This window comes from Mastacembelus armatus, chromosome 17, assembly GCF_900324485.2.
Source record: "Mastacembelus armatus chromosome 17, fMasArm1.2, whole genome shotgun sequence".
Classification (NCBI taxonomy): Eukaryota; Metazoa; Chordata; class Actinopteri; order Synbranchiformes; family Mastacembelidae; genus Mastacembelus; species Mastacembelus armatus.
This window is the reverse complement of record NC_046649.1, coordinates 18,649,854-18,710,801: the sequence shown is the minus strand read 5'-3', so window position 1 is coordinate 18,710,801 and position 60,948 is coordinate 18,649,854. Positions and strand designations below refer to the sequence as shown.

At 38.4% G+C, this 60,948-nt stretch overlaps 8 protein-coding genes across 11 annotated transcripts; 3 read left to right on the top strand and 5 right to left on the bottom strand.

Moving 5' to 3' along the window:
* Positions 1-422: 422 nt before the first annotated feature.
* On the top strand, positions 423-7,896 carry dcaf8 (DDB1 and CUL4 associated factor 8). 2 transcript variants are annotated; one of them, XM_026313825.2, is made up of 13 exons: positions 423-681; positions 1,198-1,271; positions 1,380-1,472; positions 1,770-2,407; positions 2,870-3,010; positions 3,144-3,238; positions 3,477-3,587; positions 3,704-3,834; positions 4,421-4,528; positions 4,681-4,811; positions 5,069-5,188; positions 5,456-5,572; positions 5,769-7,896. In XM_026313825.2, exons 2-13 carry the CDS (start codon positions 1,235-1,237, stop codon positions 5,874-5,876), a joined length of 1,830 nt encoding a protein of 609 aa, XP_026169610.1. In that variant the 5' UTR covers positions 423-681; positions 1,198-1,234; the 3' UTR covers positions 5,877-7,896. The 2 variants fall into 2 exon arrangements, with proteins under 2 accessions (XP_026169610.1, XP_026169608.1); XM_026313823.2 differs by having other exon boundaries at positions 1,767-2,407.
* Positions 7,897-9,188: 1,292 nt separating this feature from the next.
* ndc1 (NDC1 transmembrane nucleoporin) lies at positions 9,189-18,035 on the bottom strand. Of its 2 annotated transcripts, XM_026314370.1 has the most exons (18): positions 17,883-18,035; positions 16,507-16,627; positions 16,324-16,425; positions 15,788-15,962; positions 15,572-15,698; positions 15,226-15,334; positions 15,008-15,059; positions 14,766-14,898; positions 14,234-14,326; positions 14,050-14,131; positions 13,762-13,923; positions 13,211-13,459; positions 12,846-12,958; positions 12,199-12,249; positions 11,062-11,125; positions 10,868-10,968; positions 10,124-10,284; positions 9,189-10,027 (listed from the first exon to the last, which is right to left on the bottom strand). In XM_026314370.1, exons 1-18 carry the CDS (start codon positions 17,919-17,921, stop codon positions 9,964-9,966), a joined length of 1,998 nt encoding a protein of 665 aa, XP_026170155.1. In that variant the 5' UTR covers positions 17,922-18,035; the 3' UTR covers positions 9,189-9,963. The 2 variants fall into 2 exon arrangements, with proteins under 2 accessions (XP_026170155.1, XP_026170156.1); XM_026314371.1 differs by lacking the exon at positions 12,199-12,249.
* A 376-nt stretch (positions 18,036-18,411) lies between these two features.
* LOC113134177 (uncharacterized) lies at positions 18,412-19,748 on the bottom strand. The gene has a single exon (XM_026313414.1). The coding sequence runs from the start codon at positions 19,156-19,158 to the stop codon at positions 18,412-18,414; it is 747 nt and encodes a 248-aa protein (XP_026169199.1). The 5' UTR covers positions 19,159-19,748.
* A 276-nt stretch (positions 19,749-20,024) lies between these two features.
* Positions 20,025-23,872, bottom strand: yipf1 (Yip1 domain family, member 1). Its single transcript, XM_026313117.2, has 10 exons — positions 23,769-23,872; positions 23,353-23,483; positions 23,028-23,182; positions 22,849-22,929; positions 22,678-22,765; positions 22,419-22,535; positions 22,154-22,320; positions 21,598-21,780; positions 20,880-20,980; positions 20,025-20,598 (listed from the first exon to the last, which is right to left on the bottom strand). The coding sequence occupies exons 2-9, from the start codon at positions 23,384-23,386 to the stop codon at positions 20,894-20,896; spliced, it is 912 nt and encodes a 303-aa protein (XP_026168902.1). The 5' UTR covers positions 23,387-23,483; positions 23,769-23,872; the 3' UTR covers positions 20,025-20,598; positions 20,880-20,893.
* Positions 23,873-23,968: 96 nt separating this feature from the next.
* On the top strand, positions 23,969-26,382 carry lrrc42 (leucine rich repeat containing 42). The gene is made up of 7 exons (XM_026313115.2): positions 23,969-24,719; positions 24,800-24,931; positions 25,016-25,137; positions 25,255-25,340; positions 25,416-25,529; positions 25,796-25,880; positions 25,974-26,382. The coding sequence occupies exons 1-7, from the start codon at positions 24,331-24,333 to the stop codon at positions 26,267-26,269; spliced, it is 1,224 nt and encodes a 407-aa protein (XP_026168900.1). The 5' UTR covers positions 23,969-24,330; the 3' UTR covers positions 26,270-26,382.
* Positions 26,383-26,710: 328 nt separating this feature from the next.
* Positions 26,711-29,833, bottom strand: tmem59 (transmembrane protein 59). Its single transcript, XM_026313116.2, has 8 exons — positions 29,636-29,833; positions 29,282-29,387; positions 28,960-29,054; positions 28,711-28,863; positions 28,517-28,589; positions 28,082-28,202; positions 27,849-27,966; positions 26,711-27,445 (listed from the first exon to the last, which is right to left on the bottom strand). Exons 1-8 carry the CDS (start codon positions 29,789-29,791, stop codon positions 27,293-27,295), a joined length of 975 nt encoding a protein of 324 aa, XP_026168901.1. The 5' UTR covers positions 29,792-29,833; the 3' UTR covers positions 26,711-27,292.
* A 343-nt stretch (positions 29,834-30,176) lies between these two features.
* Positions 30,177-34,797, top strand: tceanc2 (transcription elongation factor A (SII) N-terminal and central domain containing 2). 2 transcript variants are annotated; one of them, XM_026314659.2, is made up of 5 exons: positions 30,177-30,631; positions 30,802-30,870; positions 30,963-31,104; positions 31,345-31,538; positions 32,147-34,797. In XM_026314659.2, exons 1-5 carry the CDS (start codon positions 30,599-30,601, stop codon positions 32,333-32,335), a joined length of 627 nt encoding a protein of 208 aa, XP_026170444.1. In that variant the 5' UTR covers positions 30,177-30,598; the 3' UTR covers positions 32,336-34,797. The 2 variants fall into 2 exon arrangements, with proteins under 2 accessions (XP_026170444.1, XP_026170443.1); XM_026314658.2 differs by having other exon boundaries at positions 30,186-30,870.
* On the bottom strand, positions 33,019-36,534 carry cdcp2 (CUB domain containing protein 2). Its single transcript, XM_026314661.2, has 6 exons — positions 36,468-36,534; positions 35,882-36,229; positions 34,938-35,279; positions 33,938-34,291; positions 33,501-33,679; positions 33,019-33,324 (listed from the first exon to the last, which is right to left on the bottom strand). Exons 1-6 carry the CDS (start codon positions 36,532-36,534, stop codon positions 33,019-33,021), a joined length of 1,596 nt encoding a protein of 531 aa, XP_026170446.1.
* Positions 36,535-60,948: the final 24,414 nt, after the last annotated feature.

The window sequence follows — 60,948 nt, the reverse complement described above, 5'->3', positions numbered from 1 at the left end:
CCAAGTGATCAAGAAATAAAGAATGCAGGTTTAAGATTTGTTTTACTAATTATTTGGCCTTGTCTTGAAGAAGGTTCCTGTGTCAAAATGTTTTAAGACTACCATTTACTGTTGGTGCTAGTATGTTGTGTGTTCCTGTAACCACTGTGTGCAGTTACTGTAAACATTGTTTGAGTTGAGTGGAAAGAATAGGGAGCCATAGCTTAGCAGCTCACCTACAGGGTGCTGCCAGCAAATTAACCCAAATAAAAATACGTCATTAAGAAAATAAATGTTGAGATGATAGAAAAGGATAAAATAGTGTGGAATTTGTACATTAATCTCAACGCTTGGTGACTTTATTTTTATTCTTTTTATCTTTATAACCTGTTTCTCTTTGTAAACTTCCGGTGAAAAAAAAGAAGCGAGCACGACACCGGAAATGGAAACACAAAAAAAGCAGCTGAACCGTCAAAACATAAACAGAGCAGCTAACCTAGCGTGAATGCGGCTAGCTTGCTGTATAGTCTGTTTCTTACACAAAGCTTTATGCACTTATTCCTAATGTCGTGTGTTTTCTCTCAGAGAATTCCTAGTCGGGAGACTTAGCTCAACTGCTAAGTAGCGAGGTGGCGAAAATAAAGCTGCAATAAAAATTGGGACTAAACTAAGAAGTACGCCTCGTCCGGCCTTCGAGTAGAGGTAAAGCTAGCTGTGCTAGTTAGCCGCTACCAGCAGTGCTAGCTGCTTGACTAGCTGTTTTGTTGATTGTTAGTATTTGTGTTAGACAGAGGCATTTTAATTTCGATATTTGATAGCCTATCACATGCTAGTTAGCATTAGCACACGTTAACAAGTGTACTGAGTAGCGGAACAGTCGTATTGTAGGGGACAATGCACTGTTATATATTAGATATCGCAAAGCAAAATAGGGCACTAGTCAGGCCTGTGAGTCGGCTGTGACGCGAGGTGGCTTGTTTATGTGGGTATGTGCAGCCGTAGATAGGCACTAATATTGGCATTGCTTTCAGTTTGGAAGCTGCGGAGCTAACAGGTTGCTAGCTTAAGCCGCTGCGTCGGTACTTGAGAGCAGTTCATTGAGTGCAAGCAATGATGTCGGGCTTAATGATGCATACAAGAGATCCCTTTTTATTTTGAGCACTGTGCGGTTTGTTTAATGAGCAACTTTAATACGGTGTTTGTGTGTGACACTCAAAGGTTCTCCCTTGGGTCGACGCAGGACAAAGAACACAGAATGGCTGAGGCTGACGGCAAATCCACTGTGCTTAACGGTAAAGGATCAGCCCGAGAAAATAACTTACTATTTATACTCGCCATAATTATGCGGGCTGTCATCCTCCTTACGCCTGACAATCAGACAACATGTTTGGTTTTTCTAGGTGGCTCTGAAGAAAAAGAGCCCGGAGAAGATAAACATAAGGATGGGGATGCCTCTGGAAGTAAAGGACAAACGCAGTTGTCTTCAAATGATGGTAAACAGTTCAGTTTTGAACAGCTCCTTAAAATAATTGCACTACTAACTTTTTAGGTTGTTCTAGAAATATTGAGTTCTTTTGTGTTTAACTATGTAAAAATTTAAATACATATATTTTTGTTTCTGGCATGCTCTGCTAACATAACATTCTCTGCATAACATTGTTAGAATTTAGTTTTCTCTTATTCTTGTAACCTAAATTGACCTTTTAAAGCAGGTGTACATCTTTTGCTGAATGCCCTAGAAAGATAGTCTTGTCTTATTTGTATTCTGGAATCTGACTTTATTTCAGCAGCTCCCACAGAAACAGAAGAGGCACCTGGAGACAAGCCTATGCCAGACGTGGAAGGACAAACAGGGACTAATGGAGAGGGAGAGGAAGAAGATGACACAGACAGCATGGATGGCAGTGGCCTCTACACCCTTACAGAGGATGGTGACAGAGAGAGTGAAAGTGGCAAAGAGAGGGGAAGGGATAAGGATGATGGGAAAAGGGCAGCTAGAAAGAGGAATCGACCGAGTGGCGGCACCAATCACTCCTCCAGCTCAGATGAGGATGACGATGAGGATGAAGAGGAAGAACAGAAAGATGATGAAGACGATGATGAGGCTATGGAGGCATGGCTGGGAGCAGAGCTCCGTGACCTCCGTGGCCCTGTATGGCAGGCAGTACCATCACTGCGCTCCAGAGAGATTGGGAAGGACTCACACCAGTTTGTGAGGCGTGTGTGTGGTGCCCGAGGCCTCGTGCAGAGGCTCGAGCTCCAGGGCCGCTTGGATAGGCACACAGGCTGCGTCAACACATTACACTTCAACCCCTCAGGTACTCGCTTGGCATCAGGCAGTGATGACCTGCGAGTGGTGATCTGGGACTGGGCCATCCGCCGTGCTGAGCTGGAGTTTGACAGCGGCCACAAGAGCAATGTCTTTCAGGTAATGGAAAACAACAGGGCTCCAGCTTTTTATTATTTCCGTATCTATTCTATCACCTGTTTTAGAATTATTTATTAGTCATTCACCTGTCATAAATTCATATTGCTTGCCAAAGATGTATCAATTTAAGTTTTTATAGAAATCATCTTATTTAGCGAATAAGATATTAGGTGCTTGACAAATTGATTAAATAGCCAATTGGATGTAATTGTTGATACGTTTTTTTCTCATTTCTCATTTAATGGATGCTGGAAATGGATATCAACTGACAAGGCAATTTCTCATCTCATTTATCTTTTATAAAATCTTTACCACTTCACAACAAAGAAACAAATGGATGACTAAAGTTTAGTGATGGTTATAGAAATTATGTGATGATAGTGTCACTTATAATTGCATCTTATAGACAGGAACTTCAAATGAGTTTTCTCCATTTCCCCTCTCTGAACTTAATGTACATAGGCAAAGTTCCTGCCTCACAGTGGAGACTCCACCTTGGCTATGTGTGCTCGAGATGGTCAGATCAGAGTAGCTGAGCTCTCTGCCACACAGCGTTGCAAGAACACCAAGAGGGTAGCACAGCATAAAGGTGCAGCACACAAGGTGAGTATTTGTTAGCAGCTGGTGTTGTAACAAATTGCAGCACTGGTAAAAATATTTAAAACCCTGATAGCCTGATGATTAAGTACAGTCTGTGTGTGTTTTTTTTTTTTTTTTCTATGTGTTTTTATTCCAGCTGGCCCTTGAGCCAGATTCGCCTTGTTCCTTTCTGTCTGCTGGAGAGGATGCTGTGGTGTTTGGTATTGACCTGCGTTTAGATCGTCCTGCGAAGTGAGTGATGTTATTGTTTGAATTTAGTGAGCATCTTAAGTGTACTCACCACAGGATTATTTTTTCAGAATTTTGTAACTTTGTAGTGTTGCAAATATCCTCTCTTTGAGTCACCGTTGGCAAACATCCATTTTTATGCATGTTCCTCTTTATCAGTTGCCCTGTTTTAACTATGGTTCAGAATTTTTGAGACTTGCTATAGTTGATGCATGTTTTTCTCCTCACCTTTCTGTGGCAGTAAACTGGTGATTGTGAAGGAAGGTGATAAGAAAGTCGGGTTGTACACAATCTTTGTCAACCCAGCGAAGACACACCACTTTGCTGTAGGTGGGAAAGATCAGTATGTGAGGTATGAAGTGATTTACTATGGAAATCATATATCTTTTGATATTTCTTACTGTTACTTAGATAATGCTACTTGTTTTCCTTTTTTAGTTTTCTCACTTTCTTTTCACTGATTGTTAGGATTTATGACCAAAGGAAGATTAATGAGAATGACAACAATGGTGTACTGAAAAAGTTTTGTCCTTCACATCTGGTATCCAGTGAGTCTAAAACCAATATAACCTGCCTTGTGTACAGCCACGATGGCACAGGTAAATCATTTCCACATTATACACATTTTCAGAAAAATATTATTATAAACTATACCTTGTATTTACTTGCCATAAGCACAGCAAAAATAGAGACATGGAATGGCCTGCATACAACATGTACAGATATAATTTAATATCTCTCTGGGATGATTTAATTTCCTTGTAATCCCTATAATCCATTTTCAATGTTATGTTTGAATTAGATTTGATTATGTACTTTCATTTATAAACATGTTGTATAACTATTTATTGAAAATAATGAGCCTACATTTGATATTCACGACTCCGTTTTTTATAATGTCAAAATGTCTTTCTTATTCCAGATCCAACCATAATGCAACATCATTGACAATCAAACATAATTTACTCTTCTCTCACTGAACCATCACTGTACTTTTATCTTTACAACTTTTTAGCATCAGTTAAAGAAATTGATGTAAAAATAATATATATTTTCTGACATTTTCAATTTGGCTAAGTTTAACAGAATCATCTCTATGTAGTGAAAAGCCAAGGCCATTGTCTGCCTTTATGGCATTTAAATATATTAAGCAAATTGTAATTTGACCCCATTTTGTCTGTCTAGAGCTCCTGGCCAGTTACAATGACGAGGACATATACCTGTTTGACTCCAACCACAGTGATGGGGCTGACTATCGTAGGAGATACAAAGGACACCGCAATAACGCCACAGGTATTAAATTCAGTCACAAGTTAATTTATTGCATTAATAAACAAGTGACCTTTGTGCGCAGCCATTGGTTTAAAAATTAGACTTCAGATATAGGCCAACCTTACAAGCATTTGCAGTCAGCTGGGCATAACTCTGTCACCTCTTTCTCACAGTGAAAGGGGTGAACTTCTATGGGCCATGCAGTGAGTTTGTGGTCAGTGGCAGTGATTGTGGACACATCTACCTGTGGGACAAGTATTCTGCTCGTATCGTACAGTTTATGGAGGGAGACAAAGGAGGAGTCGTAAGTCAAAGACACAAAGTAAAAAATCTAGTATATATTTGTTTGACTTAGCACTGATTACAGTTTCTGCTTTCTGTTGATGCAGCTAGATACTATTTTGGATGCCTTATTTTAATTACACTTACCATAAAATGGGAGGGAGAACCTTTTAAATGTCTGTTTATTTGGATTTTCTGAAATGATATAGACAGCCTAAAATTTCCCTAGATCTTCATACTTAAATTCTCTGTTCTTGTCTTCACCCTCAAAAATGACAGGTGAATTGTCTAGAGCCGCACCCCCATCTGCCAGGCATGGCCACCAGTGGGCTAGACCACGACATCAAACTGTGGGCCCCCACAGCCGAAAGCCCCACAACACTCAAGGGTCTAAAAGAGGTATTCCTTTGCATCTGTTTTGCTCTACCTTGACATTTGCTTCCAAGTCTGAATTTTTTTTTTAATAGTTAACTGGCTTTTGTTGTGATGCCATATACGCTGTTGTAAAGCTATGTGCAAATGAAAATGCTACTGTAACATAATAGTAATGGTTGTCAAAACTCCGAAAAGGAAATGCAGAAGTAATTTTGTTTCTGAGACACGACTGGTGCACATGCATGCTCTTTCTCCCCACATTTACAACTCTACGATGTTATCTCTGCCCAGGTGATGAAGAAGAACAAGCGGGAGCGTGATGAAGACAGTGTGCGCCATGGCGACCAGTACGACACCCAGCTACTGTGGTTCCTGATGAGACACATGAGGAATAGACGATCCCCAAGGGTGAGCTTTCAAACACAACAGTAAACCTTTAAATATTAATTATGTTGCTGTGTTTGGAGTTGAAAAGTCATGGACATTTAACCACAAACAGGATATAATAAAAAGATTTTTGGCTAGAAGCAGAATTACTATTGGTGCATGCTGTTTATCTGTCTCAGTTGCCTTTTCTTTGTTGTTCCTGTTTGGCTGGATCCAGGCCCGTCGTGAGGGTGCAGAAGCAGACACAGATGAGTCCTGGACCTCTCCAGATTCATCTGATGAAGAGGAGGGGGGTCCAGACCACGTCCAGTGCATGTCCTCCTGAGCCACACATACATATTTACATACAGACATATATACACTTTATTGCCCTTAAATTGATGCACATAGGCAAGCACTATTGATACACTGGCACACTCACACTGATGAGCCACAGGGGTGTTTTTTCTTTTTCCACACATACTCATACACACATAGTCTCATACATACACATAAAAACATACACTTTCTTAAACGTACTGTTTAACAGTACCATGACAGAGATGCTTAACGCCTCGTTTTCCAGCAGTGTTCAAATGGCGACTGTATACTTCCAGAATTATTTTTGTGAATTGTATGAAGAGGTTTAGTGAGCACTTACATCCACGTAAACCACTTGGAGCCACTAGTTGTCCATACATTTTCTGTATGCTCTGCCTAGTCCCAGAACAATGTACTGTGTGTATGGCAACAAGCACCTCCTCTTTAGGCAACCTGTAGAAAGCTATACATCACCAGCACACAGTCCCAGTCCCCTCCTCCTAGTCGCACACCTCTTGCTTTCTGTGGTGATGAAGAGGAGTTCAGCAGGGAGGAAGGGCGTGAGCTCATACCCTCTAACTATCAAACCATCATCCCCTGAATGTGACTTCCTTTAACGTGAACTATGAGAGGGAAATCCCATTGCCCCTCACTGCATCGACCCAGCTTCATGCTGATTTCTGGCCCTGAGCTTGAGCAGTTAGTTGCATTTATCACACCTTAGCTCCCAGAAGACTACTAAATTTTAACATGCTGCATCACCCTACATACTGCCCTCAGCTACTCCCCCCTTCTCTTTCTGTCACCCTCCCACCTCATTAATGAGTGCACTTTGAATCAGGGATGCTTTAGTTTGAGACACAGACAAAACGTGCACTGTGTGATTTTTGCTTTTTTTTCTTTTTATTGGGAAGGTAGGGCTGTTATCTTGTATCGCTCATTGAAAAGTGCACAGTGAAATTCAATTTTGTTAGTTTTGTTGAGTGGGGGGCAGTTTTGCACTTAAGCACTTCTGGGCTGAGGAAGAGGAGGTTTTCTTTCCTTCCACCAGCCTTTCTTCCTCCTCTTTCCTCTTCTTTCCCCCTCACTCTCCATCCTGACAACCATCTTTGACAGAATTTTCTGTTCACTTTTCTCAGTGAACATGAAAATGGTGTGGCAGATGGTTTTCAGCATGTGCATAAGAAACAAGGACTTATTTTGGACTCTTTTGGGGAACTGTGTACTGTAAAGACTCAGAACTGACCTGGATCAGTTGCAAATCAAACTTTGACTGTGAGACAATAAGACTGAAGTAGCAAAGGACTCAGTTTGTTGATGCAGGTCCTTTAAAATTCTCTAATGATGCTAAATGTCTCAGATCAATTGCTGACACTTGAACCAGGTCAGGTTTTCACAGCCAGCACACCGCACACAAACTTCTGTGGTGTGTTATTAAAGCTGTCTCAAAGAGAAGGACGGGGGGGGGGCAGGGTCAATATGCTTGCCAGTCATTTGTTGTGTGAGAGCGATAAAGTCAAGCTTTTTCTCATTTTCTATGAGAACTCTAGTTAGTTGAATTTATATGTACATATATAAATATATATTAAAACTGTAAAAAAAAAAAAAAAAAAGCAAATGCTGTTTGACTTAAAAAAAAATATGTCAAAACATTTGATTGGTATTGATGCAGAGGTTTATATTCTATATGAGTACAAAGAACTTTTAACATTCAAAGTTGACTTGAGGTGCCCTTTCTGTTCATTTTTTCTTTTTTCTGAATGACATCCCTCTGTTATGAACAGAACAGCTGTCATTTCAAGTATTAAGGTTTTGAATCTCTTTCTTGTAGAAGGAAAAAAAAACAGTATTTCCTTTCAAGATCTTGATCCATCAATTGAGAGTAATATTTGAAATTTTCCCACTGGTTATTTTTGGCATCTTGTATACATAAGGCTTTGAACATTTGATGAACATTTTTTCCACCACTGCCTAATAATGCATTATACCAATTCAGTTGGAAATATGTACAATTCATGCAATAAACAAAAAGACAGTGCTCTTGATGCGGTTCCCATTTTATGGTCTTATTAGCAGGGTTTGATTATTAGGGATTTCTAAATACTCATAATAGTACCGTGAGGTTATAGCATGCACCAACATTACTTACAAAAAGCCATCCTTGCATTAAATAATTTTTTTTTAAATTGGGGAAGAAAATAAAAGTGTCCAACTAGCTGAGTGTTAAGATGCCCCAAGAAGCCCAAAAAGCATATAGCAAGTGGCATATTTTGTTAGATCATGGTTGTGTAGTAAACGCTCAGGTCTCTTGAACTCCACCTCTTTGTAATACAGGCTTTCTGTTCAGAAATTATTGTCCCAACATGAAATAACAGATTCTGAATTTGGAAAGCTCACCTAGAGCTACAGAAAACATTATTAGTGCACTATAGAACAAAACTTTATCACAAGTGGCAGAATGCCCATTTTAAATCTGTTTTAATGCTAGGATTGCTGTTATTGTCACCATCCATCTTGAAAATGTCATGGCCTCCATGGTCACAGTAATAATTCTATTAACCACCGGAGAATAGCAAAAATTTGTATGGCTTGTTTTGCCATGCAGCATATCAAAAGTGGGTACTGACTAAGATCCAGTGTTTGATACATGACCAGTGCAGCCTGATTTCTGATACAACTCCAGTACATCCCCAACTTTAATCTCTCCTCAAGATTGCCATTAGGACTTTACAGTTTATTAAAGAATTCTAAATCAAAATTTAAAAAGAACAATGTGATGTCTTAAGTAACTCTTTAAAATAGACTAATGCTTACTGACAATATATGTGTTATTTCAAGCATTTAAAATAAAAAAAATAATTTTATTCAGGAGATGTTTTGACAGGTCACATAGTAAACTTGCCTTGTGCATGTCAGCTATGACATTTTGACAAGTCACAGGTCCAAATGTGAGCTGTGAAAAAGACTTGTTTTGAACTTCCTTCTTGCCCCTGGTTGTTTCCAGTGTGCAAGCTGAAGAAGGCACCCATCCAAAATGTGGTGTTCAGTTAATGATTTCAGGTTTCTGTGGTGCCAAGTTGAGCATTCTGCCTCCAGATAAGTATACAGGAGCTGCAACATACAGCACTGGTTTGTAAAATTGATTTCTAAACATCTGGAAATCACAAATCAAATTTCTGCACACATTACATCAGTGCAGAGCCAATTTTGTTTCATTCATCTTATCCTTGTGATTACATCTTTTCCATTATGCAATTAATCAAAATCCTCGTCTATATTGTCTCTTTAGTTCTATCTACCTATATATAAGCACACAAAATTTCTGAGAGAAACCTGATAAATGATCTATACATCATGTTTTTATTAATCAGGTCTCCGAGTAGGAATTCAAACAAACTGTTGGCACTGACATAACATTTACCCACACTGTAATCAGTCATACAAATACAAATGACCATATGTCTTATTTTACATGAAGAAATGAAAGATAATTTACACAAAGAGGTGTCCAACTTCTAAATCCGACTATGGTGCTTTTCTAGTTAAGAGATCCTGAATTGACGTGCACAGCTGTAAATCATTTACCAATAGGATGTGTAGGAAGAAAAAGATTTATGAAAAATGTTCCCAACACACAATAGACACATAAAACTGAAGAGCTCAACACAAAATGCATTACTAGTGGCCACATCTTTCACTCAACACAAAATATCTGAAATATAATTCAAATACACAATGGACAGCAAATGAAGTGCAAAACCTAAATAAAATGTACACTTTTCACAACTCATCCAAGTTAACAAAAACAAATATAGTGATGCAGTTTTAAGAAATATGTGTTGGAACAAATTGCTAATCCATGCAGTCAGCTGGTCTAAATCTCCTAAACCAGAAGGTGTCTTTTACAACCTGGTACAGTCAGTTGGAGCCCTGTTCCTACCTCATGTAGGAGATGTGATCTAGCCTATCAAATACAATCCGCAGTGGCATAGTGCAGCCAGAAATATTAAAACAGGCAATATCATGGACTTGCACTTGTTGCCTCACTCAAGTTCATGTGTTCACACACACACACACGCAAGAATCCAAAGACATGGGGCGAGTCAGGTGTGTTACTCTTTGTACTCCAGAAACTGTTGCAGTCTTTTCCGGTGCTCTGCAGACATCTGAAGAGCACTGTGGAGAGCATATATATATATATATTTCAAAAATTCTATATTGATATTTCTTTGTTCTATTAGGAAAAAAGTACATTTTTATTATAGGTCTTACTTTAAGTGGTCTCCAAAAGTGGTTGTTATCCTGTAGATGGCAGTCTTGAGTGTGGCCCTGAGAGCAAATCGCAGTGTTTTGTAAGTAGGGTCTGCCATGCTGCTGGTCGACCTGACGGGTTTACTGGAGGCGTGAGGCAGCTTGAAGTGCCGGTCTACAGCCTGCAGAGGAGGAGGACACAAGTGTTCTTAGAGCAAACACAAGTGAAAGCAAGAACAGTCATTTTATTACATCCACCCTGCTGAGTGATGACACTACTGAATACACTTGGTGTGTCTGTGTACAGTAACTATAGCAGCATGTTGCTTCACCAATGCCTATATAATCTTGCATGTTTATTGTGCATGGTGACCAGGTTTTTTTGACGCGTTAGCTTCTTTTCCTTGCAAAAGCAAAGGATCTACAAACAATGGAATAAATGTGAACATCTGAATACTGCACAGGCTTGATGACATTGATCAATCTCAGCATAAGATTTAGATAACACCATGTTAAATAAACCATACTGCATGTTCTGAAGGTATAAAGTTTGATTTCTAATTTACCACATGTTGGCATGCTCTGCAAGTTCACAGCCTGGATACAGACAGTAAGACAGTGAATTTGATAACCTGTTACACCAGAATATATCAGGTACTATGTGGACACCAAAGTGATGTATAAACAGGTCATCTACCTTGTATAACTTATCATGCCTGTTAAGTCAGTATGACCACTCAGTATAGCCACAATAATCCAGCATACCTCCTGTAAGACCAGCATACAACTGAGAATGTTGGGCAATGTAGTCTGTACGACACCAAACTGGTCTTCTGAGAAGGATGCTTGAACAAGGTAGGATAGACCTGGATGTGTGATGTTAGAGGAAAAAATGAATATGTTGTATCAATATGTGGCATCCATGTCAAATAAGAATAAAGACCAAAACCTTTTCCTACCTTCTAATGCCCAGATGTGAGCTTGGCTGTCGGCAAAGAGAGCCTGACTGGAAGCTTCTGGAAGCTGCAGGACACAACAGCTATTAGTTTTCTTTTTAATTCAGAATTGCAGATCCAGACTGACAAATTAGGGAGTTTATAGTTAGACGTGTTTTAGGGAGACTACATTACAGCATGCATGCATGACTAGAGGAAGGCAACCCAAGCAAAGCACACTTTGATTAGTACAATAAGTACAATATTTGGCTCCAATGAACTCGTCAGTATCTCCAGAGGCATTGCCAGAAATTTATTTTGGATGTGGTACTTTTATTAATTCATTCACAGGAAAAGACTGTCCTGTTGCAGGAGTCCAGTCAAGAAAAATGTTTGCCTGATCTGTATCACACAGTACAGTTTTTTTTTTTTTTTTAAATAATTACACAGTGCATTATAATCAGTCTATATTGGCCTGGGTCATTGTTAGCAGTCTAAGTGTTCTGCTGCATCAGAGTACAGGAAGCACTAGCTTTAGTAGCTGGTGCTGACCTGCTGTCCTCTGCAGTCAAAGTACCAGCTATGCTGCTCTCTGCTGAGATTTGGTTGCTGTTGCTGTAATCCAGTTGTTTTTGCCATTTTGGCAAAGAAATCACTAATGTTTTTGTGTTTTCTGATCCATCCACATTAGGTATTAATCTAGTTGAACAAAGTCCCACTGACCCCTTCCCTCTCATGTCATGATGATACTGATTGGCTCTTATTGGTTTTAGGTTAAGATGGCTAAGATGGCTACATAAAATTAGTAATGGGATAAGTTAAATCCTAAATCCCTGACCCTGGCTATGCCTTTGAGTACTTCAAATTAAACAAATGATCACAAAATGATGATTTCTCAAAGTTTAACAAGTACAAATAACATTTATAGCTCACAAGGTAATTAGTAAGGCTCGCCAAAACAGCCAGATGAACAGAAAACAGCTACATTAGTAATGTACAATTAGGCCCAAAACCAATAGTTAAACCTGTGATGGCTGCTGGGTGAGACTACTGGATTGGTTAAAACCAAATGAGTCTACTGTGCCAGAAAAGAGCATGCAGAAAGCCACTCAGTGTTCAGAAGACTAAGGTAGATAACATGCACATGCCACACATCCTTACCTTATTAAACAAATACATTATCAGCACCCTCCTTGCCAAAAAAAATTTAACCTGAATGGGACAATTAATTCATGTTGAGTTGTTTTGGTATCAAAGTGAGGCAAGATAATGAGCACAAATATTGGCTTTTCACACTTAACTCTGGGCTAAGACTGCAGCAAAAAAAAAATATATATATATAATAAAATAAAAATCTTAGAAACTGAAAAGTCTCCACACTTTAGATGAATACACTCCCAGCAGAACAGAAGCAGATGATGTGACCTTTGCTTTAGAAAGCAGATGTTATCACTGTTACATCAGTAACTAGGCTCCAGATGAGACATTTTCCAGTTAATTTTAGGAACTATGTCCTAATTTTAGTCACAGTCATGCTGTCTCATCTCTCAGGCACAGGGCCTTTCTGCTGCCAGGTCAGATATGACTGGTATGGATTATATGTGAACAAGGAAAAAAGAACAAATATAGTTATGTCCATTTTCACATTTAAGTGTCAGTTTTGGAAAGTTAATGTCTGGCATCACTGTGTTTAAGTCCTATTATCTTAGTATTAATAAAAGTTAAGTGTAAAAAGCCTTATGACAGAATCAAAGTGCTGGACAGACTAATAAATACATGGTAACTGCTATGTAACAAGGCTGAAGTACCTGTTCTTTTCTGTTCTGGAGGAACTGAGCCAGGAGACTTGGTTTGGAGGGTTCTTCCTTGGGACTAGGCACAGACGCAGGAGATGGAGGGGAAGTGCCATTGATCTGTGAGTCTGCACCAAGACAGAGGTGAAAAATCAAAAATGGGAACCAAAAACTGGTTCCTAGAAACATACCATTCAACAGATAACTTTTCTTTATATACATGCTTATAAAACTTTATAATTTCAGGGACCTAAGAGGAACATACCAAGACTTAAGGCACTGTGACTGTACCAGCTGTTGCTGCCATTGCAATTTTGCCAACTCAATATAGTGTCTGTTGGATCTGAGTGACCCATCACCCTCTATGAACCTCCTCTTACCTGTGGAAGTGGACCAGAGTTTTGGAGCTCTCCTCATGATGTGCGGGCTCTGCACCGTGCCATACCACGGCGAGCATTGCTCCACTGGAGCAGTGAGACGCCGCAGGCCTGGAGAAGCGAAGGGGCTGCCTACATCAGGAGTGAACAATGACATCGGTGGGCTCTGTGGGCCTCCAACAACAGAGCGGGCAAACACTGAAGTTGGAGTTTTCATCAGTAAAGTGGGTTTTGGGCTCATCAGATCAGCACCTGAAGTCAGTTTTAAGAAACATAATGGTTAAAGGGCAGGACATTTATTTTTAACATGTTTGCAATTACTCCATATTCCTTATGAGAATAAATGGACTAAGACCATTTCCTAGGCCTCGGCCCACTAATTACTATTCATAAGAAACAGTAGTACAATATCTAAAATGAAACTATATAAAGTATGTAATTGCATAATATGAAATGATGACTTTTATAACTTGTCCCAAATGGAAATCATCAAATAAGCCCCAGTAAATAACTAGGACTTCACCAACATCAACCTCTGTTTTGTAGCAACATACCTGATGTTTCAGATGAAGTCGTCCTTTCACTTCCAGTAGACATGGACTTGGCCCGGCCATTGGTTGCTACAGTGTCATGATAAGCTACAAGTCTTTGGGTCAGATCAGACAGCAGAGACAAACACTCTTTACTGATGGCATTCCAGTTATGAGCATGTCCCCCTGGGAAACAGAAGAATGAAAAGAATGTTGTAATCTACTTAAAATGAAAAGTGTGTCAAGACATTTTAATACACAACAATATAAAAACAGCGTAAGCAAAGGCTTTTTTTCTGCCACTTATCAGACCTGGCTGACTCAGACTGAAGACCTCGGAGCGTCGTGATGGGGAGTGTTGCGACAGCAGAGCCAAGTCCTGCAGAGCTAGAAACTAAAATGTGGGGAAAGTGAAGCCACAACACTCACATTTGCTCGTCAGTAGGTAAACAAAGAAGCATAAACTTGAAAGAATGTAAATGTGCCTTTTAGCTACCTTTAATATCACAGGCTGCTTCTCTGTAAGGACCTTGGGAAGACACTGATGGGCATCTTCAGTAAAAGATGACTGTACAGGAAAACTGTAGACCTGTAGATAAGACATATGTTAAATACCATATTACCGAAAGGCAGGGTAGTTTGGAGATATTTAGCCTGAATACATACATACATTTTTATATATATATATATATATATATATATATATAATCCAAATAAGTATAATGCTTAGGAATGACAACACTGCCCCCTTGTGACTTTAGCTACATAATTAAAAGGCAAAAGGGAGTTGTCTTTGCCTTGCAACACAACATTTCAACCATCCATGAATCAGCCATACAGTACATAAGGTTTAACCAGCCGGTCTGCTCAAGTCAAGAAAAAAAAAAAGTGATCATAAATTAAGACAAATAAATGAAAAAAATGAAAGAATATAAAATTAATTTTCCTTAATGTTTAGTGCAAGTTTAATGCAATTGTAATAGATTTTGTCTTTTACTCATTCATTTATTTATTTATTTTACACTTACCTCAGTGACAAAGATCCTAAACAGCAGAAGTGTGATGTACCATGTGAAAAGCATGAAGGTAGCACTGATCCACAGATGGTAGAGCAGAGACAAGTCTAGCAGTCCAGCAATGCTGTCAAGAGGGTGGGCAGTGCTGGAGGTGGAGATTGAACAAAAACACATTCAAGCAACGCTTTTTCAATATTTACAGGCAAATGAGGTCTCATTTGTCAAATCACTTACAATCAAGAAACAACACTGACCTGTTCAAATGAAGATTCAGTGTTTTACAAATCCATGCTCTTGGAATGTATCCTGTTAATATTAAAATTAAATGCTTTAAATGAGCACTGAAGAAAGATAAAAACTAAGCTCAAGCAATCAATAGATTATTTTGAAGGTCAAACTTGTCAAGTAGTTTGTTCGAAGGTGGTGGAGCTCTGTGTTACTGGAGTTTAGTTTGCAAGTAAAGGTCACTTACCTAAAAAGAAGTACACAACAATGTAGTTCCTAATAGAGTAAAGTGCTTGAGTGGTGCTGCACTTCACCACCAAAGGCAGGGATCCCTTGAAGCGAAGGTATTTGTATTGCTGAGAAAACAGAAAAAGGTTAATGATTAAACTGAAAATAGAATGCTGGTATTTAGTTTGGGTGTTTTTTTAAGCCCAGTGTCTTTAGTCAAAAGGTGTTATATGCAGTCTGTGTAGTTAGAAATATCAGGGCTCATGAAACACACATAGATTCATTTTGTCACTTCCATTATTGCATGTGAAATCATCCATACAGAAAAAGTAAAAATTGCATATTTGTCAGTCTATCAGTCATACCTGAACAGTATGGAAAGAGACATAGTTCATGTTGTAGATCACACCGAGCAGACTGTGAGAGAATCCAACAAAAGCTCCAGCCAGCAGAAAGATGAGGTGATACTCATTCAGACACATTTGAGGAGAACTGTCAGTGTTGAAAACAAATTGAGGCAGTTAGACTAGAGCTGAAGCACATAAAACTCAACCTGACAGTTTTATGTAGTAGCTACTCACCCATCACTCTCTGTGCATGGGTAGCCAAGTGTCTCATATCTTCCCCCAATGGTGACAGCACAACACCAAGCCACAATGACTCCCATGATACAATGGGCCAAAGAGTTGACAAACTGACGAGGGTGGAGCAGCTGGCCCAACAGTGCAATTTTTGAACATGCGACAGTTGGTATGACTAAAGGGAAAAACAACCAAATCACAACAATTTTACATTTTGGAAAACATGGGTTTTATTTTGGAATACTTAACATTGTCACAACCTGCAGCAAGTGTTTATAATTATTTTTAACAATAATAAATACTCTGAGGTCGATAATCACGTTAGATCAAATGATGGATTCTGGGTACAGTGTATTATGTGTTGTATAATATTCTGAACTGACAGGGCAATGACATTTCTCTTAAAAATGCATATGAAACATCTAAATCTGTCAGTTACAACTCCACAAGATGATCAAAACAAGTCAGTTGTAAATTACAACAATAATGTGCTCAAAGAAATTTTAAATCTACATATGCAGTATCCTGCCCATCACCTGTATAATACTCGAAGTTCAGAAATCCAACCATTAGGATCACTCCACCCAGCAGAATGAAGGAGAAGATGGCACTCGCACTCATCAGCAGGGACAGGCATTCTGCAGGTAAAAGGTCATCTACCCTCAGGAACTACTTTACACAGCTTTAGGCCAAATCTTATAAGGAACCTGGTGGCTTACCTGATGTCGTCTGTATGGGATGCAGAAGACTGAACCTGCTGAAGATTACAAAAACTGCTGTGATGGGTGGCAGCAACAAGACAGCCCACGCATTACTGGCTGCAGCTCTCCAGCAGATCACCTGAATACAGCAATCAGTCATTATAATGTACATTACAAACACACAGTGTAGTGTAACAACTGCACCTTAGAGGATCCTTCTGTGAAACTCTAAGTATGTGGACAACACCACAATCACTGGTCAGATCCAAGACAGTGATGAGACTGCATACAGGTGAATGTGAATCCGCTCAAGACAGTGGAGATGATAGTGGATTTCAGGATAAGCCCCCTGACCGCCTCCACTTTCTCCATCCTCAACACCACAGTGTCTGTCTCCTCCCATCTGGTAGGCGCTACACAGCACCGTATGCCAAAACCACCCAGCTCAGAGACAGTATATTCCACCAGGGTGTCACTGTCAGATCTGTACATACCTCATGTAAGGTGTCACACCACTGTCACAGTTACACTTAAATCACTGCACTCCCATTTGCACTAGTTCAGATTAACTGTAGATACTGTATATATAGAAATATTAAGAATCGTACATATCACTTCTACCTTCTACTTTTTTGTTTTTTTTAACTCCTATCTTCCTAACCTGAACTTGGGGTAACTTGTATTCTTCTTAATTGTCCACATGTTTTTAAAAGGTCCATTATGAGATTTCAAAAGGGCCTGACTGGTTTATTCAGAACCATTATATCTTTTCTCCTCATAAACCATCTAATCCCAAAACCTGTGATGTAAACTCAGGTGATAGAAGTTTATCAGTCTGCTCTGCTGAGACATATAATGTTGAGAAACAATCACTTCATCAGATTTATTTCGTGTTTGACATTAACCAATTCAAACGATGATGATGTCGGGGGGTTAATGTGTAATTTTGGGCAATATGAAAATTACTTGATTTAGCCTCTAAGGTGAGTTTTACACATGAAATCAATTTATATTTTCTGGTCTTCTGCAACAATATATAAAAAACATCTGTTTTTTCAGTTTATTTTAAGTGTATTTTGAAAAGATATATGCGGTCAAAACAGCATCATCTGAAGTGGAGAAAACAATATAGTCTTTTTTTCAAACAAAACATTTAAAGACTCACTTATTTGGCATTTCACAAGTTTCTTCAGAACAGTAAACAGCTATACAGTTAGAGATTTGTTATGTAACTTGTGGTTCGTTCTCTTACTCTGTAAATAGGTTTTTAATCAATAAAAGATGAAGAAGCTTGTTAGCTCACGTCACCCGAAGTTAGCATAAACAGACGCTCAGAGTTAACAGTTAGCCACGGCTAGCACAAAACACTCCATCTTTTGTGTATAAAAACTCACCTTGCTAACAAACCAACAGCGTTGCTCTGCAGGAAACATACTGCGTGGGTAAAGGCACAGGACGACAGTAATGTCTTAAGCTGTCAAACTATTTTTACTCAAGTTTCCCATATCGCGCCACATGCATTCAAAGGACCTCGGAAGGACCCCGGTTAATAGGTGTCCAACTTCTTGCCTGCCGCCATGGTGACATCCGCAAGAAATCCCTCATTTAGACTCAAATTAGATATATAATGACTTCCAGATGACTGGACCATGCAAACGTGGTTAATCTACAGGAGATCATAAACAACAGCTTTAAATAGGGTTTGTATAAATGTTGACTTAAACAGATCTAAGACGTTTGGTTAAATTTGAATAACACATACTGTTATAAAAACGTTGTTGTAAGATTTATTTACACAAGGCATCAAGACAAACCATAAATCAACTTTACAATCTCTAAAACTGTATTCAACATTTCTCCAATACTTGTTTTCTGTGTCTTTTCTCATGGTGAGGGTTAGTGTCTGTCAGTCAGTGAATGAAGTCAGTTCTGAATTCCTTTAGTGTCTTCATGCATGAAAGCCCTCCTGTCATGATGATAGCCATTTCCATAAGTTGGAAAACTGTGTTTCTCCAAAACAGAGTTTTTGTCATTGTCCCGAGAGAACGGCTTAGTTTCGAAAGCACTGACTGGAAGCTTTTGAGATGAACTAATGGACATCTCAGTTTGAACTGCTTTATGGGCAAATGGTTTCTGGGTAATTGCAGGGAGGGTGAGCTGCTCCCTTTGGGCTTTTTTGTCTTCCCACAACTTCAGCAGACGCCGTTGATTATTTGTCATATCCTTGAGGTTTTGCTGCAGTGACTGAACTTGGTCTTCTAAAAGAGTTTTAGAGGTGACTGCATTTGCCAACTCTGCTGTCAAGTCATCAATGGTTAGGCTCAGTTTCCCAGCCTTCTCCATCAAAGAATTGCACTCACGCTGCTTTTCATGCAAGTCACTGATTATGTCCTTGGTGGTCTTTCCATTGAACTCAGGGCTGGATTCAAGTCCAATCTCTGTACGAAGAGCCTTCACTTGTTTTCTTAGCTCCTTGTTGTCTGTGGTCAAACTCTTAAGTTTTTGTTTCAAAGCATCAGTTGAACGCAACCTTGTTTCATACTGTCTGAGCTTCTCTCTGAGAACACCTTCCCTGTGGATGGCATCATCTCTATCCTTTCTGCATTTTTCCAAAAGTTTTAAAGTTTCAAATTTGGAAACTTTTTCACCCTTACCATTCGAAGTGGCCATCGTCTGGGAAGAATTCCAAATCACTGTACAAAAAAAGAAAAATCAAAAAGGCATTTTCTTAAAAATATTTCCTACAAGCAATTGAAATAGTCTTCCTGTATTGGTTTGATAAATCAACAAGCACAAGCCTGAAATGAGACTGAGGCAAGTGACATTGCTCTAAGAGGGTTATCTGTGCCTGCCAGCTTCTATGTAACTCAAAGCTGGGGCTAGAATGACCATTAATTAGGGCACCACCCTTCCTTTGACGCTGTTTTGTCTGTTTTATTAATTAATATAACAATGTTGTTCTTTGTTAATCAATGGAAATATTATATATAATCTACCCCTAGGTCCCCTATTCTAAGGTTCTGACCACATGATATCTGGCTGTAGAAAACAGGCTTAGGTTTTCCACTGCAGGTGGTCTGTGCATCCAAACACTGACACACCAGATTGTTTGCTCAACCACGACAGTGAGGTGGATGAGTTGGAAAAACAGCAGCAGTAGCCAAATCTACAATTTTAAAGTTAGATGCTCTCTTTAAAATATTGAAGTTATACCTATTAGTTACAATCTCTCCCTTAAATATTTAAAATGTCAGACTGTTGAGATGTACTGGTAGCCTTTAATGCTTGGCGCAATAGAATCATGTTGCCTACACGTGTCAGAACTGGGGTGATTTAAGGTTGTACTACATGAGGCTTACTAAAAGAAAGATAAACAAAAAGTGTTCATTGACATTTTAAGTATTTATATTACTTACATTTTTACAGGGAAAGCTCCTAAAAATCTTTTACTGTTTCTTTATGAGTAAATACAGGTGGACTGTAATTTGGTCATAAGGATAAGGATGGGCAGGATAATTTCATTAACAAAAAACATCTCCCACAATGACCAAGTTTTATTGTTTCCCCTTAAAGCACTCTGAATTTTATACATTGTTATCAAATGCAGTTTGTCCCAATAAATACAAATGAGTTACAAAAAAACATTGAGGGCACTTAAGGTTATATGGGTACAGTGACTATATACAAAATTAAGTCCAACCCTTGAAAATTTACCAACACCTATAATTGTGCTCATCATACAGAACATTCTGTTGACTGGTTGTACACACATACTTTCCCATTCTCTTGTATGGCATAAAAAAATACATATACAAAATGCTTTTAATGACACCAACCTTATCAGCAGTCTGGGTATCTAAATATTTTAACATTAGGTCTATAAAGCATAAAATTATCATACAAAATGAGATCTTATCTTCTGAGCAACACCATACCCTATTTATCTTTACGTAAATGCAGAGGCCAACCCATTAGAAATAACACACTTGGTAACCCGGTTCATTTTCAACCAAGCATAAACACAGGGTTTTAAGGTCTAGATTCAGAATGTCCGAGTGCATGTGAAATTAAGACGACCCATGACTCATCATCACAGCAACCCAATGCTTCCTGATAAGGGAACAGAAGAACGTGCAATGTAAAAAAAACACTTGCTTTGGGAAGCAGAAATCATGTTCAGGAAGTCTGCTGTAGCTTGTAAAAAACAAACTTGAAATAAAGTCACTAAAACAGACAGGTAATGTTACCAAAACCATTGATACAAACAAGTAAAAATGTAAAAGCTATGAGAAACAGCAGAGTGGAGAAATGTTTCTTACATGTATCAGGTTGGTAGTGTATTTGTTCATTGAGCTCAAGGCTTAAAAAGCTCCTGTGGCACAATTATTTACCTTCAGATCACCTTTCATGACGAAGATGGTGCCTTGGTCACCTCTGTTGCAGCAGGATTGTTAACTGGTTGTACAGGTTCTGGTTTGCTAAAGAAATAGACCTGAAAAAACATATGAAGGAAATGAAGAGTCCGCAATGAGGCAATTACATGATTAAGAGAAACTACTACTACAACTAATTAAGAACAAAGGCTGGAGTGGTTGTGAGAAACTTTTCAGCAACAGAGAATACAGCATTCTTTCAATCCATTCATCTTGGTCAGTTGTCAGACAAAGGCTTCTTTGTAGACTAATTACATGAATTTGAGTAGACATGCGATAGCGCAGTGGACCAGACAGCAATCACAAGCAGTGCACCAACAACCCGTTCTCACACCAATTAGCAAATGCGGTCAAAATTTCCAATGAAGAGTCTGTCCACTAGGAATTAACTTGAGACTATCAGGTATAGCTGTTTCCTAGAAACACACAGGGACAGACATAAAGTCTTCATGTCGTTTTGTGTCTGTGACTGATGCAGACAATTGCTACTGAGATCTCTAAGGACAAATGAGTGGCTAATCATTGTTATCTATGCCAAGATGGACAGGCGGCCTGAATCAACTAGATTAATGCAGATGTAGTTTACAAAGGCAGGACATTGAGTGCTGTATCTTATTTCCCCAAACTGATTTATTTTCCATTCCCCTCAAATTAATCCTACCAGCAGCACCTTTACCTTACAACCAACAGCAAGCAGGATGTTGAGCACCACTACAGCTGACATGACCGCTATGATAACTTTGGGGTGGTCGTCCCTGACTGCAGGCCAGAAAGTCATCACCAGAACTGAGCCCGAGAGGCAAAGAGCCACCACGATGGAGCACCACCTCACCCATTCATATGGGAGAATCCATAAGACCTTAAAAAGGAAAGAAAAGTCTCATTTAAAAGAAATATTAAGACTATTATTTAAAGCTTTCAGCAACTTTCAAAATTATGTTTAGCAGCCACATTACATTGTAACAAGAGGCAGAATATTTTGTATCTTCTATTTATCAATATGATATTCTAAAAAAATTAACATTGTATAGCGAAATCTCTATTGTGTTAAAAATTCCTGTCATCATTTTGTAAGGTATTACTTTATTTTTTTGATGCACAGAAAATGCAACTGAGAAACCATGCCAAATGGATAAGAGAAGCTTTTCGACTCAAGTTTTACTCAAAAATGAAATAACCTCTATTACACTGAATGTAACGCCAAAATACATATGCTAAAAATCAGGTCTTACCACTGCAGGTATGTAAATTGAAAGAGAATATCCATACACACAGACAATCTCCATAAAAGAGTATGACACCAAGTTCATGATCTTGTTGTTTCTCCATAGCAGGAAACCCCAGAGGGAAAGGGGCACCAACCAAGCATAGCTGAAGATCGCTGTTGCAGCTATAGTCACTGAAAAACAAAGCAAATAACAAACAAAACCATTTAAAGAGAAATTGAAATCTTATTCAACAAGTCAACTATGAATACCAAAGAATGACAGCACTTACCTTTTCCAAAGTCTGGGGTATACTTATAGTTTGGTTTTCCTGAGTGCACCAAAAAGTTGGATATGTTTCCACTGATTGCAACAGCAAACACAAAAGTGGTGCAAATCCAGAATGGACCTGAGAGCACAAATATAAAGCAGTGAAACTTCAGTCTGTATTTCTTTCAAGCAACATTAAGACAAATATTACCAAATTTAGTGCAATAGGGAAACACAACCTCTTAATTAAGGTAAGAATGTTAAACTGGATATGGACCAACCATAAAGATCAGGATTTCTACGAAGGTAGACATGAATAAAATTCTTTCCAGGCCATGGCAGCACTGATCCAATGATTCTTTCCTTCACCTAAAAGAAATGTCAGCAACAGTTACATATGCAAACTGATCATAATGGGAAAATGTCATTGAAATAATTTGTAAGTATGTTACATGATGGGTCTCGATGTCAAAGAATCTTTGGTAGTACTCAAATGTCCAGAAAGGAGCACTCTTCTTTTGCCCAAAGAGAAGCTGCAATAGAAAAAACAAGGTGACAAAAATATTAATAATAAAACAAATACCATCAAATCGATGTCAACATTGTACACTCTCAGCACTTCTTTTCTGACCTCTGTTTTGTCATCAGTGCCATGTGGATCCTCATCAACATCATGAGTGAAATCAGCAGCTTTTCTCTGCTTCTCAGGTTTGGTACCTTCATCTGGAATGTAAACGCTGGTTGCATCTCTGTTGGCGTCCAAGAGATTACCAGTTTCTTCAAACTCTAAGTTCATGGAAGAGATAAATGGAAACTATTACTCTATAAATTTCTGACAGCTTTACAAACTCATATCAGGCTTGAGAGGGGATAGTTGATGTGCGTTTACAGATATGATATAGCTAATCATAAATGAAAACTGTCACTTGTTATAAAATCCAAAGGAGGACAGTCACCTTGAAATTGAAACGGATCATTTGTCGACGCCATTTAAACGGATTCACGGCCCGTAACCTGGTTCGTCTCTGGGGAAACTTATCGGCAAATTAAAGTTGTGAAAACTTAATTCAGAACCAGAATCAAAACCCTGTGAGGAAGAGAAACGTAACTTTTGTCAGCTTCAAAGCCTTCCGATCCTTCTACGTGTGTTGGTTTAAAACGGAGCTACTAAATGACGTGTAACATACCCCTGGTATGTTATGCTAGCATAAGTTAGCTAGCCTACAAACTCCTCACTTAACAGCTCAACAACTTTACATTATCATTAACTACCTAATATAACATTAGAACAGGTTAAAATGGCAAGAACCCCAGTTATATTTAAAACACAGTATGTAGTTTTAATTGTTTCATTTAAACCATGCGTTCTTACCAAATTATCATACAAAACGTATAGAAATCATTTCATCTCTCTCGGGTTAGCATAGCCTGGAGCAGGACGTAATACGTATGTAAACAAGACTTGTTCCTGTTCCTAAATATTTTCAAAATAAAAGTTTAATTTTTTTAATGTTAACATTATAATTCACAGTGTCATTGGTAGATTAATGATAACAGTCAAAAAGTTTATTATCAGGAAATTCTTTGTAATTATCGTGTCTATTTAATATTCTGGGATCTTGAATCAAGCTTCTATTAGTAGTGGACTTTTAGTGTGAAGTTAGCAAAGAACAAATACAACTGGTAAACTTGCTGTTTAGGCTACGGTAAATAACTCGAAGTAGTTGTACAAAAAACATAAAAAAATATTAGGGAGATCGTCGAACAATGTGGACTATGATGATAAAAGATAACACGTGATAAAAACAGTCGAAGTCAAGACATAAGGATTCTTTTGGTCGCGGTTTTAGCACAGTCAGCGAGCCTATTCATTAGCTAGCTAGTGAGCTACTCTGTGTTTTTGCTGGGCTTCAGGTGTTTTGTGTGAGCTTACTATGGATAATGAGACCATTTATGTCCGAGAAAGAGGTAAGCTTCGTCGTGTCAGTGACATAGTCCTGGCACACCCAAAGCCAGTGTCGTCGTGCAGAAGGACAAATCCGTTTGTGCCGAGAAAAGAGCACTTTATGTTTACTTACAATGCAGAGGGAAGTCTGAGGTACACAACAAAATCTCTGTTTGACATCACTCTGCTGTTCGTAGCTGACAACATTCACCATGTGGAATCTCTGGTCGGCTTCCCTGAGCAAATAGGAGACAGACTTTTTGCAGCGGCAGAGGAGAACCGTGCATTTTTAAACGCAGATATTTCGCCAAAAGCGCTGAGGTTATTCAGTGACGCATACGGGCAGATGGTGCTGGAGTCTCTCTGTTTGCGAAATAGGTACGTTAAGCTGCCACCGAATCTCCCAGCCTCTCAAAGTTTGTTTGCCACAAACAGAAACATTTCTTTACTTTCTACAGGTTTCCTCTTTTGCATGAGAGGATGGATGAAATAAAAACATTCCACAGTTTAAAGTCTCTGGATTTGTTTGGCTGCAGACTGGGTGATGACCATGAGATATTCCAGCATCTAACAGACAGCTCGTTGGCAAGGTAATATGGCTTTTAAGTTGCAAAGATACAATGTGGAGAATTTAAGCAATGATGTTTACTAACACTTCTGGATTTGTTCTTTAGCAGCCTCATTCAGCTTTTCATCGGTGGTAACGGCTTGTCAGACGCTGGCCTGCAAAGACTGACTGCACCTATCAGGATGATGAAGAAGGGACTGGACTGTCTTCAGTTCCTTGATGTTTCCTGTTAGTTTCTACAATATTATCTGCTTCCATTTTGTAGTGAAAATACCAAACACCACCACCTTCAAGGTGACATCCATCATTAAAATGTTGATCAGTTGTTCTCTGTCTCACATACAGATAATCCTATCTCAGAGAGGGCTCTCAAGTACCTCACGTGTCTCCCGAAACTTCAACAACTTGATGTATCTGGGACCAGTTTGAAGGTGAGCCAGTAACAGTTAGATGTAACACTTAAGCTTACTGTGATGCTGATACCTAAACACAAACTATACCTCCAGCTTGGTACAGGATTGAAGACAACCATATGGAACCTGTTGGGGCTCAGTCATTCTGAGAAACCACTGGACACCTTTGATCACTCCAGATGTAAAACTGAAGGATGGGCAGAACAGGTAAATATTCTTAGATATCAGTAAAAGTACACACAGGCTTTTCTTAAAGCACGGCTAGCCAAACCAGCTTCCTTCCAGCTTGTGATTGACTGAACACATTCACTGATCCTGAGTAGGGCAGGGATAGTTGAAACACAAGCAGGCCATTGGCCCTAGAGGAACATGGGTTGTCCACCCCTACCTTAGAGTAAGTTTTGTAATTATTGGATAAATGTTGCAGGTGTAATAGCATCTTAGGTCTTGTAAGATGTTTGACTCATTTTCAGGTGATAAACCAGTGGGAAACAAATAGCACACAAATGCCAAAACAGAAAAAAATTGAAGAATCAAGAACGTCAGCGCTTCGCTTTTGTGAGTTTATTTTACATTTATTTTTACATTGTAATGATTTGTGATTACATTTTATACCTTATGAGCAGAGATGGTCTTATTTTTGTCCTGTAGTTGGGAGACAGAAGTTTGTCAGAGAAGTCCTGAATGCAGCACCTCTGGTATGTGAAAGTGAGGATGAAGCAAAGGGAGAGAGGCTTCATTTCCACAGGCCAGAAACAAACAATCACATAACAGAGAAACAGGTTCCTTACACCACAAATTATCAAGCAAAGCCTTCCTGGAACAATATCAAAAAAAGGCAGCGTCAGACAGAAAGATGTGATGGTACTCAACACAGCCCTCCAACAAAACGTTTGTCCACATCAGCACTTACTGCAGAGGACATTGACTTGCTGAACAGCTATTAATACATGCATCGATGTGAGTTTTCCAAGATGATTCACAAACTGTAAATATTTCTTGGCTTCATGTAGGAATGTTGATACATTTTTTATAAATAAAGTATTTTACATATATCCAACTTCCTTGGTTGTCATATTGTGGTTGAAAAATACTTGATGTGATGGTGAAGGTGATCTTGACACCCTGTTTTCAAGGGGGTCCTTGTGCAAGATTTTTTTGTTGAAATTCCTAAATTACTGCTAAATTTTCACACACCAAACCTTGATTATTAAAGTACTGAAAAGTGTACACATGGCATAATATTTGGAGAAACATTTGTAGATTTAAGACATGAATTCAATGGGTAAGCCTTATTTTTTCTACAGCTACATTGTTTAGATTTTTTTTTTCAAATTTACTGACCCATAGGTGAGCTACAATATATATGGCTGGAAAAAAAAGTCAGATCACTGTAAAACAATTTCACTCCATATAATGTTTAATTATGAACCATCATTGTCATGAGAACAGAAAACAGTGGAGAGGGAAAGACCTATTATATGTACCCTCAATATTAAAAGTGTTAATTTTTGTAAAATTCAATATCATATAGAAAATAGAAACAACTGAACAAACAGGAAGACTATGCAATATTAGCACAATCTATATTACCATATATCCAGGGTTTGGGTGAAACCTGTATCACTTCAAGTCACAAAGAATTCATTAAACATTCAGAATAAACACACCACAATAGAAAGCAAATGCACAGGTTAAAATTGGAAAAATATTTCAAAAACCTGTTTAACCTGTAGTACCACCACTTTAACATAATGCCTCAATTATACTAATATACAGAAAAAAAAAAACACCTTTTCATTGCTCCAGTTCAGTTTCAAATGGGAGACAAGCCATATCAGTAATACAAAATATTCTGCAAGTAATTATTCCTGTTTAGACCACAGAAAGATATCTTGTGCAAGAGGATAAAAATCAGCTAAAGCCCATTCATAAAGTAGGGTATCCTTTCCCTGCTACAGCTTTGGCTTCTAGATGTCTGACTGGCCCAGGTTCACTTTGGAAGGGAGTGGCCCAGCTTCTTCCTCTTGCCCTTTGGTGGTGATGATCAACAGGGAGGATGCTGGATATGGAGTCAGTTTTTGTTCCTTAATATAGTCCACGTCACCATAAATGCTCAATTTCTGAAAGGAAAAAGGGAACAACAATGAAAGAGTTAATTTGTTTAGACAGTTTTTCCAACTATGAGAGGCAGAATTTTAAGACATTCTAGTGAATCTAGAACCTCAGATCTGAGAAGACACACCAAAGTTCATAATCTGAATTCTCATGACTACCCTTCTGCTTCATAATTCAATCTGCTCTTAGGAACACATAAAAAACACATAAGCTGTGCCATCAGTCATGTGGATGGTATGTATATTTGATGTATGTGGGGAAAGCAAAGCAAAATAGAAATTCTGATTTCAGAACGTGGCAGTGCCATTATAAGACAGGATTCAACTTCCTCTGTAGCAAAAGTGTATTGGTACACAGCCACACATTTCAAAACTATAGGTCTGAAATAACACCAAAACATTTACTTACCTCAGCAGGGACATACTGGTCTACAGCAGTTGCCACAGTAGCACAGCAGATCCAGATCAGGACCAGCACAGACAGAATCAGAGTTGTGGTTAGGATCCAGCCTGGCAACCATGGGTTCCTATGAAGAAAAAAGTATAAATGTTAAGCTTGCTTCACTCCTTTATGTCCTTAGTGCTGTTAATATGTTCTACTAAGGAAATTAAACAACTGAACTGCAAAGTGAGATAACCAACCTTGAGAGACAGCTGAAGAGGTTGTATTCATCATAGCCGCGCTCACCGGTCATATCTCTGTCCCTCTCTTGGACTAAGGTGCGATGGTATTCTTTGTAAATTGGGTTGCTAAACCCGGGGACTTGAATATGAGAAATGGAAGTTGCTTAAAATGCACACACACTATCTGTTTACCTCCCCTGTTCTACAAATCTCAACTTTAAAATATAATCTTAATGTAGGCTGATATTGTAGGTACTTTTCATTCTAAGTTCAGTGCTTTTGTTTTCATTATATATATATATATATATATATATATATATATATATATATATATATATATATATATATATACATATATATATATATATATTCTTTGAAATAGGAATACAAATAAGTATATACCCTAACTTTGTAATTTCAGTGACTTTTGCAGAAACAGAATAAAGGGCTTACAGCTCTTTTGAGGATCCTCTTTAACTTCTTTCTCTAGTTCAAACGGTGAGAAAAACCTGACTTGTGGCTCAGTCTGCAAAACATAAGACAGAAATGGGTTTGCCATTACATTTGCATAATAACAGGACTAGGTGCTGTTTCCATGAAAAACTTAACAGTAAGCCATCTAGTGTTTTCCCTGTTCAATATAATACCTGGAAAATAACAACTTTGCCATCATCAGCCTGGAGGTAAAATGTCCATGTGGACGTGATGAAGCTGTGAGCCTGGCTCATTACGTCATCCCAAAACCCTCTGACCAGAGTCAGGGGATACAGCAAGTGGATCCTCGGCATCATGGCCTCCAGCTACAAAACACAAAACAAAACCAACAATATTTATTACACTGGTCTTTACTGATTGATGGGTGTATCCACATAACCTTCTGACTGACAGTTAAATACCTGCTCATGCCGTTGTTCAGCAAATGGAAGCTGATTCTGACAGCCCAGGTTGCATGCATACTGCTCTTCTCCCTGGGTGTAGGCTTCGTGACAGGCTGTGGCAGTTTGGAGGTAACAGATGGTAAAACAGGATTACAGTAAAAGGACAAAGGGTGTGTAGAGCGAGGCAGGTTATTATGGAACTGTGTGTGTAAACATGGGGCTGATTATATGCAAGAACATTTGTTTATAGCCTTCCTGTATTAGATTATATGTCTAACGAACCATGCAATAAAGGCCTGGACCTGCACAGAGGTGAATTAAATGGGTCAATAGAGCTTACTCGATTCGCACTCGGACTTTGTCTGATTCAGATTTTCGCTGTCACGAACGAACTGGCAGATGGAGAACAGACGGCAGCCTCTCTGACAGGCATAGAGTTCGTCCTCCTGTAGAAAAAACAAAAACAAAAACAAAACACCACAGAACCAGTTGAATACCTCGACAAACAACGACATGTGTGCAAGATGACGCACTTCACCGTTTACACGTTCATAAGCTCTCGTTCAGACGGTGTTTAATTAAACATAAGGTGTTCGTTAAACATACGGGCTCACTTATACTTCCCCAACTTACCCAAACGTGCGTTAGCTAACGTTTAGTTAAAATGACTTTCCTCACCCAGACGAAAACTCACCCGTGGATACGTGTGCAAACTGTATGTCATTTCACATGACTTATGGCAAGAGGCTGTGCTTCCTAAAACGCTATCGAACACATCAGAAGATGCTGATGCACACGCCAACAGGGCGAACAGTCCCAAAATACGAACGAAGGAAGAAGGACTCCCCATTTTGTCTGCTAAAATCTAAACAAACAGGCTACTCTTCCTGTCCAACAGATATTCTCGCGGGAACCGTGTTTTACGCGAGACTATTCATATAATAGTTCTGTTGCGTTTAAAGACTCCTCGTATACTTCTCTATTCTTCTGACAGGTTCTGAAATGACAGGGTGGACTGGTAGTTCGGCAAATCTCTAATTTTCGTGGCAGAGCAACGCATTTATCGTTTTTATTTGAATTTAATACATTTGTCCACGGCTTTTATTACAATACATTTATAACCGATTGTTCTGTGTCGTCTGGAGCACACAAATTCAGAACACAAGTATTTTATGCAGTAGAAAAAAATGCAGAATATTATATTACTAAGTTGAATGGGCTTTTTGCATATTGATAACAAAAGGTAAACAACTTAAAGTGCAGTCGAACAATCATATTTTCGCTCATGGATACATTACATATTTCCTGCACGATGGAAATGCAAATTAGCGTTTCTAATACCTTTATGAGATTTTTTTTACAAGACTTGTAGTGTATTGCATTTCTTTACTTTTCTGCGTTTACTAGTGTCATTAATTGTTTATTAATTTTGTATTAGGCCTACGTGTACGTCCACCTAGTGTGGACGGATCCATGCGTTGGCTGTAATTTCCAGATCTATTGAAGGCAACATCAGTGGCTAGGAGTTTCTCCTGCCTTGTAGCTGCTGTTAGCTTTGCCAAATATAAAATATGCCACAGCTGCCACCATAAAGGCAGCTATGGACATTGGAAGTATGGACGAATGACATGATTTAAGCTAACAATGAGCTTGTTGTATGGGATTTCAAACTAACAATAGCGTTAGCCAGGTAAATGTTAGCTTAGCTAACAGTAGCTAGCTGTGGACACTCCTCCAGAGCTGAACTTTCATTGTCGACAAACAGTCACATTTTATGAACATAGACTGTTTTATCGATAGTTTGTTGAAATTCGCAATTTGTGTTTGATGATGGATAAATTTGTCGTGCGGCTTCCGAAGGGGGAAACTCCTACAACGTCAAAGAGCAATGACAAAGTTTACAAACAAACTACAATTGAGTCTTTACGGGTGAGTTATCAGTCCTACGTGTGAATGATCGGACATGTTACTGTGCGACACAGAGATTTCATTGTCTTTTATTGCCCTCATGTGTCTTACAGAGGGTGGTTGTGATTGAGGACATCATGCGCTACAAATCGATGCTGGAGTTGCCAGACCAGAGCAAGGACAACCTGCTGACTGCCCTGACAGAGCTGAGCAAGAAGATCCCATCCAGGGAGGTTCTCAAGTCCACAAAAATCGGTAGGCTGCAGACCTAGATAAGATCCAGCTGTCTGCATGGCTTTTTATGGTGTTTGACAACTTGCATGGCTGCATTACTGATGTGAAAGACATCAAAATATAGCAAAGGTTTGTGTTACAAGAGTATTATAACACCAAAAAGCAATTAGCTATTAAAGCTATGTTTAAATGTCAGGCCCTTTATCAAATTAACAACATCTAAATTTGTTCAGTGCATAATGAAAACCTTTCTCCTCTAAGGTCACACTGTAAACAAGATGCGAAAGCACCAGGACCTGGAGGTGAGTTCAGTGGCAGCAAAGGTTTACACTGACTGGAGGACATTCATTGAGGAGAATTCCAATAAGCCATCTATTGAAGTGCACTCTGATAAACAATCTGAAGGACTCAGGAGCAACGCTAGAAGACTAATGTCGGAAGCCCTGGAGGTCAAGGTGAGGAGTTTCTTGATAAAATTCAATGCAATGGCTAAATTCACTATATTTTATTACTATATTTTTGCGTTCAAAGTGATTTTATCTTGCATTAAATTTAAATTAAACTAGTTTTGTAATTTTGTAAATATTTATTGAAAGACAAGCCACTTTATGTGGTGTCCAGTCATATGAATTTATAAAACTTTGTCCAAGTCCTGTTTTCCACGTAATTTTGCTGTCTCAGATCACATCAACCTCCCGTCTTACTTCCTTTCTTATCAGAAAATGTATTCAGTAGATCATTAATTAAGACATTCACAAAATCAGTAAGGTTCACATGTAATTTGACACAAGTCATACATCAAAAATAGCTTTTCTGAAATTATATACCGTATATTCAGCAGTAAAAAAAAAAAAACAATACTGGCTATGCTTGTTACAACAACATATAGTACATTGGCTTCAAGTCCACTTATATCTAACAATTGAAAATATATATCACTTGAAAAAAATATGTGTTTATCTTGCAGCTGTGGTTGAAGGCAGCTAATTACTAAACATGAATAATGCATAATTAATGCATGCATGCATCCATGTTCATTGTATTTTGTTATCTAACTTTGCAGGAGGATTCAGGTCTCATAGACAACATTGAGAGAGAGGTGTTTCACCAGAGCTCCCGGTTAGTGAGCAGCTCATACAGAAAGACAGTTAGAGCATTGGTGTTTGCCTTCAAACACAACCCTGAGATCAGAACTCAAGTGAAGGACAACACAATATCAGTAAATCAGCTGGTTTCTAAATACAAGAAATAATTAGATAAACAAGATGGAGCCTTTAACTGCCATTTGAAGACTTCCAGTTGTTTTACTTGAATTTTATGATTGTTTTCATACATACACATTTTATTTTTATTTTGTTTATATCATTTTCTGTATTTTCTTTCAAATAGATACTAAATACTTTTATTTAATACATTTTGTGGCACATTAGCAGCCTTACACTGTTTTTTTTTTTTTTCTCCATGTAAATAATTATCAGGAACATGCAGTGCAGTGCAATGGTGGTGGTGATGTTAATACTCTTTTTTTGTACTGAAATCATGCATGGATGCTTTGATTGAATTATGATTTAAAAAGTGATTCTTTCACATTGGAGTCCTTTCTTTGTTCACTAAGACTGTATGCAAAGTATATACACTGCCAGTCAAAAGTTTGGACACACCTCAGTTTTTCCAGTTTTTATTGAATTTTAAGCAGTTCAAGTCCAGTGAACAACCTGAAATGGTACAAAGGTAAGAAGAGTTTAGATGACCAAAAACTGAAAAATAACATATTTTTCAGAGTTATATAAAATGCATCTCCTTTTATGCCCAGTTGTTTATTTGTTCTATGTTTTCATTTCAGAGTAGGCCTACATTCAGACATTAAACTACGTAAGTTTCAAGAAACCTTGGAATAATGGAGACATGTCCAAACTTTTGACTGGTAGTTTATGTCTAAAGAAGCACAAGCCAAACAATAGCAATTACCATGAGAATAACAGCCAGAACACAAATGCTAATGAAGACAATATCACTCAAGTCATGAGGCTCAATCTCTTGCTCCCCTGTGTTGCCATTACCATCATTGTCAGTCTGCTGTGCTTGCTCCTCGAGTCGCCGCTCCTCTGCTGAAACGATAGACACTGATGCTATCTTTCTCAGGGCATCACACTGCACTTTATATTCTTGCACATTCTGCTGCTTCCCATCAGAGAAATCGATGTAGAGTTTGTTTACTAGCATGGTGATGTTGTGATGTCTCTGTAAAACAGTAGCAGTTACAGTGGTATTAGAAGCAAGACATGCAATATTGTTAGACTTGAATGTTTGCATAATTAATGCTTCTGTTATAAATCAAGGGCTGTGACAGCTAAAATATAGTAAATCATTGCCTATTATGCTGTGCCTGTAAGTGTTAAGAGAATGTGGCTAGTCACCTGGCTTGCAGTGCCACAGTTGACAAATTGAGCAAGTATCTTATATGAGGTGGCTGTCAGCTGGGCTGCACAAGTTGGATTTCCCAGGTAGATGCTCTCACGGTCCAGCTGAGGCAAGGACTGCTGGGGTATCAAAATGGTGAATTCTGATCTTGTGCAGCTAACATTTACAGGTACCACTTGGCAGAGAGAAAAGACACATTCCCCACTTTTTAATAGCAACATACAACAAAAAATGGGAAAGAGTCATATTTGCCATTATCATTATTTGCCAATATCATTTTAGTATAGTCTTAAATGCCATTTTAGGCATTTAAGACTATACAGCATGCACACAATAAGTATAATTAACACTGATTTTAATATGATTATATGACAAAAAATGTTTAGTGCTTCATTCTCAAAACAAATCAGATGCCTATACAAGGAATATTTACCTCCAAGATAAGAGGCAGTGAACCCTCTGTGAGCTTCATTTCTGTCTGTGCTGAGGACCACCAGCAACTTGTTGCCCTTTGACAAGAGAGAGTGAGGTTCCTCCCTGCCACACCAGCACCCCAACAAAGCATCTGTCTGACTGTCACCATCATATACAGCAACAGAATCATAGTCACATTCATCTGACAGACTGTTGCGGTCTTCTAAGTCCATGATGGGGAAGAAGAGTTTGATGCGGTATCCAGCTGCTAGGGTAATGGTCCAGTGACAGTTGATGTTGTTTGGGTAGATGTTGGGGAAATGTGGGCTGCTGAAGTTACCACTTACAGCTGACAGGACCTGCTGGCATTCACCTGTTAAAGTACGATTGTGTAGGTATGTTAGTCATCAATATTTCTATCTGATTAATTTTGTTCTAAATTCAAAATTTACAGATTCCCACAAATCAACATTTGTTGTTACAATTGTTAAAAGTGAAAATGATAGATTTAAATATGTATGTAAATCATCTGTACACACTGTTTGGCTGCTCTATTTTAGAATCATGATCTGCTTTGTTGTTAATTCTTATGAACAGGAAGGTCAAATGGGTACAGTCTTGAGCAGCTGTCTAAAAAGTAATTTTTCAGAGTATCAGTTGGATTCAAGCGTGGGTCTCGACTAGACAGCTGAGGGACTCATTTGTGGTACGAATGGTGTGAGACAGGTGTGAGATGAGCTCTGCTCTTCCAAGTTTCTGTCAATGTAAGTGAAATGTATTCTAGCAGAAATGTTCAATTTTCATTTCATCAAATGACAGGATCTTTTGTGTTATGTTCTTGATATTTCATGGACCTTGTTAAAGTTCCAGTGACTTGTGTGTTTTTTTTCCCTTCTTGCAGCCAGTATTATCCTAATTACATTGTTTTCTGTTCCAGGCCAACTCAGTTTTATACAACTCAGTTGTGCAGAACTTGATTTTATTTTTAGAATATAACTAATCTCTCCAATCTTTCTTACCTGAGAAGTAGTAGGCCTTGAACCCCCGTCCCCCAATGTTAAAGTCTGACTTGAAGAGTACCAAAAGCTGGTTGGAAGTGGTGACTGTATGGGGTGGTTTCTCTGCCCCACAGTATTTACCCAGGTGGCGGTGGGTGACTGTAGGGCCATCAAACAGGGCGACAAAGTCAAAATTACACCCCTCATTGTTTTCCAGTTGGAAGTCCAAGAAGACCAGGGTGACCACACTGGTGTTGGACACATGGATGGCCCAAGAGCAGTCAGCATTGTTGCTATAATCCTGAGGGTAGCCTGGACTGGAGATTATACCTGATAGGCCAGTTAGGACTCCACCACACATATCTATAAGGCAAATTCAAAATGTGCCATACAATTTTCTTTTTGAAAAGAAGTAACTCTGCCTATGACAGTTAAAGCGTACAACACCACCTAAGCTGAGAAAATGTGTTTTATGAAGCAAACTGTTTGGATTCAAGTCATTGCAAGTCATTGCAAGTACAATGGTTACTTTTGGTCCAAACTTTAAAATCTCAACAGCTATGAGATAGATTGCCATGAAGCTTTGCACAAGTATTTGGTCCCCCACTGATTTCAGGGATTGCTAGACTTTTCCAGTAACCAACACACTAAACTCAGATTATGAACCTGGTCAACATACCAGCTAAACATCAGCAAATTATCTGTGAGAAAATTTGTGTGAGCATTTACACCAAATCATGGTTGTGACTAAGTACAGCCCCACAGAGCTGTTAGCAGGGCTGTAGCCTTTTAGTTTGGTTTCTGTGTAACATTTTGTCAAGATAGTTCTGTAAGTTTAAGGTCGAGAAGCTTTAGCTAAAAGCCATGAGAAATGGTACTTCCACACAGCCAGAAAAAATCAACTCAAATTTTGAACAGGTAGCCAACTAATCCCTGTCATATTGCATTTATTATAATAAGGTTACCTTTCCTGTAGCCAACACTGAAGCCCCTGTAGGCCACATGGCGGTCTGAATGAAAGATAATGGACATGACATTCCAAGATGAGGTGAACTGAGGTGGAGAAATGTCACCACAAAATGTCCCAAGGAGGTTTCCGTCGTCCTCAGGTATGCCGTTGTAGATTTTGATGTAGTCGTAAGCACAGTTGGTGTGGTACTCCAGCTCAAAGTGGTGAAAGGTCAGGAGGACAGAGGAACCCTCTGCCACCACAATTAGCCAGGAACAGTCAATGTTGTAGGGATACAGGCCTGGGAAGTTTGGACTGGAGATATTTCCGGATGGAGCAGAGAGGATTCCCCCACATTTGACATCTAATGATAACAAAAAAGTTTATTTTAGCTAAATGTGTGAAGATACCAAATAAAGATTATTGCACTTGCCTTGTTTTCTTAACAATTTTCTAGCACCCTGGTACAGCCTCTGAAAGTGTATTACGTTCGACAGTGAATAATTGAAGTATAACTTTCTCTGTGTATATGGTGCATCGAAGATAAAGCACTCCCATCAAATTCAAGCTTTGCTCCATCAAGATAACAAATAGCAACTCACCTTTTTTAGAATCAGCCTTGTCAACAGTAAGTAGTAAATTAATCAGTATAGCCACCCTGAGACTCATGTTGTTATTGTTGTTTCGACTCAGCTACAGCACCAACAGAGACAGGCAACAACTGTGTCAGAGCGTACAGCCCCGAAACATCAGTAGTGGTGCCTGTCGAGGTTATAACATCCATAGCCTGAATGAAGAACCTGATGCCGACCTAGACCAGGCTTTGCCCTCTTCACTAAATTTTAATGACTGATATCCAATAAGCACAAGTGGCTTGTCAGGACACTGTTTGGAGAGATGGTATACATTTTTAATGATGGTCACACACACTCACTGAACACCAGCTGCAAGTGGAGTTGATAAAAGAGACAGGAAGAAAGAGAGGATGATCACATTTGTCACTAATATAAATGGCTTCATTAGAGAGAAGATCCCAGGACTGTTGATGTCATGGAGTAGGGGGCAGTGTGTATACTTTCTTGTGCAAAAACAGCTTAAATCAAGGCAGTGACATGAACATCTCACTGCTGAACAGGAATGTACATCTGTGAAGAATTGTTCAGATGTGTCTAAAACGATATAAATTAAATGAAATAAAATGATAAGTATCTTATATTGTTTGCTTGTAGTGTCAAGTATTTCATTGCTATTATAATAGCTGCACCTACATGATTCACAGCCATGGAATGATAGTATAATATTATTAAGTCCTTTGATTAATAAAAACTATATTTGCAAAACATATTCCATTAAAAGTAATCAACTTACATTACTTATCACTAAAGATAGCATTAACTAACACCGACACTAAACACTAATACCAACATTAAAGATAGCTCACACCTGCAGCTTGTGTCTAAGTAGGAAAAAATCATATTCTACATAATTACATACTTAAAACCCACAGGAATCTCTCTGAGTCTCTCTGCATATTAGAAGGTGTATTATATTAACTCACATGTTTTTCACACAAACTCATTTCACAAACTCATACTCTAGTGGAACTGTCAAATGAAATAAAGTTCAGCAAAAAGGGTTCTATGAAAGTGCAATGTTATCTAATGAAGTGCTTAATTTTATGATTTCTTTTTTATTTCAGTTTAAAATTTTTCATTACAAACTAATTTAACTATGGAAAAGAGAAGCGACTTCATTCTGAATCCTAAGCAAGGTCACCTCTCTCAAAAATGTAAGCTTTTTAATGCTAATTTTGTTTACACTCTTGTTTATGTTTTTGAGAAGAATAATGCAATGACTTTCAAAGACGGATTTTATTGTATTTTCCAAATGCCATTCATATCCCATGACTCATTCGTCGTGGTTTGGCAATCTTATAACTGAATAGTGTAGACACATGTAGAAAACAATAATGTAGACTCAACTGTGTGCATAATAGACAGGGAGATAAAGTATTCTTTAAAAAATCCTGTTGTATATTTGCTATTTCAACAGTGTTGCAAAAACAGCTCTTTTAATGTGAGTATCTAAAGGCTTTGGTGAGTAACAGTAATACCTAAAGCAACCTGCTAGATGGTGCTGTTGCACTATGAAAACAATGAAACTCACCACTGGGTTTTAAAAAGTCATGCTGAGCTTTAAGCTGAAATAAATAAGAATGTGATTAAAATCAGTCAAGTGTTTTTCACACAGCAGTTCCTGGAACTGAAATGAACTGCCTTGCCTTTGAATTTTAATTCTGTCGTCTCTGAAAGCTTGTCATTGTTCAAGGATGTGGGTACTGGGCAGTGCTGAAATGTGTTTCAGAAAGATAGCATTTGTTTAGAGCAATTAAATCACCTATTAGCAAGTAAATGTTTAAACAAATAAGGTTGAAGTTGCCAACATTTTTTAGATGAATAAAGAAGAACTTCAGTCAAACAAACTGCTACTTTTTGACCTGGGATATCACTTAGAGGCTAATTGAATGATTTTGGTCCAAAAATACATAAAAGGAGTATTTTGCACTGTATTTACCCAGCTGTATTTTAAAAAGCCATTATTAATATATATTTCAGAAGAAAATATCATTTAGCTGCTCGGAAGGTGAGCGGAGCATCTATGTGTATCTCCCATTGTGTGAGTGTGTTGTTGTAGGTAGGGGCAACTGATGACTGTGACTTCTGGAATATAATATTTTTTGACAAAACAGAAAGAAGGTAAATTATGTGAGTGCTGACAGTAGTGAGCATTTGGGGGGAAAAAATGTAAGTGAAATGTAATATGCTTTCAAAATATATTTTTCAACATCATGACAGATTAGGCCTATGTTAGAGTTTGCTAGGGGTATATAGAGATGGTTGGTAACTGCTCACTCTGATAAATGCTCTCTGACAATGAAATGAGATGAATAAGCATATATGTCACAAGACAATAAAAAGTTAATGTTTCTGACACAGCCTGCAGCTTGGCAGAACATCTCCATGCTATTTGCAAGTGAATGCAGAGCTGTATGGTGTTTGGTTGGCATGAGTTGTCTTATTTTTAATGCATGATGTATTTCTGCAGAAAGAGCCCAAAGATAACTCTGTATCATTGTATGCTGCATGTTGGTTAGATGTATTTTCCAGTTATGGGTTTTGCATTTTTTGTAGAATTTGGACTGTTCAGCTTTTCTGAGTGCAGGTTGCACTAAAAGCTCATTTAGTCCATGACATTCAAAGTATTTAGAGTTAATCAAATAGCTGTTGCAGTGCTGGACCAGCCAAACTGAATGAGTACAGAAACAGTATTGCTACAACCGTGTTCCTTGTATTCCCAGCTGGTGCTCAGTCATAGCCAGAAAAGTTGTTTCTTCTCCCTCACAGTTATTTTGTTAACATTTCCTCTACACTGTTTTGTTACATTTCCACCTTCTCTCTCTACCAAGGACAATACTGATATGTCATTGCACTGCCAATTCAGGGAGCTCACAGACTGGATTATAGACCATAATGAGCTAAGCCTCCCTCTGTAGTTATGCGGGCAATGAAATCTATAATTCAGGTTAAAAAACAGAGGAGAAAAAAAAATCGACTTGCCTTGGCGACTGCTACTGCTGCTCCCGTCACTCAACTACGTTTAATGAGATTTGTTATGTTACTGGCTGTTTTTGAACATTAAAACCAAATTTAATTACATATACAGTGAAAATGAACCAGAGGCATCATAGCAAATGACCACAGAAAATGTACTATGCCTGTGAAAGAGATACTGTAGTGTCAGGAGTATATATAGAAAGTACAGCTGTTTCACTTCCAGTTTAAAAAGTGTTGCATGGAGTAATCTTTCTTATAAAACACATTTAATGTTGATTAGTCACCATAAACATTGTGTTTTACATCATGACAGCTACAATCAGAAGTACTTTCTTCAATAACAAGGGAATATCCACAAAACTATAGCACTGGCTAAACAAATTAGTAGGAGGCTATAAAGGGTCTGATAACTCTGTTACACATAAATGTACCAGGATCCTGGAACTATAAAGCTAAAAAATTAAATTAATTAATTAAATTAATCAATTAAATTCATTACACCCGTTGACAAAATATGCTAAAGCTATTTATTTATTCACCATTTATTTATTAATCTTTATTTTTCTATTTCCTAATAGCTCATGGAAGTTTTCAGCTTCTGGCTCCAGCAGATCCCCGTGACCCTGGTTAACCCTGTTATAAGCGGGTATAGAAAATGGATGGATGCTCCTAAAGGCCGTAAGTGGCAGGAAGTTGAGTCAGACAGCGGCAGGTGCGCAGGTGAGCACATGCAGCAAACACTGAATGCGTTTTGTTCCGGTGTGGTCCTAACTTTTAGTTGTTGTGCTGCAGTTGATTGCTAACTCTGCTCCTCGTGTAGCAGCTCAATAGGACTCTGAAGTGGACCTTCACTCAGAAGTGCCAAATGTAAGTGTTTGCTGTTTATGTTAATGTCTCGGGGGTCCAGTGACGGCGCCAGTGACTACGTGGGAGACCACCCAGATGGTTGGGTTAGTTTGCTGTTGTCAATGTTGTGCTGCTCGCAGGTTTTTGCTCTGTATGTAACGCTGTGTAAGCATGGCTGCCTTGTGCTGGTTCCTTCCACCTCTTGTTTTTGCTGGTGTGTTTTGGCTTGGTGTGCATGTTATGATGGTTCATGCTGTTTGTGCATGAGGAGGTGAAGGATCATTTGGGTAGGTTCCTCCCCATGTTTCCTCCTAAGTTGCTTCCATCCTCTGTGGGGTCTATTGCCTCAATTTACACCTGGGTCTCTTACAGTAAGTAAGATGCTGTTGCTTTGGGCTGGAAGCATAATTGCTTTCTTGCACACAGCGTTTCCACTGTATTTTATTTATTTATTTATTTTTTGCGCACAGGCTTGATTGGAAGCTTAATGGCTTTTGTCACACAAAGGAGGTCATAATTGCACATAAAGTGCTGCTACGTTCTGCTGTGTACTCATGGTCATGCTGTTTACCAGTGTTACACAAAACCTTTCATAGGAGGAACTGTTGCCTCCCATCTATCAATTGGTGTGATTTATTTATTTATTTTTCTAATGTAATACTTCTGCTGCATAACTCATCTCGGTGGGTGGTTGGGTGGGGGGTGGCATTCAAGTAGCTGTGACACGATGAAACCCAGTATGATCCAGCCCTGTTGATCTGAGCAATAGTCATGAGTCTGAAGGCTTAAAACAGTGGCCAGCAGCTATTATGCAGAAAGATGGTGACAGTCATTTCATTATCTCTGTCTCACTGCTTGCAAGGTAAACAATCGATTTGACCTGTTTATATTTCAGAGTATTTACTGGAAATTGTGGCTTCCATATTGTCTTAGATGGACTGTCTTGTCAGACAACAGTGTTGGAGCTCTCTGCTCTGGCAGTTTGCTGTGTCATTGCACTGGTTATATTGAAGGGGAAAAAATGAGATGAGACAAGATAGATACACTCAGAAGTTTTTATTTTTTTCATTTTTTTTTTGCATGTTTTCCTATTTGCTCTAGAGAGTTATGTTGTATACTGGGTAAATGTGCTTGCTCATACACATTTTTCCTTGTAATACTGGCTTCAGGGGAAGTTCAACATAGCCGCTATTTTATTTGACAAACTTTTATATTGAGTGGAGAATTAGATAAGTAATGTAATTAAATTCAAAGTGATAGTTTTATGCAGTGGGTACAAGTCAATTCTGACATTGTAAGAGGTGGCTTTTGGCTCAGGGGGAGTAGTTTCTTATTGTCACCTGTCAGTCTGCCGTGGTGACCTTTTGGTGTTATTGTGCAGAGTGATAAGTTCAACACTGCACCTTGTCTGTCTGAAATCTATTAAAATATGACTTTTTTCTTGTTGTTGTGATCAATTGTAAGCAAACAGCCAGCTATTCTACAAAAACATAAGGTTGTAATCTGATATCCCACTGAAATTGATTGACTGGCTTTTAATACAATAGAAACACATTTCAAACGTTTCTAATGCTTTTGGATTACATCGATAAATTCACTAGTAGTGTATCATTAATTTCCAAAGGCACAGTTTGAAATTCACCTTCCAAAGACTTACTGTATTGTTATTATAGGTCTGTCCAATCCACAAATATATAGATGTATGTGTACATATTAAACAGCTTTTCGTAGAACAAATGCATCGAATCAAGTATAGCATCAAATAGAGAACTCAATAAATCAATTCCAACTGAGCTGTCTAGACGGCTGTGTTGTTTTGGGCAAAAAGCGACAGCATTTTAATTAATCATTCACATAGTGATGCTTCAGTGTAAATACTCCAGATAACAGGAACTCAAAGGGGTGGGGAGAGCACCCTGGCACATAAACAGAGCACAATTATGGCCCTTAGCAAGAACACTTGATTAAGCTGTTTTAGTACCCTTTACTCACTGGGTACCAAACATCTGACTCATAATACATCTGCTATATCAGAAGATTGCCTCTGCTATGATCCTGCATGAATATTTACATAAGTAATTAAAAGAATGGAATGATGAAGTGGATGGGAACAGGAATCAGTGACACAAACAGCTCAGCTACTGAATGACAAATATGGGGGCTGTGACTGAATTGTTATCTCACTTTAATAGTATTTATTTTACTTTTTATCTTTTCAGAAGATATTATTATCATTGTTCAGTTTATCATGCACACTGTCCTTCCAAGAAAAATGGCAACTTTGGACATTTCAGCAAATGCCCTAAATCAACTTTTATTTGGGTGCAAGTGACAAAGTCCTACAGTGCCTTTAAGAATTATATCTCACTTCTGTCAGCAGCAGAGGAGGAAAGTGTAACATTGTTATAGTGCCACAAAGCCCATACAAGTTCTTCATCTCTGATCAAAGACTGATATTTTATTGCTGTTTTAAAAAGCAAGAACAAATGGTGTCTGCTAAACAGTACATATTAAATGTCAGTATGCTGCAGATGTAGGGGACATGCTTTTTTTTTTTTGAGAACCTCTGGCACAAGGTTTAAGATTCAGTACCTCTTTGCCATGACAACAGATTGTAAGTCTGACCTCATTTACATGCTACTTAGGAGCACAATAGTACACAGAAAACAGTGATACAGTGCTTATGCGTGCTTGTCCCTGGCCTCAGTTTTCTTCCCTACTGCTGACCCTTTTGGTCTTGGTGGCCTTTTGGATCTTGAATCTGCTTGTGTGCTTCCTGACAGATGGCCTGGTCTACTAGTCATTTCCTGGTCTTTGGGGGCCACTAGCTATTTACAGATTAACCACATGCTGAATATCCACCAAGTACCTCTCATTCAACATCCATCCATCCATTTTCTATACCCGCTTATTCCTTAACCAGGGTCACAGGGATCTGCTGGAGCCTATCCCAGCTTTCTTTCGGTTGGACAGGTCACCAGTCCATCACAGGGCCACATATAGACACACAAAGATAAACAACCTCACACACTCACACTCACTCCTCTGGGCAATTTAGAGTCACCAATCAACCTGGCCTGCATGTTTTTGGACTGTGGGAGGAAACTGGAGTACCCGGAGTAACTCATACAACATTCACAATGTATTTAGTCACAAGTAATGTCAAGTTTTGCATTGCACCATATTATGAAAGCCAGTTTCTCTAGGTATAGTACTTGACAAGGTCCACACCAGTGATGGTTCATTTGAACAGTTATTACATGTTCAAGTGACAAAACTAATAAAACACAAACCAACAGGAATATTTGGTGACACTTCTCTCAATATTAGGCATGACTATGTTCACAAAGCAATGTGTAATCCATCAGGTACTTGCTAGCATTCTCAGCAAAACAAAAAATTGTGAGATACTTAAAGTACTTGTGAGGAACAATTCACCTTGCGTAAATAAACAGTTTGAGATAATGGACTCTTACTGAACACCAATGAAATTCCTCCCAGGAGTCATTTGGATATGGTGCCCAACAGTATATTAGTAGTTACAGGGACAGCAGCAGCAATAGAGACAGAAGGTTAACAGCTATTGGCCAGTTACATTCATGTGATACAGAATGACCATTTACTGTGATTAATAGAGGTCTAATTAAATAATCTTCCTCCTAAACATTGCCAGTAATGTTTTCAGTGTAATAAAACAGTAAGTAGATATTGTATGTTCGTTCTCACGTTTTATTACTCCTGTGTTGTCCATATCTATGAATCTCGGTGTTGTGGGTGTGTCGGTAATGCTTCTCCTAAGACATTATCATTACTTGTATGCAGGCTGATGGCTGATTTATTTGTGTATTTCTGTGTGCACGTGGGGTTGTTTGTGCCGTGTTCACTCATCTATCAGTAGGCTGCCCTTCTCTGATGGCCACTGAAGCTCCATTAGTACCCACAGTGCTGATTGATGTTGCCCAATACTATGTTGGAAGGCTAGAATTGTTGTTCTGAACAAGCGACATGCTTATTACAACACCTTTTCACTGCAGAAAAGAGAAATTGCTATACTGATGTCCTGAGGCTCAGATTTGCATTGATGGTGAGCTCAGCAACTGTCTAAAATGATTTGCATTTCAGGAGTTTGTTTGCAAATGTACAGTGTTTTTGAAAACAGTGTAGTTTAGATAAGGTATTTCTGAACCCTGACAGACTATACAAGATGATTCACAGTTAAGTAGTTGCATCTGAACTGGTGTGTCAGTTCAAACCTACTTGATTGGAAGGATTTAAACACTGTTTTGGGAGCTGTGACAGTTATGATCTAGTCTGATTCCACTTATAAGCTATCTAAAAGTGGAAGAATGTAGCTTTTTTTTTTTTTTCAAATGAAATGAAAAGCAGTTACCTGAAAGCCCACCGATCAAAGAGAATACAAATTTCAACATCACTATTAAACATCCTTGATCACATACGGTATCTTAGTTTATGAGAACAGCTTCACTGATGAAACCATACATTTTCCATGTGAACTGTCTTCCTGCTTTCTCAGTGTTTCTAGTCTCTTTGGTGCTGTCTATGTCAGCAAAATAGCACATCTTAAAGCAAACGTTTGAGTTATGTTGCTACATTTTCAATATGGCCTTTGAATTCTTGTCTGCATTCATTAGTGGGAAGCAATGGCACTGTGAGTACCAGGGCCAGCTGCCAAGACATCAATGCTGTGAGACAATGAGGGAAATCGCCAGCTCTGTAGCCTGCTGATGAGTACACAGACTCTTTGATTTTGCATTTGAAACAGAGATATAAAGCTTGTAGCTCACTTTACTGTCAAAAACAAGTTGAGATAAATCACTCAAGTTAGGATTTATTTTGTGTCAGCTTTGCTTTTGTTCCTTCTTCAGTGGCTCTTTGTCATTATCAAGGTCATTAACGAGTCAGAAAAGGAACTGAAAGTAGTTATCACTTTTTTCTTCTTTCTGCAGAGGCTTTTTGAGGGATTATTTGCCTTAAGGATAGGTTGTTGATTAAGATGACGTTTGAGATTATTTTTCCTATTCAGACATACAGAGAATATGTAAGAGAGCAGATGACACACAGCAAAGCCTGAGTCAGATTCAACCTGACAGCCTTAACCAGCTGAGCTTCCCACACACAAACAATAGAGTTTTTATTGTTAAAATTCATGCTGTTTCACAGATGGTGTACATTTTTTCCATCATAGTTTTTGCCAGCAGTATATGCATAGCCTTGTTTTATGTATAATGACATGTGACAAAGTGTGGTGATGGCTTTGCTGCATATTGAATTTACCATTTTAGTATTCCAACACCGCACATTATTGCACCCGTTTCCACACATTAACCTTTCCTTACCGTTGTGCTTGTGTGACTATGATTAATATGCCTTTACTCTCGTGTGATAAAATCTTGCCAGTCTCCGTCCCTGCCTACCTACAATTCTAGTCATCTTATTATTTTTAAAGCTGCCATAGTCACTGAGCTTAGATTATTCCATTCCCTGCCCAACATCTTATGCGCCACATGTCCCTCTTTTTATGTCTCCATGAATGGAATATGGAAATGTGCTTTAGCTTATATATCACACAATCATTTCTGCAGCTTCCCACTAAAGCAGCTTGTACAGATGTTCTTGGTTAGCCAGTGTTTTCTCAGCTGGTCCTTTTCTGGCTAATTTGTACTTTGTGGGTGGAACTGGACCAGAGACTGCATGTACTAGGGACCAAAAAATGAAAATAAGGATATCATGAGCCTAAATGACTTTCCACAGTTCTTTTCGATTGGAACCATTTTCCTTTTTAGAGTATAATTTGCGATATGTTTCCAGATGATTTTGTCCTGGTCATTAAAATTTAGGAGTCTTTGGCGCTCAGCTCCAAGCCCATTGGCTTCTGTTGAGGATGAAATTCTTTAAAAGTCAGTCAGTTTTTTATTTCGTATTTTCCTTAAATAGGTCAGCAGTGTAGTTTTTGCTCCTGTTTTAATGAAATACCTTGCAGCAAACACCTTACTCTCCTCTATCTCCAGCCTCAACGTGGGAACAGTTAGCACACACTGGTCAGGCTCTGAGCCGCAGTGTAGAGAGAAGGTCAGCAGTGTAGCATGTGCCTTTAAAAATAGCTAATAAAAAGTTTATAGTGTGTTCTGAAGGACACAGATAAAGGAGCATACCACCCACTGCAAACTTCCACCCAAATGTTATGCAAATGTCAACCAGATTTTGAGAAAGCCAGTAAAACATGCAAATGAATGCACACTTTTATTCACCATTGTTTATATGAATACTAGGTGATTCACTGAAATTAATAACTGGTGGCGATAATTCTCTAGATGGGAGCCATTACATTACTGCAGAAGAACAGCACAGTAGAAAAACAGTGTAGAAAACATTGATCCAAATATGGCACTTGTCTTTCTTTCATGTATTAATTAGAGAGATGTTGCAATCTCATTATTTCATATAGCTGTGATGTTTTTGTCTGCCACTAGTTTCTTCTCTTCAGGACTCAATAAAATAATTCTTTTTTTTTTTTTAATTCATTTATTTATAGGGTCTATTTATAATTACAGTGCAACACAAACCTTAACCTACAACAAACCTTATTTCAAAGCAGTTACTGTAGATGTTTTCTGAATAGGCTCTTACATATCATGGTCCTGTTTTTGCCCTTCTAGTGCTGATTTCATTTTATGACTGGAACTGAAAAAAATGTAAAATGTCCTCAGTTTAATTTTGTGGAACCTTGAACTCTTCGTATGGCTTGTGTGTCAGTATGTTATTGCAATAAACATGAATAATTGACGCAGCTCAGCTTAAATAAAATATTAATAGAAATTTATCAGCTAAATTTGTTAGTGCTAAGTGACACAATTTCACCTCTGGAATAAACTACTAAGTAGTGAATAGTGCACAAATAATCTTTTATACATGACATCGTCTATTATTTATTCATTGTGGTGCTTTTCTACATGGTAGAAAAAACATTCTCTTGGGCCATATGCGTTGTTTCCCGTTTCACACATCACATTTCGGTAATCTGAGCTGCCAGAATGTTTTGCTGAATTAATCAGAGATTTTTTTTTTTTTAGTTTATTACAAATTTCACATTTTTGTAAGGCTAAAACCTTAAAGACTTATGTATGCTATTAGCATTTGTTCTTTTCTTCCCTGACTATGAATAGGACAACTCCACTTCTCCTTTGAGTCAAGGGTTATATTTCAAATGCAACATATGCTCAGACAAATAGCTCAGTGCATTAACTGCCTTAAAAGCCTAGTCTGACCAAATAGACCTATTCAGCCACAGATTATCTTTCAATTAGCACAGAGATGACAATGGAAAGACATCCATTACAGCCCACAGCATGTTTTCAACAATGGCAGATCTAAAGTATGAAGAACAAGAGGAGGAAGTGATTGTGTTTTCTGTAGTGATCCTCTGGGGAGACCATTTTGTTCTGCAGTGCAGACTTGCACAGTCTATCTTCTTTAACTTTCCAACACATCAGCCATTTCACATTTGCTCAAAGCACACCATTATTTTCAGAACAAGGTTGTGAAAGATTCAGCATGTTCATAAGCCGTCTTTACTGGAGAGCCCCATTTCTGCTCCTCTGTGGATACTCAACACTTTAGGTGCCAAAATAGCAAAAGTGGAACATATTCTTAATATTTTAAAGGATTATTCTGGTGTATTACATTGTGGGTTTTATTTTTATAGTTTGGCCATTACTAAATTATTTCTGACAAACTGGAACATGCTTGACAGGGCAAGAGGCACCTGCAGTGAGATGATTAGAGTTTTTTTTTAAAGCACACCCCAGGTTATAATAAACTCCCCAACTTTTATTTAGTAGAGAAAGCTGAATGGTGAAGTTGTTACCCAAACTGTTTGATCACAGGTGATGACATTATGGGTGTACTGTTTCCAGTATTACATATTTTACAGTAAAATACATAGATGATTTCAGCTAACCTTTAGCTTGTTTACTGTTTGTCAGACAATCTGTTGAAGTCATTTTACTAGAGCTGAAATGTTCTGATTGGTTGCTCATTAGACTGAAAATGTGCTGTTGATTAATCATTGTCATTTTCAAACAAAAATACTATCCATTTGCTAGTTTCAGCAGATTAAATAAAAATAATGAAGTGAATTGTTAGTGGCAGCCTTAGTAAGGTTTTCATGTCAGTACAATGGCAGCTAAAATTAAGGCCCAAATTGTAATAAATTAAAAATATACACAGAAAGTCACAAAAATGATTTGAGGACTTTTCTGTGTTTTATCACTTCTTCTCATCATGTCCAAACTATTTGTCCTCTCTCTTGAGGGCACCTTGTAGTTACTGGTGTGGAGTGTATGTTTTCAGACCAGAGAGAAAACCTGTTCCTGACTGTGTTTGTTCTCACACACGTGTGTGGAGAAATCTGTGTGTGTATGTCTGCCTTTCTGATCTGGGCATGGGCTATTAAAAGATGTACATGCTGTGCAAATGCCCTTTCCATCATGACAGGATCTGCTCCTACTGTCACCTTTGTCACTGTGACAGACAGCATCGAGGGAAATGAGGGTTGGGGGTCACCTGCTCTCCAACATAGGACCACCTGTCAGAGCCAGCAGGCTCACAACTGATGATGTTTAAGATCAACTTGGGGACAGTGGACTTCACTTCAAGGGTGTACGCTTCATAAACTCCATGGTGCAGCATTCATTAGCTCCATTAGGACTAAACTTTCAAAGGGTAACAGTGTCATTGACCTGAATAGAATGATTTCTGTTGAGATCATCATTCACTTAATGTCTTGGAATCTAATCTTTCCTCTGGAGTCCTACTAGTCGACTTTTTTGTGGCTGATGGCCCATATCAGCTTTTTGACATGACTTAATTTGCTTTTGGTCAGTGTCGCAAATCCCCTAGTGTGAAATCACTTTTTCTACACATTTCGTATGTGTCATATTAATACGCATGTGATGTCACTTTGTAGGGGTATTTCCTGGGGATAGGTGGTCCCCTGCCACCATAGGATGCTCAGTGAAGCAAGAAATTGAAAAAGTGGGAGAACCAGATTTATAGCCCATCACCTTTATTAAGTCTTGTTTGCACAGACAGAAAAGAGTGTTCATTTCACGGTTAAAGTTACAAGTGTCAGCTGTACCTTCTTTCTGCTTAACTCCAAAGGGGAGCCCAGACAGATCTGCTGTTTTTGTCAACAACCTTTTAACAGATAGGGCAAATCATAGAACATAATATCAGCATGCTTGGCTGTTGATGTATGATGTTTGCACCTGAGGAACTTATTTTCATACAGTGGTGAAAATGATGTGAATTGATGAATTAGCATCTACAGTGGTGTGAAAAAGTCTTGGCCCCCTTCCTGATTTATTTATTTTTTTCTTGTCACACTTTGTTTCAGATCATCAAACAATTTAAAATATTAGTCAAAGATAACACAAGTAAACACATCATGCAGTTTTTAAATGAAGGTTTTTATTATTAAAGGAAAACAAAATCCAAAACTACATGGCCCTGTGTGAAAAAGTGTTTGCCCCCTAAACCCAATAACTGGTTGGACCACCCTTAGCAGCAACAACTGCAATCAAGCATTTGCGATAACTTGCAATGAGTCTGTTACAGCGCTGTGGAGGAATTTTGGCCCACTCATCTTTGCAGAATTGTTGTAATTCAGCCACAATGGAGGGTTTTCGAGCATGAACCGTCTTTTTAAGGTCATGCCACAGCATCTCAATTGGGTTCAGGTCAGGACTTTGACTAGGCCACTCCAAAGTCTTCATTTTGTTTTTCTTCAGCCATTCAGAGGTGGACTTGCTGGTGTGTTTTGGATCATTGCCCTGCTGCAGAACCCAAGTTCGCTTTAGCTTGAGGTCATGAACATATGTCCGGACATTCTCCTTCAGGATTTTTTGGTAGACAGCAGAATTCATGGTTCCACTTATCACAGCAAGTCTTCCAGGTCCTGAAGCAGCAAAACAGCCCCTGACCATCACACTACCACCACCATATTTTACTGTTGGTATGATGTTCTTTTTCTGAAATGCGGTGTTACTTTTACGCCAGATGTAATGGGACACACACCTTCCAAAAGGTTCAACTTTTGTCTCGTCAGTCCACAGAGTATTTTCCCAAAAGTCTTGGGGATCATCAAGATGTTTTCTGGCAAAACTGAGATGAGCCTTTATTTTCTTTTTGCTCAGCAGCGGTTTTCGTCTTGGAACTGTCTTGGCCATGCCAACCATTTTTGCCTAGTCTCTTTCTTATGGTGGAGTCATGAACAGTGACCTTAACTGAAACAAGTGAGGCCTGCAGTTCTTTGGATGTTGTTGTGGGGTCTTTTGTGACCTCTTGGATGAGTTGTCGCTGCGCTCTTGGGGTAATTTTGGTCGGGCAGCCACTCCTGGGAAGGTTCTCCATTGTTCCATGTTTTCGCTATTTGTAGATAATGGCTTTTGCTGCAGTCCCAAAGCTTTAGAGATGACTTTATAACATTTTCCAGACTAATAGATCTCAATTACTTTCTTTCTCACTGCATGATGTGTTTACTTATGTTACCTTTGACTAATATTTAAATTAGTTTGATCTGAAACATTAAAGTGTGACAAATATGCAAAAAAATAAGAAATCAGGAAGGGGGCCAACACTTTTTCCACACCACTGTATGATGCGGGTTTAGGGCTTTTTCAGATTATTACAAAATTACAGTGAAACACGTATACTAGACTACTTGACACACTGGTATAGGTTGCAGAAGCCATAATGTACAAGCTGAAAATAGCCAGTACTTTTAAATCACCATGGGAGTTTTAAAGCAAATACCTAGCTTGCCCTGCAGTGACCCCTGGTAGTCCTAGCAAGCAGCCTTAAAAAAAACCTACACTTAACCAAGAACACTAGGACTCAGCTGGAGCGTTTTAGGAATATGCATATACATTATGAACCATGGCACAGAAGAGAAGCCTGTGCTGCTTGAGACAAAAGTGGGTCATGCAAGAACATCTTAAGGGACTGCTGTGAAATTCTAAAAAGTCATTTGCTGGGAATTGAATTTCTAATGACACTAAATGAAAATGGAGCTGTAAAAGTGTTCCGCTTCTGCGCAAGCCCCACTTTCTACAACTCCACTGAGACACTGAGGCGACATGGGAGGGTAGTAAATGCAGGGCTTATGGAAATGAACGGCACTATGCGAAAATCACATTTCATTGTGCTTTATTAAACTTTATGGCTTCTTGATGAGGCCCTAGACTCTGTGATATGATGTCATTAGTTTACAGTTTTGGGGATGGAAGTTTTAGTTCTTCATTTTCATATACAGTAAACATTTAATTGGACAAGTTGACTACAGTAACAGCCCAGGGCAACGTGGTTACAGAAGGTTTGGCTGAGCTCATCTGCACCTACCTCAGCACTTCTGTGTTGTACAGTAGAAAGAGAAGCTTTATTGGGGCACTGGAGCACACAGGTAGCTGTTATTGATTAAGGGATCAACAATAACTTCTCCTATTCTTATTCCCAGTTAGTAAAGTTAATGGAAACCTGCCTTTCCTAGGCCCTCTGATGTGCTTGCTATGGATTAGTTCTATTTGGGTCAACTAATGATTTTTCTCTTTATCGATCACTTTACTGATTCACTGGTTGCTTGGTCTATAGAATGTCCAAAAAATAACACCAATTGCAGTTTTAAAGAGCACAAGCTAGAGCTGAAATCCTCAAAATATGACAAATATCAGCCGTTTGGTAGCTCTAGCAGAATGATCAAAAAAAAAGTAAATTATTTGTGGTGCCCAGATAATGACACAAAATTCTCACCTTTGAGAAGCTGAAGAAAATGAAGCTTTTTGTGTATAGTTTTCTATAACACTGTAACATTATTCTGCCATTCCAAGTTTTCCTGCAGTGTATTAGGGCTATTGTTAGTGTCTTAAAAAATGTTTTTGTGCGGTTGATTGGGCAGCAGTTTGCTCAATTGATTGATTAAACAACAGGTACTACAAACTTTAGGAAGTACTTTTTATGCACTGACTTGTCACATCATAAAACTGATCTTTTTTTTAAGTTGTTTTCTCTTCCTTTTCTTCTTTCAATAGTCGAAGAAACCAGCTCTGTGGCTGAGGTCTGCTAACAACGATCACTTGTTATTGATTTGATTATTGGCTTTTGCCCATATCCATTACCTTGTCTAGACTTTTCTTTTGAGACACTGAGGCGACATGGGAGGGTAGTAAATACAGGGCTTATGGAAATGAACGGCACTATGTGAAAATCACATTTCATTGTGCTTTATATGTTCAGTTTTCCTTATGCTCCTGTTGCTCCCTCTTCATCGTGTTTCTCCTGTACTCGTTCGTCTTTGCAGCTGCTGCTGTGTATCATCACCTATGTTACAAAAGCATGGGAAATGCTTTTGACTGGTGAGGGGAAAAAAAGAAATAAATAAAAGCAAAGTGGATTATCTGTGACTCATTCCAACATTTGTGAATACTTGAAGAATTTTCTAATTTGTTTCATTATCTTTGAAGTGACAGTCATGCATAGTAATCCCAATTTATGCTAATGTAATGCTTCCATTTCCACTTCTCCCAAACTGAAGCTGAAGATATTGGCATCTGGTGATTTTGACACGCATGTGTGTGGCAAGTGAGAATCTGAGATATGAAAATGGACCAGTGTGATCTGTTGCTCTGTGTGTGTAAATGCCATGCCATGGATGGTGCACATTGGCCTAGTGGTGAAGAGGCTAATTAACAGCAAAAGCCTGCTGGTTTGGTTGCCAGCACCAACAGAAGGGCATGTTCCAGATGCCAGCTGGTATCTGGAGGGTGGCTGCTTTTAGATTAATGGAACGCACATAGTAGAAGGGAGGCTAAAAGTACAATTTTACAAGCTCATAATTATTTCATGCTGAAAAATGGACAGCCACAAAGTCACCTTCATGAGGAAACATTTATTCTAAACAGATTGTTTGCCTGTAAAGTTGAACTAAAGTTTGATTTCTACATGCTCAGAAAATCAGTATTTATTAATATTATAGTACAGCCAATGTGCATATTCTCAAAAGCTGATAGAGTATTTTTTGAAAATTTTTGCAAGTGCTATCTTAGCTTCAGTCCTTGAGTTTTCCATGGCAGCAGATGATTAGTGCTTGAGGGCTGGTGTTAGATGTGCTGAAAGTGGAAGCCTGTTAGCATAGCTCGGTAACAATGGCAGTGTTAGACATTAAAAAGCAGGGTTTCTTTCTCGTGGGTTCAGAGGTAGTTCTGGCAAATGACCAGCCTGTCAAGACTCAGCCATAAGTAGTCTCCAGATGCTGTAATTGGGTTGGATGTGAAGTAAAAAGTCCCTTGAAGCATAAAGAAAAGTCATTTTAGGGCATAAAGAAGAATAACTTAATTACAATTGAACTTTACTAATGTTGGTTTCTTGAATATAAATGTAAATTCTGTACAATTATGGATGTAATCAAAGAAATAACAGTGTGCTTTTGCACTGAGTTGAAAGAATATGTAGTAAGAAAATATCAGAAAGTATCAAGTGCCTTTTATCCAAATTATGTTGTTCAAATTATGGAAACTGAACATTCATCATGCTTGTCTGTCAGAACATCTTGCAGTGAGTGTTCATGATGTAGAGCAAAGGTTCACGATGAGGTTCAGAGGTGCACCTGAAATTCAGGGTTGTGCACAGGATTTGTGATCTCTGATCAGCTAGTACATGTTTACTAACATAGTATGTTAATGAATGCATAGGATCGATGGTTAATGACTTCTGGTGTTATTCCATGGTGTTAAGTTATACTATAAACAGTAGTCCAAGTGAAACTGAGTCAGAGTCCCTCTAAGTTTGAAACAAAAAAAGCGAAGGTTTACAATGAAGTTTTGCATTTTGACTTGCATTCCTTATATTTAAATTGAATACAGTAGAATTCATAGTTGTTTAAATTTCAAGTGACCTATGAAAAAGCCTTTTATCACTGCTGGGCAGTTTTGTGTCTTGGTGCTGGCTTTTTTTTGGTAATTGATAGAGAAGAACTTCTCGCTGTCTCTTTGGAAGAATTCCCAAACTGCCGCATCTGTGCTTGCTTTAAGATGTCAGTCAAAATGTTTTGCCCTTGAATGAACTACCCTTGACAGAGAATTTGCAAACTCAGTTGAGAAAAATCCTTTAGAATGCATATGTCTAGCAGGAATACAGTCCTACTAAAGCAAATACTATAAATTTGTACCCATGGTGTAGCCTGTGTTTACATGCCTACATGTCCAAATGTCAAACGGTGCTGATGTTAAGAACATGCCATTTTAAAGATACCAGGCATGGTTTCAGTGCTATTAGTTTTGTGACTTTTAAAATGTCTGGTGTCTTCATTTGTATTGCATGCTTGTTTTTTCAATTTTCAGTGCAAAGTAATATGTTTGGTTTTGGATGGAGATGGCATGAGCCAGAGCTAGTCATACGGGTGATGGCAGGCAACTCCCCAGATTCATTAGTAGTCTGCTTGAGTAAGACTGTGGTTCTCCTATCTAGCCACCCATAGCTTGTCTGAGAATAGTACTACACTTGATATGATGCCAGCAGAGCACTGTTCCCTCCCTCCTGGCTCTATAGAGATAATGATCGCTTCTAAAGATATTTATGAAGTAAAGCAAACCACAGTTTACACAGAATTGCTTGCAGATTTCTGGTTTTTACTCTTGTTTTCAACAGTATTTTGTACAGCTTACCAACCACCATTTTCATTTTTCCAACTTTGTGCTCTTTGTCCAGCTAACAGTGACAAATCTGCCTACAGAGTAAGGACAGAAGTCTCAGGTGGTCTACTATCAATCAGCTAAAGGCAGCTAAAGAAAACAACTAGGTTATCTGGAGCACATACACTGTTTTACTACAAAGATACTATATAGTAGCCTACCTCTATAAACAAAACACTGAATTATTATGAAATAATTACTGTAGTTTTATCTATGTGTTTAGAAAACATTTATCTAAAAATGAGAATATTGTGCGATGTGCCAGGTGAGTTCAAATTTCCCCATATAATGTACAAATTCATATATTTGAGTCTTTGACATCAAGGAGATCTGAGTCCATACCACTATTAAAATATATTTGCACATTTTTTACTCTCATTTTTATGTTATCTCTTTTTTTTGTTTTTACAACAAAAAAAAAAAAGAGAGAGAAATGCAGAAATCTGCAAACAATTCTGGGCATACTTCCTTAAATGAAGGGTAACAAAGTCCTGTAGTGTCCAACATGTTAAAACAGAGAACTTCCATTATTTTTCTTTTTTTTTCTCCATTATTTTATTTTTGATAACTCGAAAAGGACGAATGCTCAGCCTCAGCTTGCTGCTGGTGTTACACAGTCGGATTCTGTGACCTGTGCTCTAAGCAGTGCTGCAACTGATTTGCCTTTGGGTAATGCTAAGTCCATTATGCATGTAATTGATATTCACTGAATGATAAAGTAGAATCAGTATCATTTTCACTGTGTTGTTTTTACTTCTGCAGCTGCAGCACAGCCCCCCAGAGAGGAGCAAATACAGCAAAAAGGAAAAATGAATGAGGACGGGGTTAATGAGTGTCACAGAACTGTGATAAAATATGTGGCGGAAGACGTATAACCCTTCAGCTCAGCAGAATGTCTGCGGTTTGGGTTTGATGGTTCATTACTGTAGTTTTGGTCAGTGTCATGCTGGTAATTGATCTATAACCACAATTAAAATGACCAATTGTGTTCTTAGCATGGTTATAAAAAGCAAAACTTATAAGTTATGTCTTTGGTTATACAGAACTGTTTAAATGCTGAGTGAAATAAAAACACTTTTTAAACTAACAGACATTTGTTAAAATGTTGAATTGCATCCCTAGAGCCTTAGCATCTTTTTTAAAATCTTTCTTAAGGTTTTGGCAGGTAAATTATTTGATAGCCTACAAACATGAAAATTCTGTGTTTTACAACAAGGTTTACAGCTTGTTGCTTTTGATTAAGTGGGGACCCTTTATTCATCTGGCCTGAAGATCTGTAATTTTATATGCTGGCTGAAGTGTAACTGTTTACATGGTCCTGTGCAGATGTAGTCATCAGTGAAGCTGCCTGGGGCATGCCTGTGTTTACCATCCCACCGATATTCATCTTTAATCATCCGGGCCACAGATGGATTAGCATGCTACATGTAGGGCTTGTCAGACATTAACATGTTCCCTGTGTGCTCGTGGAGAAGAGATGTGGGGAAAAAGAAGATAAGGTCAGCAGTTAAATATTATCGCTGCCCACTGGAGAGAGACCTGGATTTGGTGGAGGGAGACTGGGAGGTAGTGTGGTATGCTTAAATGGCTCCATAAATGCCAATCAATGAGGAATAACCACAGGGCCCTGAGAGCCATGGCTGTTTTCTTCAGGCATCACTCTAACAAAAACTAGGCTCAGGGAAAGGGCACATGATGATAAGCATCTCGGTTATCACTCGCCTGCTTACGTCCATCCACACATCTGGGGCTGTAACATGTAATTCACTGGTGTTTTCAGCGCTTTTGGAAATGACAAAGGACTCTAGGCTGAGCTTTTATTCTCATTGACCTGTAAATTAAAAGAGTGTTGACATGTGGCAGGAAAACTGATACATGTTTAAACATCACTATTGAGACTGGGTCATGTTTGCTTTTCAATCAGCTAGGACACCCATTCCATCTTCTCTGAAAGCCGTGTTCACACTGCCATCACAGAGCAAAGCTCATAGTATATATCTGAAGTCTGCATCACATTCGGTAGATCCCTCTAATAAGCCCTGGTCAAATAACCTCTATAAATCATAAAACACAGCACTTTTCCCCTGGTTTTGCTGCAGCTCTGCTGTAATGGAACAAGGAGCCAAGATAAATTGTTATTACTGCTCCTATAGTAGGAACCACTGGTGGAAAAAAAAAATCAATTGTATAATCACTCGTGTAGGAGAGGGGGAAAGGGCGACATTGAAGTGTTCCTTCATTTCAGGTTATTCCTCTCATGGAAGCTTAGCAGTGCTCGCACCCAAGTAAGGGGCAAAACGCAGAGAAAGACAGAAAAATGATTCATCCTCAACAGCTCTCATCCAGCTTGAGCACCCAGCAGAAAAAAGCAGGTATGCAAGTCTTTGTGGCTGGCATTTACAGTTCATTTGTTTTCACAGGAAGTAATTTTCATTAGCAAAACCAATTTCCCCCTCAAGTCCTCAACTTGAATAATAAACACAAACTCTTTCAGGGAGAAGGCAAAAACAGCATTTCAGCTCAAACTCATCTTTAGCAGCACTCCAGAAATATTTTGGGATGCTCTTTGTTTGGGCTCCAGGTAAGAGGTGTCATAGTTTTCCAAGCGTGTCATAATCACTTGCCTTAGGAGAACCCTTCTAGAGAGCTAATCATTACCACTCTGCCAGTTTGTAGAGGGGGGGCATATTTCTCCTGCTTAACTTTGGGCTGTTTTTGTCTCTGTGACTGCTGTCTGTCAAACAAGACGCCAGTGGTTGAAACAGCAAATGCAAGTTTACATCAAAGCCAGTCACAACACAAGTTCATTTTGAAGCTGCAATGAAAGATTCAGTGGTGTCTCCCTTTAATCAGAGCAGAGCAGCATTATTCTGTGCAAAAAGCTTGTTTCCCTGAAAACAGGCTGCCTCTCACAAGAGCTTTTTACCGCAGTATCATTGCTCTCTTACAGCTTGTACAATTCAAGTATGCTTCTGTAAGTGAAATTGTGCGAAGCATAGTTGTAACATGGAATTCTGAACAATGAATTACAGAATTTAGTTTGCTTTATACCTGTTTTTTGTTTAAGAAGCAGGTAAAAATATGTAGCTGCTTATAGTGCGTCTGATTTTCTCTGGGCACTGTTCTAGAGGCCTTTCTTTGGTGATAAATAGATCTTCATTAATGGTTGCTATCTACAGTATGACCTCTTTTTTTTTTTAGCCACACTAATGGGAAGACTCTAGGGATGGAAGTCTATATATATATATATATATATATATATATATATATATATATATATATATATATATATATATATATATATATATATATATATATATATATATATATATATATAGTGCATAGTGTTTTTATTTATATATATATATATAAATAAAAACACTCATATGACTGTACACCTTTAAGCATATTATCTTGATTGCCCATAAATAGCCACTTTAAAAAAGTCTTTTAAACAAAGCGTGTAAGTGAAAGATGTTGGTGTAAATCATCATAGTGTACCAGTTCTCCCACTGGGTGGTGAAAAAGAAATCTGCCTCATTTCATCAGGCAGTTGTTGCTACACTATTGCTCCTGTGTCCAGATGTCTGACAATATATGTTATGAGTTATATCAATGTATGCCACATACACCAATAGCTCTTGCTGGAAGAAAGTCTGGCAGTTCTGTAAAATACAAATGGTATAGAAGATAATCACTGCTGTGCAGTTTAGTGGTGAAGAAGGAAGTGACCTAAAAGTAGGCCAGCATTTTGATTACTCCTGATCAAATCCTGATAGCTCATCTTTAACATTCACAGCAGCACTTTGTCCACCCCAGGAGTGACTAGATCAAATTCTCAATTAGGCTTGTTGTAAGTGTGCCATCGACCTTGAGAAGTGCTCTTTTTTTTAAAACGTGGTTCCTGGTTTGAATGATAAGCCTTTCAAGTCACTTGAGGATAAACAGTTTGTGAGACACGTACAGCAGAAGAAGAAAGAAATGTTGAAATACAAGATGACAGATTTTAGTAACACTGTTGGTGTGTACATTGTAAGCAGTATATGGTAGTAGCACTACCTTGTCCTTACTGCATGTGTCTGTCATTGCAGTAAATAATACTGCTAATCCAGGTAAAGCTATGTTGAGTTACTCTCAGTTGCCCCATCTCGTTTTGTTTACAACAAATGAAATACAACAGACACACACATAAGCACACAACTGATTCATGGCTCCTAATAGGTCTTTAATGGAAGTACTGTGTGTTCATAAAAATCAGCCGCTCGTATCTTTTTAGGAGTGTTGAACCTTGGGACAAAGTGATTAAATTGGTTATTAAACAGGTAAAATGCTCAAACACTGGGGTGATTAATTCCCCAGGGAGCACCTTTCACTGAGGCATCCTCTGAAAGGATGAACGTAATTGTACCAATTTCCACCCTGAGCTTGTCTCTCTCCACCCTAATTGACTGTCAGTTCCCAGTGCAGACCAAGTGGACTAAAGCAAAACTAGTGACAGATGCACTGTAGCTCTGTTTTTTGGGGCGTGGGGGAATGAAAACTGAAGGCACTGAAGCTGGAATACTTGGAAATGAATTAAACTCAAGCAATTATCCAGTGTAGTGAAATGGTAATTACAGAAAAATGATCAAGGGATTTCTTAAAGAAAAAAAAATGTTGACTAACATTGTTGATGTCTCATTGTATCAGACACACTATGCTCACTAGCATTAATGCATGCCATTAGAATAGCAGCTAATATGTTGAAATTTCCTGGCAAGATGTATTATTCAGACACACGCTAACTAGAAATATATTCGTTTGGCCAACCCATCATCTGAGCTTTAGCCCAGTAGAATTATTATTGTTACCATCTGAATTAAATGTGGCATATGAAAAAAGTACTCATAACATACCTTTTATTATTATGAGGCATTTGTACAATCTACAGATAAACATTTTATTGTGTAGCTACTGTGTATTAGTTATTATTTTACAAGATCAGTTTAAATTGTTATTGGTAAGTAATTGCCTAAAATCTTCAATATTCTGGAAAAACTGTACCACCTAAAGAATATAACATGCTCTTATAATATTTTCATTCACAGACAGCTGAAATCCTAACTGGCCTTAATCCATTAGTCTCTAACTCATCTGTTTTTCTGAAAAGCAGAAATACAGTGGCTTCAGTAAGTATCCACTTTTTGGACACTTTTTAATTTTAAGTGGACAAAATTGTCAATTTGTCCATTATCTACCCATCAACGATACAGGAGGTCCATCCTCCCCACCGCCATTAGACTATACAGCAGCTTAGCCAATGGCAGATGACTAACCAACATGAACTGGACTTTTACTGACTACTTTTATTACTTAATACCTTGTACTCTCAGTACAAGACTACCTGAATTTACCTTTGATGCTTTTACTTCAACAACTTCATCCTCCATGATACTGCCAGGTCTTTATGGCCTCTACTAAATGGACTCGCATCTCTCCTGGTTTGTTGTCACTGGCTTCCGATTCATTTCAGAATCTGTTAAAACTATTGGATTTTGTTTAAAACTTTGAAGGACCTTGCCCCTGCAGATCCGTTTTCATAAGTCCAACATGGTGCTTAGATCCTCGAATCAGCTTCTACTAGAAGTCCCCAGGCCAAGATATACTGGGGTGACTGGGCTTTTTCTGCGGTTGTGCTCTGATTATGGAACAGCTGCCACTCGGGCATGAACTGTGTTTCCTAATGAGAATTTGTATCAATGCTCCCTTTGTTTTATCTCTACCTTTATTGTTTTACTTCTTTGTCGGGGTAAGTGCTACAGAAATAAAGATGTGATTTATTGATGATGCATTGGTAGCATGCTGTTGGCTTAACATTCATT

What these genes read in the sequence shown, in the direction of transcription:
- cdcp2 (XM_026314661.2), bottom strand. Translation starts at nt 36,534, where the DNA reads ATGAGTCTCAGGGTGGCTATACTGATTAATTTACTACTTACTGTTGAC. An exon ending in CAGTGTTGGCTACAGGAAAG is followed by an intron (nt 35,280 to 35,881) that starts GTAACCTTATTA and finishes TTTGCCTTATAG; the next exon opens with ATATGTGTGGTGGAGTCCTA. An exon ending in ACTGTGGCACTGCAAGCCAG is followed by an intron (nt 33,325 to 33,500) that starts GTGACTAGCCAC and finishes ACTGTTTTACAG; the next exon opens with AGACATCACAACATCACCAT.
- lrrc42 (XM_026313115.2), top strand. Translation starts at nt 24,331, where the DNA reads ATGGATAATGAGACCATTTATGTCCGAGAAAGAGGTAAGCTTCGTCGT. An exon ending in TATCTGGGACCAGTTTGAAG is followed by an intron (nt 25,341 to 25,415) that starts GTGAGCCAGTAA and finishes CTATACCTCCAG; the next exon opens with CTTGGTACAGGATTGAAGAC. An exon ending in AACGTCAGCGCTTCGCTTTT is followed by an intron (nt 25,881 to 25,973) that starts GTGAGTTTATTT and finishes TTTGTCCTGTAG; the next exon opens with TTGGGAGACAGAAGTTTGTC.
- LOC113134177 (XM_026313414.1), bottom strand. Translation starts at nt 19,158, where the DNA reads ATGGCCACTTCGAATGGTAAGGGTGAAAAAGTTTCCAAATTTGAAACT.
- yipf1 (XM_026313117.2), bottom strand. Translation starts at nt 23,386, where the DNA reads ATGGCGTCGACAAATGATCCGTTTCAATTTCAAG. An exon ending in TAGAAATCCTGATCTTTATG is followed by an intron (nt 22,536 to 22,677) that starts GTTGGTCCATAT and finishes TTGTGCTCTCAG; the next exon opens with GTCCATTCTGGATTTGCACC. An exon ending in TACCCCAGACTTTGGAAAAG is followed by an intron (nt 22,321 to 22,418) that starts GTAAGTGCTGTC and finishes TTTGTTTTTCAG; the next exon opens with TGACTATAGCTGCAACAGCG.
- dcaf8 (XM_026313823.2), top strand. Translation starts at nt 1,235, where the DNA reads ATGGCTGAGGCTGACGGCAAATCCACTGTGCTTAACG. An exon ending in GTACAGCCACGATGGCACAG is followed by an intron (nt 3,835 to 4,420) that starts GTAAATCATTTC and finishes TTGTCTGTCTAG; the next exon opens with AGCTCCTGGCCAGTTACAAT. An exon ending in GGAATAGACGATCCCCAAGG is followed by an intron (nt 5,573 to 5,768) that starts GTGAGCTTTCAA and finishes GGCTGGATCCAG; the next exon opens with GCCCGTCGTGAGGGTGCAGA.
- tmem59 (XM_026313116.2), bottom strand. Translation starts at nt 29,791, where the DNA reads ATGGGGAGTCCTTCTTCCTTCGTTCGTATTTTGGGACTGTTCGCCCTG. An exon ending in AAAGTCCGAGTGCGAATCGA is followed by an intron (nt 29,055 to 29,281) that starts GTAAGCTCTATT and finishes AAACTGCCACAG; the next exon opens with CCTGTCACGAAGCCTACACC. An exon ending in ACCAGTATGTCCCTGCTGAG is followed by an intron (nt 27,446 to 27,848) that starts GTAAGTAAATGT and finishes TTTTCCTTTCAG; the next exon opens with AAATTGAGCATTTATGGTGA.
- ndc1 (XM_026314370.1), bottom strand. Translation starts at nt 17,921, where the DNA reads ATGTTTCCTGCAGAGCAACGCTGTTGGTTTGTTAGCAAG. An exon ending in CTTCAGTCTGAGTCAGCCAG is followed by an intron (nt 13,924 to 14,049) that starts GTCTGATAAGTG and finishes TCTGTTTCCCAG; the next exon opens with GGGGACATGCTCATAACTGG. An exon ending in ACTCTGGTCCACTTCCACAG is followed by an intron (nt 12,959 to 13,210) that starts GTAAGAGGAGGT and finishes GTCTTGGTGCAG; the next exon opens with ACTCACAGATCAATGGCACT.
- tceanc2 (XM_026314659.2), top strand. Translation starts at nt 30,599, where the DNA reads ATGGGATTTCAAACTAACAATAGCGTTAGCCAG. An exon ending in CTACAATTGAGTCTTTACGG is followed by an intron (nt 30,871 to 30,962) that starts GTGAGTTATCAG and finishes TGTGTCTTACAG; the next exon opens with AGGGTGGTTGTGATTGAGGA. An exon ending in CGGAAGCCCTGGAGGTCAAG is followed by an intron (nt 31,539 to 32,146) that starts GTGAGGAGTTTC and finishes CTAACTTTGCAG; the next exon opens with GAGGATTCAGGTCTCATAGA.